This window comes from Notolabrus celidotus, chromosome 1, assembly GCF_009762535.1.
Source record: "Notolabrus celidotus isolate fNotCel1 chromosome 1, fNotCel1.pri, whole genome shotgun sequence".
NCBI classification, from domain to species: Eukaryota; Metazoa; Chordata; class Actinopteri; order Labriformes; family Labridae; genus Notolabrus; species Notolabrus celidotus.
This window is the reverse complement of record NC_048272.1, coordinates 15,323,717-15,395,805: the sequence shown is the minus strand read 5'-3', so window position 1 is coordinate 15,395,805 and position 72,089 is coordinate 15,323,717. Positions and strand designations below refer to the sequence as shown.

Sequence of the window (72,089 nt, the reverse complement as noted above, 5' to 3'; positions counted from 1 at the left end):
ACACAGAAATGGCCACTGTTTCTGAAAACTCTCCTACTGCTCCTGCACTACCCAAACGCACCTCCTCCCACTTTAACCAAACAGAGTAGTTTGAGTTGTAAGAGCTTGTCTGACAGAGGAAATTTTTGCCTATGATTGACTATTTCAAGGAGGTCCTGAAATGATCTAGAGAATTACTTAAGTTTGTGTGTGAAAGGGCCATCTTTTCATCTACACTTTTCTGGCTGTTTGCCCTAAAGCATCTTCACCAGCTGATCTTCCATGCTTCAATATATTTTTATTTTGTAGGTTTCACTCTGAATGTTAAAAAGGAAAAGGCCTTCGGTGGAGGGGGAATGTTTGAATCATTTACTTTATATTAGTTTGGAGCCCGTACCTACAGTATATACCTTTCACATTATGAGATATGAAGCCATAATTCTGCCTAGAAGTGTGCTGACATATTGCACTTGAGCAGCCAAGGCATGTGCAGGAGTGAGGTGACTGGTGGAGTATCAGACTTGACTTTGCACCCTTTCCACTGCAGCCGATTGCACCCTGCTTTGATGTCTTGGGGATCCCAAACTTCTCGAACTAGCTGGTATCGTCTCTGTGTACAGTTAGATGACTGTCAGTTTTGTTAGCAAAATTATCTTTTGTGATGTTTTAAATTCTCCATCTAATTTTAACATTAATCAAACTTCCAACCTGAAGCCTTTATATTGTTATTCTGTTAACTAACAGCCATAAGGTAACATAAGTGGAACACACACTTTTGCACAGAGAATGATCATGCAGTGTTGTTTTAGGATTTAAAAACATATCCTGAAGCTGCGTGTGTTTGGTCTGATAGCCTGACCACTATGTGTGATGTCAGTGTTTTGAGAGCTTAGGCTGGAAACCTGCCTTCCCCTCCTCCCCTCTCGTTGCTCCTTCATCCCCTTTTCCCCTTCCTCATATGCGGTTCATATGTTGCTGATTACCCTCAAGTCCAGGTCTAGACCCAGAGCTTCCACCTTCTCCACTCATATGGTTTGAAGCAGTCGACTCCCTCACTGAAAGTCCCCAAATGGACTCCCACCTCAAAGCACCCCACAACCGTATTTGTGTGTATAGGTATGTGTTTGTGATGAGTGCATGCAATTTCATATTTCAACTCATGCACACAGACACTGTACGTTCAAACAAAGACAAATGCCCACATAAACACGTAATTCTCTTCCTACTTTCTTTCCCTGGAGTCCTTTTGATTGACAGTGCCCTCTCCTGCAAGGGATTATAGTGCAAAACGGGGGTTGGGGGAGGAGGGGGTGTGGGGTCCCGGGGAGGGGTGAAGGGGTTTGAGGCCAGGGCGAGGGAGAGTGAGAAAGAGGACTGAGGATTAGGCCCACTGAGCTTCATTAACCTGAATGTTTACACAAGCTGATCTCTCGCAATGAGACCCTTTTCCTTCCCACAAGTGTCCCCTTCAAGAATCTGCTGCCCCTTCCTCCATCCCTTCAGTCCCACTGAAGCAGTGAAGCTCTGTCCACACGCTGCAGTTCAGGCATGCAGCACAGCCTGATAAGGGCCAGGATTGGGGATAGTGTTGTTGTGAAGTCTTGTTTAACAGTAAACTCGTGGTTTTAAGATGCAATTGTATTCCAGTTGATGGTTTCCTGTGTTTTTTAACCAGCTTTATAAAAAAAATACTGTAATAAATTTTGAATTTAACATGTCATTTTCAGATTTTTAGCTTTGTTTTGATAGTTTCGCATAGAATTGCGGTTTCCTGAAAATAATGTGGTTGTCACAGAATGTAGAGAAACACAAAGTCTGGAAATGAGAGAGAAATGTGCTGGAGGAAGCCAATCTGTGGATTTTGCACGGTCCTAACCAGCCTGCTTCCTTTCCCAAGGCTAACACTGCTAATGTTCTGTATCCAACATTCATTTTAATTTTAAGATCATATAACTGAAGGGCTTTGTGCAGTCTGCCACTTTGTGTTCCAATGAAACAGCAAGCAAACTTCATTTATACCTATTTCTTTTAAGAAATAGGAAGTGTACAAGGGACTTTTTGCAGATTGATCAGCAGCCAAGAGTGCGAATACCAGGATACCATAGAACATGGATGCAGTGTCAATGGCGTCACTCATTTGTTTCCGAAGAGGTGTTATGAAGCCCAAAGATGGTGATTGCCGTTTTGGAAGCGCTGACTCTACATCCTTGTCTAGGAACAAGCAAAGAAGTGGAGCCATGCTGCAACACGCCCACCTGTCAGTCAACTAAACCACACCCCTAATTGTACTAAACTCTAAGCCTCAGCATAATCACAACATATGAGTTATTGGAATAGTCACCACCTGTACAGTTGTCACAAATAAAGGAATGAGGTCTAAGGACCAATATATATATATATATATATTTTATATAATATACTGTAAACACATTGAATTCCAGTGTCAAAATTGGGATTTAAAAATGGCAGTTTTTAGGGTACCTCCTGGTGATTGGCTGCAGTATAGGTGTTAAAGCGTGGTTTAGATAAACTGATGTCCAAAAGGGAGATCGATTGACACCTCTGTTGACAAATGCACTTCCTGCAGCGTTCTTCACAGGACTAGCAGAGTACAGGAGGAATGGCGAGTGAAAACATAACAAACACCAACACAAGAGTGTGTTGAACTTCACAAAAGTACAATTTTCCAATCTGTTTTCAATCAATACATAGGCTTCTCAGATTAAGGCCCTAATTTATTGGTACCTGTGGTCACAAAGGTTGATCATTCAGGAATCACAGATTTGTTGGATCCATTCTGCAGTTTCTGTGGTTTGCATAATGAATGACTCTCAGGAATTCAACCAGAGGTAGAACATTTGACACTTTTGACAAAACAGTTCCTGTTTTTCCTGTGTAGAATAAATCACAGCTAATTCTATAATGTATTACCACATAATGTATTACAAAAGCGGGCAAAGAGCCAGTAAATTAGTGCCAATCATGAGACAGACTTCAAACGCACCGACATGTGCTTTTGTTGCTGTTCTCCAAGGACCCGCTGAGTGGCCCTGAGTTGTGCCTGAGCTCCAAAGACAACACTTGGGGCTATTTGCATCTCAGATTAAAGAGCTTGAGCAAGACAGCGGCAGCAGTAGGAAGACGAGCTCCAGAGGTTTCCCCCCCAAAGAGCAGTTAGCTGAAATGTACTGCCCGTATTGTTTAGCATCTCAGAGAAAGGGCTGTTTTCTCTCGGCACTGAGGTGGAAAAGTAAATTAGCGTTCACTCTGAGCCTGGCTCCAGCTCTGACAAACTGAGAATGGTGTGTCGACAGCCACAAGACCACTCTCTTCAAAGAGCTCGAACTTAAAGGACATGGCTCACGCTTAAGTAAACACAGAGAAGTCCAGAGCTCTCAGTTAGACAGGCAGGCTGTGGCACGTATTTCGAAATTGCCATCACATCAAATAGGAAGGCAGGTTGAGTGGAAGTTATTCTGCAAGAGGCACTTCTTCATCTGCCATGTGGGTCTAATTCTTAACCTTGAATGGTTGTGAAAGCTGTGGGGGGTCAGCGTAGGTCCATGCCTGCTTGACAAGAAGCTGATCTGAGACACGAAAAGAGGAGAAATAAAGGGAGAGAAAGCACAAGAGCAGAAGCGAAAGGCAGAAAGGCAGACAGTGAGCCAATAAGAGTGCCAAATCACGACTTCTGAGGAGCGGCCGTCCACATGATCTGAGACAGGAAAGGGAATGTGGGGGGAAGAGAAGGGAAGAATGAGCGATTGGAGAGGGGTGCAGTGAGGAAAAGAGAGGAACAGTTTTTGAGGAGACATCTGGATTTGATTAAGAGGGGCAGCGTGGACAAGCCAGCCTTTACCGCTTGTTTTGACTGGGCTTTTTAGGTGGAAGTTGATGTTGTTTGTTTTTTAATAGCAAGTGGCTTGATAATTGATGAACACGAGCCATGGACACAGTGACTTTGAGAGATTAGGAAGTTCTAGGAGAGTAGCGTTTTCACTTCTTGTGCAATCCTACACATTTGCAAGAGCACAATATGTATTTGTCGGAGTGTATGACGACTGTGGGGGAGGCTGGGATATATACAAAGCATACATTTTTCCTCAAAATTCTAAACCTTTCTTCAGAGTTTGCTTTCAAGACTCTTTGATGTACCAAGGACATGAGCCAAATTTGTTAACAATCCTTTTTCCAGGGTCCCAGAAGCTCAAAAAGCCACAGGAATTCAGGGAGTTCATGCAAATAAGGAAAAGAACGAAACTAGACTGGAGCGGATGAGGCTAAAGAAGATTAGACAAGAACTGCATTGAAGGGAATAAAGAAAATAATGGCAATTCCAAAGAAAGCAAGACAAGAAAAGACTTAATCAGACTAGATTGAGAGTAAATTACAAGAATTATCTGTAAAATCATCTTGTCAGGCCATTTAACATCAACATTCCTCAAAAGAAATACAGAAAATCTGCATTTTAAGCCAACTTCGACAGTTGTTCCAATCTCCAGACGAGGGTAGAACATGTTGAATTGCGCATCCAGCAAAACGGCGATTCAGACCTCCTCTTCGTTACTTCTTTGCAGATGTATTGAGTGTGAGAGGAACCTCATGGCACAGCGTCGCGCACCGCTGAATATGAATAAACCATCAAGTGCAGAGACTCAAGCCAAGCCAAACTCAGCACGCAGGCATCACAGCAGAACAGGGCAGGAGGCCCCCGAGCTCTGACTCCACCAAAACCCCCCTCACTCCCCCTTCTCCCTGTTCCCAAAGTCAATTGCCCATCAAGAGAAGATAATGGTTTAAAATATATATATTCCTGCCGTGATTTTTTCTTCTGCTGTCTGATTTTCAATTATCATTGGAGTGAGAAGACATGCATTCAAGATGCTGTCTGTCAGAAGGAAAACTGGTGAGTCTGCTGGAGTTTTTGAGGAGTTTCAGTGAAGAAACTGGAGACCTGGAGTCAGCCTGTGTGTCCTCTGAGGGCTCTGAGGCTGTGATGATGATGATTGGATGTGATGTGTGTTTGGTAGCTGCTGCTGCTGCTTGAAGGGCAGCTGCAGAAATGTCAGAGGGGGTTGAACCTTGGTCTCTGGCTCAGTTAGGCAAACTTAAAACCACAGTGTGTGAAAGATTGATGAGGATCAAGAGTGGCGTTTAATAGCCATGGATGTCTTCAGGGCAACCAGGTAACACTGCTACCTGAAGAAGATGATGGCTTGGTTGAGAAAAAACAAAACCAACATTTTCTCTTAGTGCTAGCAAAGTTCTGGGCCCAACCAGATGATCTTGAAGGGTATAACTGGAGCAGTTGTTATTGCAAATACATAGTGACTCCGCCTGCCAAAGGTTCTTGAAAATCATCATTCAGCTGGAAGAAATCTTACAATGACTCATGTAAATAGTTGCACATTTTGTGGTATAGTCACTCTGAATTCCAGTTTGAGCTCTAGCACTTACTGTCACATTTTATAGACGTGTTAAAATTCACTGTATTAAAATTAATTATTTTACACAAAATAGAGTTGTGTCCAAAAATGCATCACAAAGATTATGTCCTTTCCAAAATATTTTCAGCAGGCTACCTTTTCTTGTAATATTTACTTAATCCATTATTTGATTTGAAATGAATTGATTACAGTATATTAAATAAAATTATGTAATCCCTGCCCATAGACAGTATAATGTATAATCATGGACAGAACAACAGCTATCCCAAGTGAAGCCAAAACTTTTAGAGCTCCCTCTGGTGGTTAAGATTGACAGCTCTGTTGACAAATGTGGCTCCTGCAGCGTTCTTTACAGGATTGGCAGATTAGAGGAAGAACGGCAAGAGAAAACATGACACTAACACAAGCCTCATTGAGCCTGACGTAACCATGATAATTCACTTTAAATCAACACAAGACTCTGATCTGCTGTGGACTGTACCGACCTGAGGAATCTTTGACATTTTATCAGTAAGTCTAGAGTGTATTTGGGTGTGTGGAAAGAGTGTGATGTCAGTCTTGTTATTCCACCAGTGCAATATGTCAGCGCCCAGGGAAGCAGTATTTTGGCTTCGCACCTCACATTGGGAGAAGATAGAGGCATGCTCTTCATATTGATATACAGTCAATGTTCTTGCCAATTAAAGTCTTTCAAGCAAAACATAAAATGTAGTTCATATACCTAAGGAAGTAGCATGGGAACATAGGAGTTATTTGTCATAACCCCTACTGTGGATATAATTCTAAGTGACATTCACAGTAATATTGATCAAAGTTGAGATAATGTTTGAAAGTTTTAGTCACTCTACACATTTTTTTTGAATAATATCTTTATTGACATTTCATGTACATTGTGCATTACACAGACATAAATATTACATTGTCATTTTGTACAATACAAAAGTAATTTTTTGTTATTTTATCCCAAACAAACAAAACACCCCTTCCCACCCACATTAATCTCTCTCTCAAAGTCTGTTAAGTACACAAGACGGAATCTCTATTACATTCAAAGGTACCTTAAATAAAGTAAAATATACATCCACGTATACAAAAATGTAAGTTACACCAGTGCTCAGTGTCTTCATTCCCTCTACACAATTAATATTATATAGCTACAAGTAACTCTAGCCAAACAGTCTGCCTACCTTCATCTTTTCTGTCTGATGCATCCTCTGGTGGTTGGCGTGTTTCGCCAGATGATTCATTTGGTGAGATCCACCAAATGTAATTCACCTTTGTCTTGTATAAAATGACCACTATCTCTTTGTTTAAATAATAGTCTGTCTAACATGGATGTGGTCTCTGTGATGTCACCCAGTGGTTTCTGGGTAGATGTTTTGAAGCCCACCAATGGTTGACACTATGTTGAAAGGCAGAAAAAAAAAAAAGGGTTTAATTTAGCTGTAAAAATGGGTATTTTAACATGGGACCCAATCGGGATTGCTTGGCTTTTGCTTCCAGCCTCACGTGGACACTTGGGGAACTGCATTTTTTATCACTTCTTCATTGGCTTCATTTCTTTACACTAGAGATTGCGACTTGGTTTGAATATTGTTGTGAACATCTGATATGCTTTGGGTTAATAACTTCAACAAAAATGTATGCTAAAGACTCTTTTTTTGTACAGTCAAAACTGATTAATCATAATTTATTATGACTTGGTCCAATTTTGAATTAATCTTGTTATTCTAAAGCAGTTTCCCTCACAACTGCATTTACTATTTTTAATCCACACCTGCTTAGAGCAACCTCACTAAAAGCAACCTCACTGTAACACCTGCATTGAAACGTTTCCACCTTCTGCAGTGGACTAAGCTGTTATCTTTTCTCTGTTTAATTGTCTTAGAGCTCTTGAACCTCTGGCCACCACACCTTGGCAGCAGCAGCGCAGTGTGTCAGGGGATCAGTGAAACTTTATCCACAGGATGGGAAACCAGCTGGGGAGCAGAAAACAGGAGCGACTGGAGGATGTTCTCTCTGCTTACCAAACAGAAACTGAAGACTGTTCCAGGGGCGAGGAGGAAGGTGTTAAAGAAAGTATCAATATCCTGAAGCTTCTCCCGTATCTGCAGGGCCTTTCTGTTGTGTTAGTGGTTGAGTGTGAGTTTGTGTATGTGTGTGAAAAAGAGGGATTTCCTGGTCTTAGAAAAATATTTGAAATCGCACATCATAGCCAGCACAAAACAGAGCTATAGGTTTTATTTTTACAGTGTGACCACTAATGATGATCATTTGCCAAGTGAACACACTGAAGGGGGAGGGAAAAAACGTGAATTAAATCCAACTTTTTATTGTTTTGTCTGATGACTGGGAGGTCTGAAATTTTCAATTTCCTTTTGTTGTTTTTAAGCTGCAAATAGGTGATAATAGGTTCAACACTCAGTTGAGTTATTGTTCAATTTTCCACATTGCTTCACCCCATCCACAAGTTACGTAAGACCTTTTGTCCTTACAGTTGAATTGTTGGCAAATTCAGTGATTATCTACTTTCAGTGTAAAGACAACTTGACATTTAATATGCTAATAGAGGAGAATTAGATCTGTCAGGAATAATTACACTCCAATTATAGAAAACATGGGTCAAAAGGTAACGTGTGTGCAAAAACAGAAGCCTTTTCACTGCAACATGAGATGACAAAGCCATGTAAAAATTTTCATTACACCTATGTCCTTCTTCACTGTAATCTTACTGTCAAATCGACCTTTCCCTTCACAGGTTTCTGCCTCATCCAGGTAATTAGCCAATCAGCGCAAAAGCACTGAAACAGGCGACCGCAGGTAAGACCTGTGGCTGTCTGTCATTATCCCATCAACCCATCAATCACACGGAAGCTGCACCCCGGGGGGAGCATTTGCCAATAGGCACGCAGGTGAACCCTTAAATCAGCTTTAATTGGGCTGCTGAGTAACAAGCGTGGCTGAAAGGTGTGGGAAAGGTAGAATGGTGGCGGTGAACTTTATGGAGCTCTGAGGGGAACTGCGCCAAGTGCGGAGGCAGAGCTGGTGATAATAGTTCCTTTATCATCGCTCTGTAACATGCCTGAAGAAAAGACTTAACAATAGCTTTACTATGAGAGAACATTATTGATATATATCTCACAGCCCACATAATTACACCTATTTCTCTTTTCCTAGACTATTGACAAAGACTCATGGTTACAGCAAAATTGTATGTTATTATATTTTCAATCCTTTCCTTGTGCTGTATTACTTAGACCACATGTAAGTGTTATAGACTAATGAGTTCCCTTTTTCTCTTAAGCAAATATAGACACAGCATTTTATAGCATATTCCAAATGGCCTTTTTTGTTGCAGTTTTTGGTTATGGGGCAGTAAGAAGTGACAGGGAATAAGGGGAAGGGACTTGGATGTTACAAGCAACAGAGATGGAAGGTTGCAGCACAACCTGGGGCCGCTGTGTCGAGGAGTGTGGTCCCTGCTTTGACAACTGAGCTAATCTATCACCTCCACATTGCACTAAGTTTAATAATCTTACTTACTTAACAAGCTGTTTTGGATTCAGGTATACATCTTGCATATTTCTGTCTCGTACTCTGCATTTACTGTTGTTAGAATGATCAGAAAAAATAATTTAGGACACGGAAAATGCAAGGAGAGGCGTCCTAAAATCAGAACAACTTAAAGTTGGAGGGAATTCAGACACCTGGCAGATCAAAGTGTTGCCTTGATGTTCATAGCTGATATTAATAAAAAAAATATATATATATTTTTGGCTAATTTTTAATCTGATTTATGACATAGGGTTTAAACCAGTCTGCTATCCAGTAAGTTGCTTAGAATAGTTCCAACCAATAAAATACAGTACTCCTTTATGATAGGGTGCATGTTGTGTCAGCGTTACAATCAAAGTTGGAAGAATGACTCCCAATCTAACAAATAAGCTTATCTGACGAGCACATATTTAAATTGATACACCAGCAGTTTCTATGAATACTTTGGCCCTCAGCCTTTAAGCTATGACCAATAGTCCTCCCAAAGAAGCATCAAACAGTCACAGGAGCCCCATCTTCTTTGTTCTGGTCCTTGATATTTCACTCAACTCAACACTACAAATTTATTGACAGCTTTTAAAAAATATTTACTGCCCCACTTCCTCTCCCAGCGGGTACTTAGCCTGTAATCTCCCAACCCGTTTATTAGATCATTTGTCAAAGCCTCAAGCTTTTCTTCTCTCTTTTTGTCATCATCCCCTCCTCTCACTTGCTGAATGGAAGGGTGTGCGTATGTAATGTGTGTGTGTGTGTGTGTGTGTGTGTGTGTGTGTGTGTGTGTGTGTGTGTGTGGAAGAGATAGAGAGTACCAACACCAGGGTGAGAATGGGACTGCAATGAGCCTCAGGATTAACTCCTTCCATGCCTTCCTTTTCCTTTTAAAAACAGAATTTACAGCTGATTAGCCTCCACAGTAAAGACAGGCCCCAGTTCCCAGAAGGAACGCAGCTAAACATTTATGCAAGGCCAGACGTAAAGACCCTTATGAAAAACACGTGTTCTCCAAAAGACCCCTCAGAGAGATGTTTAAGGGACTGAAGATAAACGCAGCAGACCGAAGACCCCCCTTTCAGCACATTGTTGAAGAGATGTGTGTAGTCTTGAACTAGAAGAAGTAGGGCACAGTTTTCTCATGTAAAATAATAATTTGACATTATGGTATCACCCTTAGTTTTTTTTTTCTTTAGATAATTTTTTTTCTATCTAAAGCTAGAGCTTAAAGCTGTTAGCCTAGCTTTGAAAAAGTAAGAAAGAAGTTATAAAAAGCACCACACAAAGTTTTCCTATATATTACCGTCAATGCAGGAATCATTTGACATTTAGGAAGCTGCTTATTAACTTTTTTTCTGATAGGTTTTCAGATCTTTTGTTCTATACAAGGCTCGAGCTAGTTGTTGTTAGCTTAGCTAAGCAAATTGTTGGGAAAAAGAGCTAGCCTCCCTTTGTCCAAAGACAAGAAAAAGACACCTACAAGCTTTTTAATGAAAGCATTATATCTTGCTTGTTTAATCTGTACAAAATCCAAAGAGTGGAAACAAGTTTGGGATTTATAGGGGGTAACGTGCTGGACTATTTCTTGGCTGGTAACGGTAACTTCTTGAAATCCCGTCATCACGTTGAGGCTGCCAGGCTGTCATCAGGGTTTCATAACGGTTACAGCTGTCAGGGAAGTAAATCTACATCACATTTAGTAATGTAAAACCACAATGTGTCGTTTTTACAATCTGATTTATGAACAGATCAAACAAACATCATGTAATGGAATATTTAGTGAGCTACAGAAGTGCTGGTAGCTAGGTTTGTACCCCCAAAGACAGACAGATTAGCTGTTTCTTTCCAGCTTTCTGCTTAGCTAATAGTTGTACAGTGGTGGAAAAAAGTTTTCGGACACCCTTCAAATTTTACACAATCTCAAATATTGTCATGAAATATTTGTGGAAAAATCTTTTTTGTGTTTCAAGCATTAGACGGACATAAACAAATGACAAGGATTTGTTTTTGTTTATTGTTTACAAGAAAAACTAACAAAGCTAAATTCTTGACAGTTTCAATAAGTCAGTTCTCAACATTGTTGGTGTCAAAGTCAACAAATAACAGAGAATGTGTTCAAAACTGAACAAAAAATAAATAAACTTGGCTGTGACTTTACTCTACCACTACTAGCACGAGTGAAAAAATGTAATTTCCCCCTGGGGATTAATAAAGTACCTTTCTTTCTTCTTCTTCTTCTTCTTCTTAAAATAAATTGCACTTAAGACCTAAGAATGATTCTCAATGCAATATTTGGGGTGTCCGAAAACTTTTTTCCACTACTGTATGTACCTGGGACTATTTCCAGTTATTGAACTATATCTCACAAGACTACTCAAAACATAACATAGACTGAATAAACTCAAAATAATTACTCCACTTAAAACTGACTTTTGGTTAGCATTCAAATTTAACACTGAGCTCATCTGGGCACCGCGGTTCACAGAATCACCCACTGTTTCCCTTACAGTCTGAGAAATACGAGCGTGTCTGGGCAGGGGAGAGTGAAAGAGGGCATGAGGCGGTGAAAGTGAGAGTAAAGAGAAAAAAAACAACAAGTGAGAGTGAGTTTTATTATTGCTAAAGACGTGTACGGTGAGGCGGCGGCTGGCGTAGTCACCCATAACCTTAGCTACTGTTGCTGCCAGGCCTCAGCTGCTACGTGTGCTAAGTCTCCCCCATGTGCCCACAAAGTACACACAGCAGCCACAGGTATGTTCCCATCACCCGGGGCAACACCAATCACAGCCAACAGCCTGTCAGAACCTTTCGGGGATCCCGTCAAGCTAATGAGATGTGACTGAGTCTGTGCTGCCAGCGCTAAATCAATTGTTCCTTTCATATAGCTTCTAGTGATGTATGGAGGCTCTCCTTCAAGTCACAGCCATCAATAAGGGCACAAACATGAATGTGTATGTGTCACATGGTTGTCTGCACATACAGACTGAGTGTATAAACATGTATATGAGCTATGTGTGTCTGTATGCATCCATTTGTCTGTTTGTGGGTTTGGGTGAACAGAGTTGGTTTACCACAGTGGAAAAGATAATCATAAACTGGCTGATGGTAAAAATGAGTGCAGGTGGGATGTGTGTGTTGGTGTATGGGTTTGTGTCTCGTTCCCAGGGCTTCATGCAGTTTGTGGTAGATAAAATGTTGAGCTGTACACTTTAACGTAGCTGACGCAGGATTAAAACTGTCACACAGCAGGCTGGTGCAACAAGGAAAAATGGTCTGCAATCATCTGCTGGTGGAATCATGGAGACAGGGAACATGTTTTTCTTTAACACATACTGTGGAAATTCAGGGATACAGAAAAAAAGATGTTACGCCTTTGCTTACACATCTATTGTGTTTCCAAATCCAGTTGCAATCACAGAAAAAATAACCCTAATCCGTTAGATTTGGGGGTTTATGTCGTAAACAATGGTAATAAGAATAAACGTCCAGTTCAAATTCCCTATTTATGAATTAACGCAAGATTGAGTGGGATATTTTTTTAAATGAAAAACCTGTACTGGTATGTGACAGGAGGTCCAGTAGGTTAATCACACTCACATTTCTCTGACCAAGTGGAAGGAGCAATTAGTTTTGGGCAAAGTTTCCAACTGACATAATTTCAGCTATGTGAGTTCAACATAAACAGTGAAAGGAATGAGAAAATAATTGTGGTCGGCTGGTGTGTGTGGTAACTCGCTGCAGTCTTCATGTTGGATGTGGCGTGCTTTTTCCAGGGTTTTGGGTTTCTTATTTTTTGTTAGGTGTATGAACTTAATATGGCTCTATACATGGTGCTATAACTGACTTACAGTGGAGTTCCCCATTCAGCTTAAAATCACAAATAAAAAACATTATTTCTTACAGTGTGAGTTGTTGTGGTCGGTTGGAGATGCTGTTAAATTCTTGACCTGGGGTTGCTATGACGTCACACTTTTCACTGCAGTAATTACAGGAAATTATGAGGGTCACACAACTGCCTTCACATGAAATATTCTGAAGCATTTTTGTGCTCTATGGGCTCCCAAAGTTTGCAATGCCAAAGACCACCATCTAGCATTAGCCCCTGAAGAGGACCCTCCTCTTACAAAATGTCTTATATGTCTTGTACAATATAATGGCAAATATAAAAAAACAAATCACACAACTTATTGATAATTTTCCTATTTTTATTTACAATGAATAATAATGTAATTAGTCATTTAATTCAGTGTCTTTTTTGTAAACAGCCTTTTTTGATTTCTCTGAACACATTCGGGCTCATCACAGCCATTCTTTCATACTGCTTCTAAGCCAAACTTTATTTATGCTGGCTCGTACCACTTCTTAGATGCCCCGTTGGTATTCCATGATTGTGGCTCTTTTGCAGGATTTTCAGTCTGGTGGTCTTTTTCTCTTTCATAATTTTTCATTTTGTTTTGTTTAGTTTGTTTTTGTTTTAAAAGAAGGAAGGTAGCTACTTTTTAGTGGTAAAGCAACTGTCTGATGTATCAGTGTCACTCAAAGCAACTGCTTGATTCTGATTGATTGGAGTAGAGATTGTTATTTTTTGTAAGATTTTCTAAGAAAAATAACACATACATTTAGATGCATCTAAAAAGGTATTCAAATGTTGTTTGCACAAATTACATTATTTGTTCATTAATATTTTTGTGCAATTCTCCCAGGTACACAGCCAGACTTTTATACGTCAACTACTAACATGGAAGTATCAAAAAGATTGTATGTTCCTGTATATTTTTGTGGTTTAAAAAGTAACACGACAGAACGGCAACATTTAAATATTCTTGAATCTTTAAGGACGAAACAAAAGGTGGTTGTTCAAAGTCACAGTTTGAAGTACTAACAAAAGGAAATATGTTACATTGAAATGGAAAGAAAGCTGCCAGCAGCTCCTGCAACAGCCCAAATATTTTGTATGACTTAAGTACTACCTTGGACAGGGCAACTAGCCAATCATTGTTTAGATTTTGGGGTGGCCAATCAGATTTTAAGAGGGGCCATGGCCACCCCCTGGGAACAGCCCTTCATTTTCCCAGTTATTCATCCAAGATTCTACAACCTGCCTCCCCAAACTCTGAAAAACACTGCTCTAAGGGTTGACATTTCTAATAGTGCAACACATATTTTTAATCATTCTAAGGAAATGAAAGTGGTACACATTGAAATTGTAGATCAAATAAGGGTTATAATTGGTCAGTCTATTCATTTGTCCTTTGATGATTACAATAATTTGAATAACTAACTGCATTGTAGACTTATAGATCACTCGAATATGTGCTTCAGCTATCCAAATGTGAGAATTTGTTCCTTTCCCTGCTTCATACTATAATAAATTAAATTTATTTGGAAAGCTAGCCACAAAAAATGAAGTGTTTTAAATACATCACTTGGAGCTTTGTAAAACTTAAACATTATTTGATTTCCTCTGACATTTATGGTCTTCATAATTTGGTACAAAAATGTTATCTAAATAATGTATTTAGCCAAAACCCTCATAAGCTTATAATTTTTCTCAGATACATGTCAAATTTCCTTTCCAGTTGTTTGAAATTTGACTTTCTTCAAGCAAAACAGCCTTCTAGAAAAAAAAGGACTGAATGTCCTCACAGTGCAACAACATTAATCACATCAGTGCCCGATTGATTTAAGGTCAAAACTGTCAGAAAAAATTGCATTCCTTCACCACCATCCAACTTTCTAAATCTGAGTAAATATCCCTCCACTCAGTTCCAAATAATTCCCTTCCAGCTCTGTCCAGAGAGATTTCAGGGACCAGGCAGTTTGGTTTTACTCCTTCAGAGGGCTTTAGCTCAGTTGGATGCCGGGCTAAGAGTCCAGCTCTATCAACTAGCGCCAATGTAAACACAGCAATTCCTTCCCAATTAGAAACGCTAAATGCATTGGACTCGGTGCACTAGCAGGGCCGGTCCGTGCAATTAATGCAGCCTTGGTCTCCACGGGCTGCTTCGGATGGCTGGGATGGTTAAGATGTATACAGTTTCAGTTCAAGGCCGGGCAGGGGAAGTCTGATTGGGCAGGTTGGACTCATCATGGAAGTATAAACATGAGGTTGGATGGGCGCTCGGTGGTTGGGGTTTTCTTTGGGTCAGTCGTGCTGGGTAGCTCCACAGCAGGCTGGGAGATATGTGTGGTAGGGAGGTCAATCAGAGGGGGAGATTAGGGGAAGAGGAAGCATTTCAGCTGTGGAGAGCTTTTGGCTTCACTTTAAAACTGAAGAAGATTATCAAAACAGTTGTTCTAGGTACACAGTCTGACTTTGGACTGCAGTCAAGTTAGACAGAAATTAGCTTATCATTACTCTTATGAAATACTGAAAAACTGGTTCAAAACTCATCTGAAAGAATTAGCATGACCTCTGTTTTCTTCTGTACACTAGGCCTTTGTTTTCTGTTAGGATCATATTCACTTAAAAATGTATCTATTCTCTAAATGTTGCAACCCACAATGAAAACATAACCCTTGCTGTCCTCTTAAGTAAAATACTATTTTAATCCCTGCACATGTACCATGTTATTTACCCTGTTGTGAAGAAAATGCTACACACACATGTGCAAACAGGATCCTGCGGACATGGAGAGACGTCAGTGTGAGAGGGCTACACGCAGACAAGCACCCAGAATAGCTCGGGGTTCGATGTCTTGCTCCAGGGAAGCTCAGCAATATCCAGGAAGTGAACTGGCAACTCTTAAGCTACCAGCTCAACTTCCGGACTTTGTCTATGAAGGGCTTTTAACTGGCAACCCTGCAGTTCCTGATTTAAGTACCTACAGACTGAGCTACTGCCTTGGCGGCTATCAAGATATGACACAATATGTTGATACACTCATTCAACTGAACTGTACATAAACAATCAACTCTCTGTCTTTCATCCATAATCTATGGTATTGCATCATATCTTTTAGTTTGTATTGTTTATTATTTCGTCTTGTTTCATTTCATATGGTATGGTATGCCATGCTATGGTTTGGTATGGTATGCTATGGTTATGCTTGGTATGGTATGGTATGGTATGGTATGGTATGGTACGGTATGCCATGCTATGTTTTGGTATGGTATGCTATGGTTTAGCTTGGTATGGTATGGTATGGTATGGTATGGTATGGTATACCATGCTATGGTTTGGTATGTTGTTTTATGTTATTTTATTTTATGTCATGTCATGTCATGTCATGTCATGCCATGTTATGTTATTGTACTTTCTTGTTTAGTTTAACACCGCTCTGTATCCCGCAGTGTTGCGTTGTATTGTTTCGTTTCCATAGACTATATTTAAGTGGATGCCGTAAGTGTTCACTGACTTTGAAGCTAAAATATTTGGAGCTCCCCCTGCTGACTGGCTGCAGTATATGTCATTACCCCTGCCTCCTCCATATGAACAGATGGAAAATGGGTCAAACTACAAAATAAAAATACACGGCAATTTTTTTCTTTTTCAAACATGCTGTCTGTCATTACAGTTAGTTCATATGCTGGTTCCTTTTCTGAGCAGTTTATTTTATATTATTTGTTTGATTTTAAAAATATGAATGACTGACAGCTCTGTTCACAAATGCGGGCTCATGCAGCATTCTATTCCAGATTAGCAGAGTAGAGGAGGAATGGCGATAGAAAACACACAAGTCATTTAACTTTTCATAACCATGAGTGTGCAAATCAACACATGAATCTGTTCTGCTGTGGACTGTTCCCATCTTTGGCATTTTATCTGTAAGTTAAATGCGTGTTTTGGTTAGCAGAAAGAGTGTGGCATCAGTCCTGATTCTCCAACAGCAAGGCTGCTTCTGCGTATGCCTTGGCTGAACCAGCGCAATGAGGTATCTCCGTCGAGAAGGTCTTTTGGGTTCACACTTCACAATGGGTAGAAATGAAGGCAGGCTGTCCATTCTGTATGCTATCAATGACTGTATCGAATCGAATCATATCGTCCCAGTCAGGAATATATCTACCTGTGGGGATATTCAAGTGTATTGTTTAGAATCATATCATATAATATTCAAGGCTTTGTTTAACCCATTCATGTTCTTTTGATCTCCATATACTCTCCATCATCCACTCACTCACCTACTGGCACTCTTTTAACGCTGATTAACACATCTCATAATCTTCTATGTTTTTGCTTCTTGTATGTGTACGAATATAGTTTTACATTGTTCAATTAAAAAAGACAACAACATAACATGTAGCCAGGTCATGAGAGTCATTATCATTGCAAGTTGTACTTGGGACCTATTACACCCAAGACCTCAACTATTTTGTCTATGATGATTTATGCTTATTTTGTGAAGAAGTCTTCAATGTTTTTATGGTTTTATGCATAAGGTAAAAGGCAGCATAAAACCACGAATCTGTGATAAATCATCGAAAAACACTTGATTTGGCTTAGTGGTTTAGAAAACAGCCAAACTTGCTTGACAGAGACAGAAGACCATTGTTGGAGTCATTTTTGTCCAGCTGCCATTGTGCATTGTATGTTCCTGAGGTGTTGGCTTGCACTATCAGCCTGAGGCGCTCCACTCTCTCAGAGATAGTTTGCTAACAGAGCTTTCACTCCATCGTCTTTAATGAAAATCCATACTAAACATTTAGCTCTGTGTGAGAAAGGGGGGAAATTCAATAAGACACATAACACAATTTGTAAATTACAGGAAGAACCAATCGAACCAACAGGCAAAATCGAGAAATGTTTCTTTGTTTATATCTGTTCATTTTACTACATTTTGAACCCCTGTAACAGCTGACTGTGTGTGGTGAGCGTTAAGAGATTGAAATCTACTTTTCCTTGCCAAAATTAAGTCCAAAGCTGTGTTTTTATCTAGTCTTGTTTCCCACACAGATTATCAGTCATGCCGCCAGAGATGTCTCCACTGAGGTATTCCCCAAACTAATGGTCGCTCTTGGACAGCATCGTCGATAGTAAACTAATCTTCCGCCTTCAAGGCACAGGAAACAGATCTAATTAGCACTCATTGAACTATCTTCTAAGGAAACTTTCATCTTTAGACCACTCTTACAACAGGCCTGAAAGCCAGACTAATGTCACTTACTAGTTCTGGGTTTAATGGCTGACTGAGAAATGTCTAATAGATGGATGGGCAGTAAGTCAGGATGGAGTCAGCCGATAAATTGCTTTTGCATGAGCACATGCATGGCCAAAGCAGTGCAAGGTGGTTTACAAACATCCTAAAAATGCGGGTAAAAGGAAGTGACAAAATTATATTAAAACGTTTTTCCAATTACAAAAAAAGGATTAAATAAGATGATCTTTCATTGATCTAAAGAGGACAAATTCTGATGTTTTAGCAACACAAAGACAAAAATAAGTAATTTGATAAGTACAAATAATTATGAGAAAGTTAAAATAACCTAAAAAAAAGTAACAAAAATAAGTACAAGTGGAATAGAAGTGTGAGTTAAAAGGGCTTTACAAACATTGTAAGGCATGTTAAGCAGTAAGAGACAAGATCAGGTGAAAAATAATACGGTAAAGTGACCTTTCTGAAGCCTTAGTGTCTGGAATGATTTCTACCAGATCTTGACTCTCTGACAGTGGTGACAGAGAGGAGGACTCTGTCAAAGCTCCACCGCATCATGGACAACATCCACCACCCTCTCTTCAACGTGCTGGTGAATCACAGGAGCACATTCAGCGCAAGAATGATACCCCCTAAATGCACCACAGGATGCCACAGTCATTCCTGCCTGTGGCCATCAGACTGTACAACTCCTCCCTCTGATCACTGAACAACATTCTGTACTGTGCAAAAACGTTCAATACACTGTGCAATATCCCTGCCACTTCAACATCCTGTATACAATACCTTCATTCCTAGTGCTTTTGTACATAGCGAACTGTAACTATTCTGCGTTTCTGTATATACTTATTATTAATCCAAATGATATTATTTCATTTGTATTTCTATCTTATTTTATGCCTACTTTCTATTAATATATTGACTTGTTCATACTGTGTATAAGAGCATTCTGTAGCAACTGAATTTCCCCAGGGATAAATAAAGTATTTCTGATTCTGATTCTGATAAAGTATAATCATTTACATTATATATATTATATTTATGTTTTTGAGATAAATATTAAAATCCCTTTGCTTCTTATTTCTCTGCAAACTCTCATCTGTGCTGTTTAAAGACAACAAAATATTACTATGGGGACCTAATTGAAGTAATGCCTCCACACCGTGGTTGAATCTACAAACTACATCTTGAGGACTTTGAGGTCTTTTTCGTTTTCAACCAGTAGGGGGCGATAGCAAAATAATCGCACATCCCGCGAGCTTTGCAGTTCTCGTTGTTTGTTTACAACCGGAGTACTTCCTGCTTGCTAACAGCTTTGTCCACAGTTAGCTAACTGGGTTACTGTTTTCACCCAAAGTCCGTTTCCAAGATGGGATGTGATGGAGGAACGATTCCCAAAAGACACGAGTTGGTGAAAGGACCAAAAAAAGTCGAGAAGGTATGGTTTTCCTCTGTTTCAAAACCCAGTAACGTTCGCGGTGTTGTTAAGATGCTAACTCTGAGCTAGCTAACGACTAAAATAAAAGCTTTCGTCAAAATGACTTGAAAACTATCAAGTCACACATTTAACATTTTTAGGTATGTGTGTTGACTATTCAGGCAGTTTGGTTTGTCATCAGGTCTTTTCTGTTAGTCATTATTTACATGTTTGATGGCTATCTGTTTGATAGCTTGCTAACATTAGTGTCAATGGTGAACAGTTGTGCTGGGATCATATAAGACAAAGTTACTAAACTATAAGATGTGTAGTGTGGTCTTACCTTCTTAATCATGTGTCTAGGTTGATAAAAATGCGGAGTTGGCTGCCAGATGGAAATACTGTGCCTTGAGCCAGGAGAGACTCAAACGCCCCATTGTTTCCTGTGACCTGGGAAGGTAAGAAGTGGATACCTGTTTGTTTTGATGGATGTATGGGCTGTGGGGGTTCAACTTAGGGTTACCAACTTTCTCACTACTAAATAAGTGACAGGTGCACGGTGCCATGGTGGTGTGAGCATGATGTGTGAATTAAGCCTATATTCATATTCTGATTTAACTGGAAATGCAGAAAGTGTGTATAGTCCCTTTAATCCGTACTGTATCATTATGTAACCTCATATGAATAAACCTCAAAGAAACCACTATTTAGCTCTTTACATAAAAAAAACAGGCAAAAGAAAACTGAAATGCAAAAGAGGAGTATGACTCAATGTACCATGGATACTTTTTGCTGCTCTTGACTCACTCAAGCAGTCTTTTGTCCTTTTGCACAGCCAGAGAGTCCTTACATGACAAGTCACAGTTTACAGATATTTGAAGTTCATTTTTGATCAGGTCTGTGTTGCATCTGTTTCTTGAGTATGACCATTTAATGGCCATCAGAGAGAAAATCCTCTCCACACTTTTTTGCAGGACTTGGCGCATTTGCACTGTATACAATACATGCATGTGAGGGGGCCTGTGATTGGATGACAGGCGGTGTGATTGGCACATGATCTGCCACTGCCGTTTTATCTGATCTAGGATCTGTAGAGTGCAGTCTGCTGTATTTACAAGAGTTAATAGTCAATATACGGGACAATTGAGGTCCCGTATGAAACAAACAAATTTAGCCCAATATACGGGATGTCCCGGCTAATACCGGACAGTTTTAAGCGTCACAGAGCTGTGTGGAATATTGTAGTAATTGGCTAACCACTAGTCTTGTGATGTTTTTTCAGGCTCTACAACAAAGATGCTGTCATTGAATACCTTCTGGACAAGACTGCTGAGAGACCAAATGCTGAGGCAGTAACCCATATCCGTGGGATTAAGGTAGAGTCATATCTTCTTGTTTTATTTTTAGAAGTGTTATATTCTTATTTATTATCATTTAATACTATTTGAAATTGCTGCTCAATATAAACGTGTAAATTGATACTGCAGTGTGTGCATGTGTGGGTGTGTGAATGATGGAGTGATTTCTTACTGTAATTTTCCTTTTAAACATGTATCGATTCTTTATCTATCAGATAGCTTGCTTAGACAGCACAGCAGAACTTTGATGTATATACCTTTACAATGACAACACTCATATTCTGTTGTGTTTCTCATCAGTTATTCGCTCATTTCTGTGTTTGTCTGTGGGTCCATGTTTAATTGTTTTAATGTTTGTTTATGTACTCTCTCGGCAGGATATCAAGGAACTGAACTTGACTGATAATCCAGAGTGGGAGGGAGAGAGAAGAAACACCAAAGGGGACAGATATGAGGACATCAACTGTGGCATGTTCATTTGCCCGGTTGTTGGGCTGGAGATGAACGGCAAGCATAGGTAACAAACAAGGAATGAGTCATCAATCAAAATGTTCTAGAGGAATTAATTAAATGTAAGACCAACTTGTCTATCATGTTTACAGTAGTTTGGTCACCATTTATGTAATAGTGAGGTGAGACAGTATACACTAAAAACATTCTGACAAGTTGAGAGTTAATCATGTTATGCCATTTAAAAAATAGTTTTACTGATCTGTTAATGTTATCTTGATTAACTGCTGATTTTATATATTTTTTAAATGTGTCTTTAAAGTATCTGCATGTCAATGACCATACTGGTATGACAGTTCATTTTGATCAGGGAACTGTCAGAAAGGTTAAACTAAAATAAATGTATAATAGACGGCTCATTGTTTGTTTTTTCAGGTTTTGTTACCTGCAGACCTGTGGCTGCGTCTTTTCTGACAGAGCCATGAAGGAGGTGAAGACGGAAATCTGCCACAAGGTTAGTGAAAGTTAATATATTTTCTTCACCACTCTGCATTCATTTTATTCAACGTGTTAATGGTTAGCCAACTGTGACATTTTGTTACTTCCTTAAAAGGTTTTTTATTATCCCATAATCAATAACTGACCCCTGAATATATAGGGAATGCACATTGATCCTGTAGTGACTATTCTGACCTGATTTTAGTCACTGTCTGGGTGCAGGAGTGAGGTGTTTTTGATGCACTTCAAAAAGAGTCCAATGTCCAATCTGAGGTTATTGTTGTGTTATTTATTGCCGTTTCTTGATCCAAATGTTAAACAGATAAAGACAACTTACCTTGAAGGTGATATGAGTGATCACTGCTTCACCAGTGCCCCTTTTGTATCATTTACCTGCCTGTTTACCGGAATTGCCCCTTGTGGTGATCGTGCAAGTGACAAAACAATAAACAAAAACAATGTAGGTGAAATGGCTCATACAGATCCCATTCGATCCTCAACGAAAGTGAACAAGCAGCTTATTTTGTCTTCTGTACATACTTTTATTATCATTATTTTCATTTATATCTTATTAATGACTTCTTCTATTAATATTGTTTGATATTCTTAATTATTGTGTATAGGAGCAACTTTAAAGACTGAATTTCCCCCAGGATAGATAAAGTATTTCTGATTCTGATTGAAATCAGTGATTAAAGTCACTAGCACTGTGGTGGTGGCTTGGTACCAGGTGTACAACCAGTAGCGATGATGTAAAGACGAGTGCTGAAATCCTATGAAAGATTCCAAAAGTTCAAAACAGCTTGTTTATCAGTCATCCGTCATCCATACTTAATACTGAAATCAAATAGAATTATAGATTTGTATAGAGTCTACTTTTTTGGGTTTTAACATTTTTTTAAAAACGGAATAGTGAAAAGTGAAAAAAAAAATATGATTCAATAAATCACGACCTAAGGAAATAATATGCTAATGATGCTAAACTGTGAGCTTAAACCCCCAAACTCTCTGCTGTCATGGCACACGTGGTGCCAGGGACCCAGCTTTCCAGAGAACCTCACATATTTTCCCTCGGTATCCCATCAAGTGTCTGTTGGAATGTGTAGGCTTTCCCCTTCATTTTTAAGAGCTGTTTCTGGCAGTGACCCAATGAAGCCTCATGGGAATCTCACAGTAGCAGGTCTTTGAGCCAGTTTGGGCCCTGACCTGTTAGTTGTAAGTAACTTAAAAAGCTATTTTTGTAATTTCTCATGTAAGTCGGTAATGAGGTACGAAACATTGCTGCAGATGATATCCAGTTGCCGCTGTTGTTTCTGTGGGAGTCAAAAGCATCTTGGCACAGATTGATTGTTTGACTTTTCCAGGAATAGGGACGGAAACTGAGAAGTTACAGGGCTTTTTGTGGGAAACAGACCCTCTCTCGTGAAGCATCTACTTAGATAGGCTTATAAGGCAATGTCCAATCGCACAGATACTCCCTTGTGTTTTAGAGCTATTAGTGGTCCCAATGCACTCTGGTATGGAGTGTTTCACATTAATGGTGCTAGCTAAAAAAAAATAAAATTACACAAACCTGGAGGCATTTGCTTAAGATGCTCCTTTGAAAAATACAGATTTGTCTATAAAAAAGCAGCAATTTAAAGTAAATAAAAAAAAAGACTAGATAGAACCTTTTTGTGCAAACACCCTTACAAAGCTTGAATTTAGAGACTAAAGTTTAACACTTCCTTGATTTTGCTTTAGTAAAGCCTCAAAAACCTGCAGGTTGACTCCATTTATTCATTTTATTTTAATAAATAAGAGCTAGGGTTAATTGAACTTCAATTACCAGATAGTCCAATACAAAAAAGACCAAAAAGTTGAAATTATTTTAATTATCTGAGTAACAGATACGAGTACTTTTGACTATAGTTTAAGGTTCTGTATTTTATTGAAATCAGCTAAAGTTAGTTTGGGAATGCCATAGACTGTATAATAAAAGGACGTAGTATCTGTGACATTACCATCTGTTTCTAAAGGGCTGTTTTGAAGCCAATCGTTGGCGGGAGCCATATTGGAAATGCTGAAGTCAACCTAACTTCTGTTGAGCTGGTGTGAGGTAAAGAGGCGGGCTTTGTGCCTTTTTACTAATAGCTAGAGGGTGCCCGCGTGTCAATCAGGTCAGCCATGCCCTTATTTGGGCAAAACCCATAAGTTTGATATCTTCAAAATTACTGCGCTAAAAAAAAAGATTCCCTGTACACTGTTATTCAGACCATAACTGTTTTTTAAACCAGGCTGTAAACACGTTTATTATCACTGCAAATATCATCCTTTTTGAGAGAGAGAGAGAGAGAGAGAGAGAGAGAGAGAGAGAGAGAGAGAGAGAGAGAGAGAGAGAGAGAGAGAGAGAGAGAGAGAGAGAGAGAGAGAGAGAGAGAGAGAGAGAGAGAGAGAGAGACCTTACTGGTCAGTTTAGACATTTAACAACTAAGTTCCTTCTCATTTCACAATAGTCTTTATTTACATTTCCTTTTTCATTTATTAAAAACAAGGCAGTAGTTCTTCTTAACGACTGTTATAACAGGACCTCACAGAACAATATTAAATCAACCAATATCAAACATTCAATTAAATTAAACAACAGTAAATGGATAATCAGTAGTTTATGTAATACTTAGTGTAGGGCAGATGCTTTGAATAGTTTCTCTTATTTACTTGTAATGTCAAATGTTAGTTGTGCTTTAGCTGGAATGTCAACACTTTATAGTCAATATGTTGTCATCATCTTCGCTGCCTCCTGATTATCAAAAAAATTACAGTCAGCTTACAGTTTTATAAATAGACAAAGAAGGAAGGGAACAGTTGTTTGCTGTAGTATCTTTCACATGCTTGCTTTAGTTTGCTGTTCTCCCTTCACATGTCCTGGCATTCACAGCCACTGAGTGAGTGCAAATATTCTAACCTGCACGGACACAGACTTTTCAAGGATACCAACAACTGTTTTCACGCTCCAGCACTGCTGTTGAAGTAGTTCCTGCTTGAGTTGATCCGTGTTGCCAGCGGCCATGACAGATCTATTGGAACAGTCGCCTGGCTCAACACTTTGTTCCTATGCCACTGCTCCAGGCAGTCCAGTGCCTCTGGAAACGTGTTGCTCTCAAACTTATTGGCAAACATGCTCTTCTTGTTGATGATCCAGGGCAGGTCTTCCAATCCGTAGATACAGATGTCTCTTACGTAACGCCCTGGAAAGTGACAACAATGATGGTCTTTAACTTGTACACAAGATAATGGGCTCCAGTCTGTATTGCCAAAGCATTGAGGAATTTCAAGGCTTTTATAAGATATATTACACTGAGTGAGTTTAAATGTCAGCGTGCTCTACTGTAGTAGATGAATAGATCTGTTTAATTATTACAAAACACTATTTTTAATCATGTAAAAGTTCCGATAAAATAAAGACTTATAATGTGCAGAGTACATCATATCAAATTAATCCTTATAACAATGTTCTTATTATCTTTTGTTGAGTAAATCTTGGCTTAGGCTGAGATATTCTCCTCTGTCCTGTCTGTAAACCGTAGATACAGTCGGAATCCCATAAAATGCCACATCCGGTTGGCGCTGAGTGGGAAAGTATTATTTACACGACCAAAGCCCGGAGCCAAGCCGGAGAACACTGTGGCTGTAAGCCCTCCGACAGGATGCAAAGCATGGTCGTCTGATGGAAAATCCAAAATCCAAACATAGTATGTCTGTAGTCAGCACTAAACTAACTTTAACGTTATATTAACATTATCCAAACAGTGTATGATTTTTTTGAGGGGTATCGTAAATGTTTGAGTAATAGTTAGAAGGCAAGTTGACTGCATACCACGCTTTTTGAATTTGCTCTGTGTGATATAGCACATCATCGATAATAATAATCATTAGGTGCAGGGAATTCACCAAAAAAGGCTGTTCTAGTTAGTATTAATGAAAATATGTGAAGTTTAAGTCATTATATCTCTAGAAAATGTGAAATGATCTCTTATCAGCTGATTAGCAAATGTTGTCTGTGGGTTCTGAGTGAGATCAATTGTTGTCTTTTGTAACATATGGATAACAATCAGATCCTGTTCTGTTTGGTTTATTTATGTCTCTTTGTTAATTGACAGTAATGACTCAATTAAGGAAATTACAGCTTGTTTGCATCAGCATCTGTTTAAAATCTGTGCGTTGGCAGTGTTAAAGGCTAGGGGAAAGGATTATTTTCCCCCTCGCAGGGCCCTGCCCCCAATTATGATGCAACACCGACTGTATCTGTACTGTTAAACAAGAAGTAAGGAGACTTTATTTTATAGTACACCAACAGATTGTGTTGTAGGTAAGTAGAGATATGAATTAGGACTCATTTGTGAATATAGTCGTGAATCTGGCAACGAAAACTGACTCAGCAGAAACAAATGTTTAGTAAATGACTTGATCTGAGTAGTTGAAGGCTAGCAGAGTTAATTCTAGACCTTTAAGAACTCTGGTCGTACTCTTCTTAAACAAAAATGAGTGCCTCCGTTATTGTACCCCCATTTCTGTACTGTACCTTTGCAGCCATTGTGTGCCCTCCCCTCTTGATCCCTCCACTTGATTGCTCGGATGTCTCCTGCCCAACCTCCGTCAATGTGGCTGCCTGGAGCTTCTTCAAACACACAATCAAACAAACCAAAACATGATTACGGGACCTAATTGAATCACAAAGATTTGCTCGGCTCTGTTGGGAGTTTAACATCCACTGCGTGGGAGGGATTCCCGGATGCTTCCCATAGAAAAGCTTAGGGAAGGGGCCGTGTGCTGCTCTTTATAAGAGGTGGGAATGTAAATTAGGCATGCATTTGCAAAACCAGCCAGTAAAGTAAGGCCAAATCATTAAGGCCTCTAAAAAGTGAGAATATGAACTGAAGTCACAAATATATTTCTGTCTTTCTTCTTCCTTCTAGTCTTTGAAGTAGAGGCTTTCTTGTCGGAACAGATATGTTGCCAAAGGAAAACGTTGTTACACTTTATTGATTTCCCTCGAGAGAAATAAGCCCACTGCTTTTCAACAACCCTCTTTAGGAGAACCAAGGGACTTGTTTCTCTTCTTTACCACGCCAAATACAAGAATGTTAGTCAACAGGATTCAACCACTGGTCTTGGATCAAGACCAGTGGTTGAATCCTGTTGACTAACATTCTTGTATTTGGCGTGGTAGGAAAAAGAGTCATACCAAATTTGATCTCTTTCTACTTGACTGAAGCATTACTGGAGTGTGAGAACCCAAGGGTGTGTGGAAAGAGTTAGCAGTCGTTGATGGTGATACTAAGATGAATCATCAGGAGTAAATATAATAGTTATTTTCATTTTACACATTTATTCTGGACATCTTTTCAAGTACCGTCAATTCTGGAATATAAGTCCCACAGTATATAAGATGTAGTTAATGATTTAGGGGGCTTCCAGAGGGAAAATGGGTTAAACTGTCTTCCTGGCTGATGAAATCTTAGACGTTCAGAAAAGTTCACAATGTGTGTAACTCTGTAGCTCTTTTCAGTACCAGCTGTTTTCAGGAATTTGCCATCTACAGGTACGGTAGGTAGAACTCAGCCTATGGTGAGGTATTCAAGAACCAACTGCCTGCAACCAATCCACCAAGACTAAATATCTCTCTGACTTGTATATTGGTGTATTGATTGTTCATTAGTAGGTATGTAGGACACAGCTCACTTTTAAGATAACATAAAAGGTATTAAAAGAGTGTCTTATACACCAAATTTTACGGTAAGTAGTTGCACAACAACAACAACAACAACAACAACACATTAAGACAAACCTCAGCATCCACAAATGTATCATAAGTTTCCAAAGCACCATTGCACTATCCATGCTGCAGCTCACTCTAACACCAAACCTCGCCTGTTTTTCAAAACGGTAAATGCTTTACCCGTTAACTTGAACCACCTCCAGTGTGCAAAACTTTCTGAAGCCTGCCTGTTGGCTGTTGCAAAAAGAAATTAAAAAGGAAGTGTTCTTCCTTGCCATTAAATTGTTTTATGTCATTCAGCTCATGTGAAGTTGAAATCTGGACGTTTGCCCTAAATGCACAGTCAGAGAGTGAGTGTTGTGTTTCTATATGGCCCTATGTTACACAGCATATCACACTATTTTACTTGAGGGGTAGAGACCGTCCCAAAGGCCAGTTTTGCATGCTTCTAAACTATGCAGATTTGAAAGCGTCGCCTTTCTGGCTGGATGTATTCCCAAATCTACAGGAATAAAATTCAACTGACATCATTACTCGTGCGTAAGTCTTACTCGGATCTGTTCTGAAATTGAATAGGGTAGCCACTGCTACACTTTTTGGTAAAGTTAAAGGAAAATTGGTGATTAGTTCCTCCTTAATCCTGCAAACAAACAAATAAACAAATGGGCTGGTTTACCTTTGACGTGGTTGAGCGTCACCCAGTAATGCTCATCCGGACTGAACGTGTCTTTGGACCACTCCAACAGGTCGGAAGCAATGGGGCTTTTCAGCACAAAGTACACAAATGCCCTCGTGAGAGCATAGTATGCCGTCCCAAAATACACCTGCAGCTTGCGTGGAGGAGGACCTTTCTTTAGTCCATGCCCTTTCAGAGCCACATGAGACCCCGTGATCTCGCTGTGCTGAAGCTGAGTCCTGTATCTCATGTGCATTGGCTGCTTCACCCCGGGCGTCATGTTCCTGTCCCTCCACTCTTTGCTCTGCATGTACCGCACCAGCTCCAGGTTAGTCATTATAGGGAAATCCTGTCCGCACAGATTCACCACCTTCCTCCAGCCTATCTTGGACTCTGCCAGATCCGCCATGCAATTCAGGTCCGCTTGCAGGCGGGAAAACCCCGCGTAGGTCACAGTCTCGCTGCGGCTGGAGAGGAAGGTGTTTTTAAAGCAGCTAACTATCCTCTTGACAGCTTGCTTGTACTCCAGTGGAGCTTTAGCATCCACGTGGATACAGTAGACATTCTGTGGCGTGTAAATGGCACGCAGCAGGCGCACAAAAAGCCCCAGCTCTTTGTGGATGGTCAAGATGTATGCCAAAGGGTAGTCCTCCTCCTCACGGCTCAGGGGTGTTGTGATGAAGTGTAGGTCTCTGATCAGAGCAGAACACTGCAGACCACTATCAAGAACCAAACTTTCCACCTGTAGACACAAAACAAACAGTTTTACTAAACATGCCCCAAAAACAGTTACACTTAGTACAAGAATCATAACTCACAATTTGAGGTATGTTTCTTTAGACCAATCAGAACTTTTAGTTTGTGTCTTATGTTTGTGTTTCCATTAAGGATGCAGAGATACTCCCAACTCAACTCGCGATTCAAATTTGTCAGTAATCCAGTTTATGTTCGAGCTTTAGAAAAGAGATGGCCTCACATAGCTGCTATTTATGATGCTTTTATTTTGCCTCTTATACTTATTTCCAATTTTGATGACATCATGCTTTTATTTTGAAGGATGCAAAAGGTAATTCTGCTTGATCTTTACGAGACTAAATGAAGCGGCTAAAAGAACAATAAACTTGATGGAGACACGCCTTGCAAAGACTGGGGAGAGAGAAACGGTCTGCGTGGGTCGATCGACATAAAGATAAGATGAAGAGAAGGAGCGCTGATAAGTAAATAGTGCAGACTGATAAACCAACAGCAGTGGAGAGAGGCAGTAACACCACCCTATCTGTCCTCTATCAGGCCCCACCTGTAGGCTGTTGACAAGGAGTGTCACACCTCTGCACAATAGTTGATAACAACGAAGGGAGCAAGTTAGTAAGAAAATGATAAAACACAGAGAGCACACACCACCACATATCTTCTCTGGTTTATGAGTGATAATGTACAGGATATATTTTTAGAATCTTAATTTTGCTCCTCAGTCTTTAAATAGAATGACTGGAGACTTGATCCATAATTTTCAGCTTAATTAATTGTGCAGAGAGCCACATTTACGTAAGAAATGCTGTAGAAAGAATATGTTAGAATAAAGGAAACTCTACATACCTGGCAGTCGCGTCGGTGCCACTTCAATCCTCTCCTAATGCCGGGCAGAAAAGCTTTACATGCAGAGGAGAAGGGCCTGCAACTTGGGGGCTCTTGGGGTTTGGGCTCCATTGGCATTCTGGTCCTTAAATAAATGACTGAGCAGATAACAATACTCATCCCCAGGCACACCAAGAAGCTGCATTTGGTCCCGTCAAGCTGGCACATAATAACCCCGCTTCACCGTATCCCGACAGCAGCACCACAGATAAAACGCCTGCAATAAAGACATCCAGATCAGTTATTTTGAGTAGTGTCCCGAGGAATATTAAATAGGGTTAAAAATGTAGGTTAGCACTAATTGATGAAGCCAGTTTTTAGCTCAAGAAATGGTGTTGAGTGTCATGAATTAAGCCTGTTAATGACTGATGTCTGAGATGAAACACAACTGGCAACAAGTTAACCCTCTCTGAAAGAAAGAATTTAAAGGAAATATAAAAGCTTTGTTCTTTTTCCTTCTTTAGTGAACATTTTAGAACGGTTCTTCCTCTTTCCCTAAATAAAACCCCATAAAAGTTAACTGTTGGATGATATTTTTTGAAATGTGGAGTCAAATTTAACCTTGAGTTCACCATATATAGAGTGTTTGACTCACTCTTAGATGCTGACGTGTTTTTTGCTGGAAATGTATTTATATTTTTTAAGAATAGGCATGAGAGTGGACCTGGAAACGACAGCAAGTAGGGGTGCAGACAGACTTTGCCACATCTAAATATGTAGTCAATCAGATATCGTTTTGGTTATCGGTTTTACCAAGTATTTAAATCGTCAACATCTCACTCTTTTAACAATTTTGCTTTTGTAATATTTTAAATTAAATAATCTAGGGGGGGTTATTATTTCAGTGTTTCCCCTACCAGTATAATGATAGGGGAAACACTGGAATAATAACATTGCTTGATACATAGGCATTGGAAAACAGAGAGATTTTACCATAATCTCAAATTACTTCACTAACAGTTGAGTACCGATAGGTATTATGACCTTTTCTCCAAACCCAGCAGAAAAAATAACGTTTTTTACACCATTCCTACATACAGCAGCTTTAAGTAGGAGTAAAAGTTGTTGAAGTAGAAGTAGTAGTAGTAGTAGTAGAAAAAGTGGTGGAAATTGCAGTTGAAGTAGTAGTAAAAGAAGTAGAAGAAATTGAAGTAGTAGAAATAGAAGTAAAAGTTGTAGTAGTAGTAGTAGTAGTAGTAGTAGTAGTAGTAGTAGTAGTAGTTGTAGTAGAAACTGTTGAAGTAAAATGAGTTTGTGTGGATTTGCAGATTTGATTTCACTCACTGATGAGATCTCTCCTGTGTCTCCAGCTGTCATTAGCTGTTGCCATGGTGATGGGACCAGCTGTTTAGCAGTTGATTTAGAATGGGATTTATGGGTGAACTACGGTCTGAAACTGCGAACGCTGTGATAACTGTCATAGCTTTCAGAAAAAAGGATCAGACTGTGAGCATCCCAAGACTCTGATGAACACAGTGATGTGTTTCCATGTCTGTACAGTCAGAAATGTAGTCAGGGCAGCAAGTTAAGAAAAGTGAAACGTTTGCTGCCCTCCAGAAAAAGACAGTGACAGTTGGTGACCTGCTGGCTAAACAGCACAATATTTTGCTTTGGTTACCTCTTTGACAGAAGCAGGAGAAGACAGAGAATGTTTTGATGTCTTATTGTTTTCCCAGCCTGCCCACTCTAAAATGTGAACCTCTTACTGGAAGAAGAGCTGAAATTTGCTGAATTTTTGAACCGTGAAATCTCAAAAACTGAGAATGATAGCAAACAAGTGAAACGTGTAGATAGCTAAAAGTCATGTGAACAGTTCAAAGTGTGAATGGAGTCTATAAGTGAAAGTATGCTGAAGCTATAAGCTGTTGAAGGCGAGGAAGTTGAAGTGGATTTGAAGATTCTGCCAATCTGTTTCAATGTTAAAAAAAGTTTACATAAAGTTCAATAATTCAAAAAGTATAAGGCGTGGAAAAACGAAAAGATATAGCATAAAAGAGCTGAACAGTTGAAAAGTTGAATGGTGAAAATCTGACAAAATTTGAAGGCTGGGAAAATCGGCAAAAAACGTACGAAAGTGGAATAATGATAGTAAATTAGAAGAACAATACAATAAAAAACACTTCACCGCATGCCTCAGACAATCTTTTGCTTATATTGCTTGTTTCCTTCTTTGTCATACAGTTTCGAGATAAGCTTAAACATCTCACGCACAAAAGAACATCCAGAGATCAAAGTGTGGTTAGATAAAAAACACTGACACAAGTGGTTTAGATGAATAGACATGTTTCCAGTAAAACAACTTGCACTGGCACATATGGCCAAATAATCATAGCATTAATGAAAGCAGTGGAAACATACTGCAGACACTCACTGAACAAGCCTCGATAGATGATCTGAAAACAGGAATACAACAGGAGCTACTGGTGCAAGGGTCATTAGATAGCATTAAGTAAATAAGCAGCACTTTTCTGCAAGATATGAGAGGCAGTGCACTGATAAGGAGGATCTGCTGTCACTGGCATTCATGTCTGAATGCTGCTGCTGGTGCTTGCTCATTTTAAATTAGACTCCTTTGATATGACTCGATATGGTGTGAGGGATGAATAGGTAAGTTTGAACCTGAATCTTAGAACTAAATCCTGATCTGTTCACCATTTGATCATATCTGATTGTTATAAACACCAGCTCTCTGAAACTTCCTGTGTGTTGTCAGAGAATGACTCTATGCTTTTGATATTTCCGCTCATTAACAAATATTATCTTGTTGTTTTTGCACAAACCAAACATGAGTGCATAATTGCATCTGTTACAGTTTGAGAGGACGCATTGCCTGTGGTTTTGCATTATGCATCATACACCACAGTTTAGCACACAAGATGTTTATCGCACGAGTCTGCTCTGAAGAGATATCCGTCACCTGCTGCTTCTACTGACTTCTCATCCTAAGTTTTCCCTGTTAAAAGGTTTTTTGTGGACTATTTATTTGATTCAGTGATCCAAACAGAAGTTTAAGTATGATTTTAAGTATTTTACTTAAATTTCAATGTAAAACTCCCAAAACCCTCTAAGTATTCTCTTTAAGGCTACTTTCTTTGTAAAGTTTAGGCACATTGTACATTTCTAGGCACATAGACTGATTCATTTTATCCTTCTTGAGCAAAATATCCATAAAGGAGCCCAGAGAGAGAGATGTAAACATCATATTCCCCAGTTCTCTCCTCATTACCTCTGAAAACTTTTCTTAATCCCACATCAGTGGAGCCTCCTCAGTTAAGTCTCTCCTGCCGTTAAACCCTTGTTGCTCCACAGATACAGATTTCCGCAGAGGACGGGCTGCTATGGAAATGTCTGTGTTTCTAATCCTGTCTCATCCACAGACACACACACCTTTCTTCACTGACACTAAGACTGTAGACAAAACATGCAAATAAGGAAAAGCGTCCTGCCTTTTGTATACACTTTGTTTCTTGAGTTATCTCCCCCGCCCAGTCAGACCTCAAGTTAAGCACTTCACATTTCTTTGGTATATGTTGTGATTATTTTTGTCTTTTCTGTTTCTGTGATCTGAATCAACCTTTTAAAGCTCATCATATTCAGATAAAGTTTGTAAAGACAAAGTGTCACAGAAAGTGCAAGGTGAGTGAGTTACCTGCAAGGCAGTTCAGTCTGTAGTCCTTACGATGAAGAAGTAACCCCTCACACATCAGTCCTGTAACCTTGTTACCACAATCCATCCAGACTCCAGAGGAGTGTGCGAGTCATCAGTGCCATCATAATCAACCAGAGGAGTTTAGTTCTTCTGTGAGTTAAGGCTAAATATGGTGGTTTTGTGGTTCAGCTCAGGATGTAGTTTTTTCTCTGTTTTTCTCCCCTCAGAGTGACACAGAGTGCTCTGCGTATGCCTCTTTTCATTACTTCAGTTCATTGCTGGTGAAGTATCCCCCCCCCCCTCCTCCCTCCTTTCAAACATCCCCACGAGACGAGGTCCGTCCCTGCCTGGTTACCAGCAGTAACATCCAGGCGTGCACCTGACACACAACAACAACACACTCCCACCTACCAACACACACTCATTCCCTAAGGTTTTTCCACTCTCCTCCCCCATGCAGTTTTGTACTCACAGTTGCTTTGCATCTTTCCTTTTATATTGTCTTTATTTCCATTATTCCTCCCTACATGAGGACACCTTTCCTCTCTTCTTTCTCAAATGGATTTCAATTCCAGAGAAGCATGCCATGAATAATCCAGTCTCTTCTCAGCACTCCGTGTCTCTGTCTTGTTCCCTGGTGAAGTGCTGAAGTAAGATTTTGGTCGACTTGTCCGCGGACTTGCTGATAAGATACTCAGCTCACCAGCAGCCTGTGGCATCTGTGGCAACAGCAGCAGCAGAGTGTCGGACAGAGTTTGTTTGCTGCGTGGTCAGCTTCTGAGATTATCCCTCTTGTGTTGAACAGAGCACATGGCCGGAGTTCACACCCACTGAGCCTGCATTACGGCAACACAATAGACCCTCTGCTGGTTACTCAGGGGTTTAATATTTGTATTCAGGAGAGGGTGTGTTTTCCCGTTTTTTGAGGCGTTCATGCTGCTTATGTAAGTGAATTCTTCAGTTAAAGATTTGTGGGATTCTTTTTTACAGCTTTGTTTAATGATTGATTTTTTTACAGTGTGTCTCCCATAAAGTTTTGTGCAGGAGCTGGAGTTATTTTCCTGTCTCTATGCTTCTTTTATGCAAATAAACTGAAAGGGAAGTGAAGTTACATGGAAGTCATTTGAATATTGCTTTTTGGTACATGTTTTCCTTAGAATACCTTTGTGTTTTCATTTTTTCCCCATTAAAAAAAACAACTATTCATTTGGGTATGGAAATAGTTTGTTTAATTTTACTATTTGCTATTCCAGTTGCCTCACCCTGGCCACAGATACCTCACAAACCATTTCCATCAAGCTGGAAAGGCAAAACAATATTTTGCAAGTCAAATGAGGACTAAATTTCCTCACCTGTTGTGCACCCAAAACCTTGTTTTTGTACTTTCACAGAATCAAACAGCTTTTATGTTTTGAGCTTGATGTGCTTTTAAACAAGCATCCATACAATATATGAGTGGTGAATCCAAGTATCCAGTAGATGTTTTATGAAGCTAAATTTGTCACCTTTGTCAGAGAAATACTGCTTTAATGAAGCCATGAATATATTTTTGTGATTTGTATGTTTCAAGGCAGCAGGGTTAGGGAATATTTCAACACTTTGAACAATCTTCTTAGTCACAAACTTAAATAAACAATGGGAGAATTTATCTCTGGATTTTGGATGTAGTGCAATCAAAGAGCTCATTTTTATGAAATTAAAGCCCTACATTTACAAACAAAATATGGACCTGGGAGCGTCCCATATACAGAGGCCATAGTCCTTGTCCCAGAAGCCGCAGGTTCGATTCCCAGCCTCTATCATTTGCTGAATGTCTTCCCATGCTCCTCGCAATTCCTGTCTCTCCCTAGCTTGCCTTTCAAATAAAGGCAAAAATGCCCAAAAAACAAAACTTTGAAAAACAAAAAATCAAATGGAACCTGGTTAGACACAAGATTGATAATCTACAGATATTGCAGCTGACGAAACTGCATCGCTAGCTGGAGTCCTGGCTTACACGTGTCTCCCTGTTGCATCCAGAGTAATCATCCACTCGTGAGCCGTCAAAAGTTGTAAAAGTAAAACCACTTTATTTTGATATTCCATCAGTGTCACAAATCAAATATTTTGCAGATGATGCTGGATTCCAAGATAATAAACAAAACTCTAGACGGACACAGTAAAAAACGTGCGACTCCTAACCAGTCTAGTTTCAACTGACTCCTCCCACTGTCTGTGCCACACACAAATATCAAAGAGATAGTGTCTTCTTATCAAAAAATAAACTTTGATAATATGTTAAACAACCAAACCTGTTATGTTTTTCTACATTCTTTACCAAAGCAATTTCTTAATTATACTAATGCTAAATCAATCTATAAACAGTCACTAATAACGGGAAACATTACTTTGCCCCATGCAGATATCATTTATATGTTTTTATATAGTCCACTTTCATATTGGACACCTAAAGCTCCTGTAACAAACTTTTGGTTTGTGTTGGTTTTGGCGACCCCTGTGACCAAAGCTGTACCTCTTATCTCTTTACTGATCTTGTCATTTACATGAGCATGTAAATTTTTTTTTTTTTTTTTTACCCTGCTCTAAACATGACAGTCGACTATATCTCTCATTGAGAATCTGTACTGCCGGAAATATAGATTAGCTTCACCTTCCCCCCTAGCCAGTGGTTTCAGACATGAAATATCTATAGAGAAATGGCAAGACCATCTTCATCTTAATGGTCTTGGTTGCTCTTCTAGGTCATAAAGAGGCATGAATATTAATTTGAGACTTTGTCATACCATGCTCAAACTCCTCGCTGGAGTATTAACTTAATAAGTATTGTGTATGGAATTCCGGGCACTACCTCAGAAATCAGCATATATATTTTTGCTAACATGATATCATCGAAGAAAAATAAATCAAATATCTTTTGTGCCTTTTATTAAAACAAAAGTTGAATCAGAGAGCCTTTCCTTGATTTTATTAGAATTTTGATTTCAACATTTGAATATTCTAACAAGAATTGTGTCTTAAAAATGGTCTATTTCCCACTTATTTGCCTTCATTGTATTTTCCATTTCCATATCAAACCTGAGGACTGCATCACCTCTTCTTTTTTGCTGCCTTTGTGAAGCACTTTGGAACTTTGATTTTGAAAAAGGTTAAAAAACTCATGTTATCAAAGATGCTGTCGATCATTGAATTAATCTTTATTCCACTGTTGGATGTTACAATGTTCCAATGTCATTTAGCAGACGCTTTTATCCAAAGCGACGTACATACGAGAATAAGAACAACACATGCAAAGATCTAGACAAGAGGAAACAAGATCAGTAAGAGTGACAAAGTGCTTCAAGTCCATTTGGATGCAGGTGCTGCCAAGCAGTGTAAAGGCAATGCACAAAAGTAAATAAGGATTTTTAAAAAAAAATTTTTTTTTAAATAAGGAACATCTACAATGAAGCAACCAAACAATTTAAGAACTTCCATTATCATCATCAACAATTAACTTGTCATCACCACTAAAATTACCAAAGTACCAAGTGCTGGGTCACTCAAGAGTTGAACACTGATTCCCAGAGTAGAGCAGGACAGTGCGAGTCAACTGTAGCTGAATACCACCAATAAAAAATTCTTGAAACATACAAACCTCTTTCACTCATATATGATGTTTTTATTTTATTTGATATGAGAAAGCTCACATAAGACAACAATTAATAAAAAATAGCATCAGAACAAAAAGCTGCAGGAGGTGCTTACCTGCTTTGCATGGTCAGAATGCCCTTGCTGTTGTTTGTAAAGTTTGTCTACATTATGAGTCAGAATCTCATACCTGGCCTATCTCATTTGTGTTTTAGTGCGGGGACCCATTTAAAGATGAGGACGTTGTGGGGCTCAACGGCACAAAGGAGGAGGTGGAGAAGCTGAAGGAGAAGATGGAGGAGAGGAGGAGCAAAGCCAAAACTAAGGTGGGTGGTAATGTCATTAGAATCACAGCCAATCTACAAAGATGAAAAAAGTGGGCAAATAATCGAGCAAATATTATGTTGTATTTTGAGGACTTCTTAGTTTTGTCACCTGATGAATCAGTTTAACAAAAAATTAAAAATACTGATCACTTTCCTTCCTGTTTCAGAAATCAAAGAAGAGCAAAGCAGCTGAAAGTGTGACCACACCATCAGAATCTAAAGGTTTGTGTAAAGCATATTGAAGCAGTGTGAGTTTCATTTAAACTGCTCTAACATTCCCAAAATGTCACAATGTTTTATTTTCTCCTTTAACCTGTGTCCCTGTTACATGATTTGTAAGTCTGCAGTATACACCAGGCCTTGTTTTTGAAACTGCAGTGATCATACTTCTGAGGCCTGCTGCATTTATTTTTAATACTCTCGTAGTAGTTGGTAGAATTTTTAAAGTACATTGGTCGTCATTTCTGCTTTTGTAAATAATAACACTTGGATTGTGCTGATAGTCATTTTAGATTAGTCTTAAAGTTTGTTTTAATACATTTCCCATAAATATGAGTATGTTTATTACTCCAATTCTAACTCATAAGCTTATTTTTACCACAGTTTGACGGATATAGAGCCCAGAGTTGTCAACAAAAACAAAAGAAAAGTTATTAGTGTTCTGAATTCATTCATTGCTGGCCACATTGATTCCTGCTTTCAGTTTTTAATTGTCTTACTTGATTGTTAAGAACTTGCTCGAACACATTTTTTTGTTTCGATTTTCTATCACGTGGAACAAACATGCGGTCTTACAATTCATTTAGCTATCAGGGAGGCGTTTTACGTTTAAAGCATGTTGCGATGTGAATCAGCTGACTAAAGGTGTTGACACTCAGCTGGGGGCTGCGGCTAAGTGACAGGTCTCCACGAATGCTTGTTCTCTCCGCTGCTAGACTGATTATGACCCGGTTGCGCTCCCGGCTGACACCTGACCACGCTCATATGCTTATTTTTCTCAATAAGAACGAGCAGACAGAAAACTGGACACTGTGAGTCTAAAATATGTTTCTGTTCAGTTCCCTTGTTGCAGTACATCCACATGTTGAAGTCTGAGCCTTCACTTTATATGACTGTATGTCCTCGGAGATTATGAGCTGGCTCCACACGTTGATATTCTGCTTGTTTAACGTTTTGAACACCTCAGTACGATCTGCAGCTATTCAATACTGTCAGTTATATACATTGTGTCGTGAAGGAAAATTTGATTATGTGGAAAAAAGGCATTTGGCATTGTTTTTAACATGGAGAAGTTTACGTTATTTTTTTTAATGATTAATGGATAATTGATCGTTAACATTTACAAAGATCGATCACGGAAAATACTTGAAATTTACATCCCTAGTCTTAAGTGCTACACTTGCTTTCGTTTTGTCTCTATTGCCCTCTTTTTACCTTATAATAACAGTCACTTAAAAGCATCCTGAAGAGAGTTTCTTTATACCCAAAGATCTGAGAATGAACTTGGATTGATCTCTGTGTCAGAGTTTATCTCTCTGTAGTGTAAAAATAACAAACATCGTCATTCAAACTTAGATCTTGTGTCACCAAACCAGAATGACTCCAAAGTTCATGATAATTAATCATTAATATTCACAGACTGTAACATTTCTTTCCTGCATGATGTAAGTAACCAGTCTTAGTTTTGCCTTTGTTGCCTCTGATCCTGTGTGGTTAAACAAATCATTCATTCATACATCACATAGTACAGCAGTAACAACCCATCTTCTAGGGGTGTATTAAACAGTCAATGTGATAGCCACATATATTTAATCGAAAATAAAACTATTCGGTTATTCAGTGGCATGAAACATAAGAGCTTTATGATTACAACAAATCATATATTTGAAGAAACTGACAGACGACTCCTCACAGTATCTTTCCAATATGTTATAACCAACCTTCTGAGTATGGAGTGTGTTTGGGTACTCCTCCGTCAGCTACAGCCACACGTATTGTGACTATTGTCTTGGAGCCGGAGTGTGGAGACAAACAAACTGATGATCAGACGCTGTCCTGTGAGTTTAAGCAAAAGTTAACCAACCCTGCTTCTGTATATTTTTAATGAAGGAGTGGCTTTGTTTGAGCCACAGGGGCCTGAGAGGCAGAGTTAAAAGCAGCCTGTCAAAGTGCCAAAACCAACATTGAATCAAAGCACGTATTAAGTAATCCACTGTTATGAATTATTAAATTCACAGCAAAAAAAATACTTATTACAGAGCATGCGTTAAGTTCCTCTTCCATGAAACCCCCTATATGAAAAAAATAAGATAATGCAGGGTTTTATAAATCCTGACATTAGAACAGGTAAGGTGATGTAACGCTCGGGTTCATGTATTTGTGAAACTCAGATCAGAGACCTCCTCTGTTCTGTGTCCTCACACAGCCTTGGCGTGGTTTCCTGTTCAGTTGCTCAGAACAGCTCACAGCTCTGAGTTCAACAGTGAAGAAAGAGGGTGTTGGTTCAGAAATGCTTGAAGTTTTAATAGTATATGATTTAAGTCCTTATCTGATAGAACATTAGCAAACAGGCAATTCTTACAAACTAATATCTCGATGCAGATTATTGCTGATTAAAAACAAATACAGACACAGTCATTACTTTAGGAACTTTTTATGGATTTGATTTTCCCTGTTTAGCTAATTTAATTCTCGGTGGCTTATATGTAGCTGGATATATCATGTCTAATCAGAATAAGAATCAGAATCAGAAATACTTTACTTATCCCGGTATTTAATGGGTACTTCACATAATTCAAAACTATTTCTGAACGTAGTGATCTCTTATACTTAATCTGTCTGACTCTCTGGTCTTCCTTAAGGTGACACACCATCTCCCCCGGTGGATGTAGCAGCAGGAAGCTCACTGCAAAATGGAGATGAAAGCAGCCAATCAGGTAGCAAAGCCCACTTTTCTTTTTCACATAGTAAAGACCGCAAATGCCCAGGAGTATTTTTGTTTGTTTTTTCAGAATAGCTTTGAAAAGCCCAATTCCTGAGATGGATTTAGTAAATGCAATGGCGGTATTGATCCTGTCAGTGCACTGTCCTTTTGAGGCGATCCCTCTGCACAACACGGGTCCTCCTCTGTCTCTCTGCAAAAGTGGTGCTCGGGCTCAGTTTGAGGGCTGGTAGACCTACAGTATGTTAATTTGAAAAGAGTGTTAGTTCTGAGCCCAATATTTCTGCTAGAAGCACTGCAAGGAATCCTCCCTATCTTCAGGCAGTACAGCAGTAAATAAAAAGTGTTGAGATGCTTTTCCATCTTATAATTTATTTGATTAGTAGGGCAAAAAAAATGTCTTCAATGAAGACTTAAACACCATGATATCTTTAAAGCTTTGGCTAGGTGTGAGATAAAACGTTAAATCTGCACTGAATAATTAAACATGTTGAATACAGAAAAAAAACATAACCAACAAAATTCTCTGTCTTGTCTTTTGCTTTGTGTCTCGTCTTTGTTTCATGCAGCTGTTGACGGACCCTCGGGATCCTCCAGCGCCTCTAAAGGCTCCAAACTTTCTTCATCCTCCTCCTCAAAGAGGTCCATCCAGAAAAGTGAGGAGAAGTCAGAGGTCTTCAAATCCCTGTTCACCACCCACAGCTCCGCCAAGCGTACCAAAGACCAGACATCAAACTGGGTCACTCACACCCCCTATCACTTCTAGTATCCATCACTCAGAGCTAATATCTACATAATTAGAGTCCCATTAAAGAACCCTCCAAAACCCATAAATACACACCCGACGAACACAAACTAACACACACTCATGAATGATCTCCATGAACTCTTACAATGTTACAATATGTGGGTCCTGTCCCACTCTGCCTCTCTTGTCCCCGGTACTCAAGTGTTTACATGTTGTGAACATTTTGTTAATAGCTCCCTGAGTTGCTCAGACTCTGTGTTATGCAACCTTCTCCCCCCCTGTGTATTCTGCAGCATCACCGTGTCCTCAGTGACAGGTGCTTTGAGAATTAATGCTAGGATGACTTTATTTTCTCTGTCACTCTGCTGTCTCCTAGTGGACAGAGTGCAGCTTTGTAAAGGGATTTCTACATGCTTCAAACTTGTTTCATCTTGACTTGACAGTTCAGTGACAGTTAAAACACAAAAAGCTGTATTATTGTTAACAGGCACATATATATGTAATCATCATCTATGAATATGCTTGTAGTTTATAGATTTTTTCCTAGTTATATCCAACATTAGTACAAACTTAGCCAAGGGGAACATTTTTTAACATTATCAACTTAACATTATTATTATTTAACATTATCTGAGGATTTTAACGTAATTTGGGTTGACTGTATCTTCAAGTGAGTTTGAAACTTAATTAAAAAAAACATAAAAAACAGTTGAACATATGTTGCTTAAGTGCTGTATTGAAGCTTCTGATGCCCGGAGACAAAAAGACAAACAATAGCTGTGTTGTAACAATACACAAGGAAGCATACCTCAGCTCTTTGTTCTTCCTCATTCTTGAGAATCTTCATTATTTTCCAAACTGTCCATGTTCTCACCCCTGATTTTTTTTTTACCCTAAAGATAAAATATGTTGAGTTGGCTTCCTGTTTGATAGTAAAATGTAGTGTAATTGAGTGATCACAGATTCTACTCAATATCTTCAGAGTTGTTTTTAAAGGAGATTAAAATGTGCTTTTCTTTTTTTGCAACAAGTCAGACATTTTTTTTGTTTTCTGTTTTCGGCATGTGACAGGAAAAGTCTAAAATAAATCTCTGTTGAGTCCTATTAAATTGACTTTATTCTAAGTTTAATTGTGTGTTCCACAAAAATCCACAACATGCTCCATTTATTATGTGCTTTGCTCATGTTTCTCAGCTACACAATGCTCTCTGTGCAACGAAGAGCAATAATTACCAGAGGTGACGGCAGCAGCAGCAGCAACTCCCTGTTGTGTCCTCCGAGGGAAAGTTCACACCAAAAACAATCTATAAAAAGCTCTCATTACCTTCGACAGCTTGCATGTGTTTACATGAATAGGTGTGAAAATAACATTGATTTTAAGGCATGGTGCTAAGAGTGCTGATCGGTTTGCTCAGCTGGCAGCATCAGACTGTTTAAACAAGGTTAGTGCCACGCTTATGAGTTCGATCACATTCATCCTAAAGAACAGGATTTTAGAGTCCAATTATTATACTTACTAAATGACCAGCCTTACGATGGAAGTGTTACTTTGTCTCCCTACACTCAAAACTGAATTTCTCCTCATGTTACTGCATTTTTTGGCCTTCTCTGCACTGGATCATGTACGTGCAGTGGTTGCATCTTCAGCAGATCAAGCTACAAACATCCTCCTAGTGTCAAAGTTTCAACATTAATCACAGTTTAACACATGTATGTGCAGTATGAGCAGGACTTACTGACATCACAGCTAGTTCAGAGGTCAAATGTGGTCAAAGATGCAACATGCATGTTTGTGATGAGGATAGAAAACATGTATTGAGTTGTTCAATTATTGATATTTTTGTATCCATGGATTATGAATTTTTTGAAGACCAGATAAAATTAACAAGATATATTCTTAAGTTTTTTTCAAATTGCTGAAGACATAAAATATCTCCTACACATTATTATTTTAATCTGATGCATTAATCTGTAGTCAGAAATTCAAATGTTTAAACGTGAGCTTATTTCAACTTTAATCAATCAATCAATCAGTCAGTCAGTCTTTATTTATATTGTTTCAAATAATAACAAATGTTATCTCAAAACAATGCATAAAGAGCACGTCTAGACCGTACGTCTGTGCTCATTCTTGGAAGACCCAGCATTAAAATCAGATTTCATTTTATCTAGCTTATAGCAGCATAACTAAGAGCTGGTCCAAGCCTATGCCAGACCTAACTATAAGCTTTATCAGAAAGGAACGTTTCAAGCTCGCACTTAAACATATAGAGGGTATCTGCCTCCCGGACCCTGACTGGGTGATGATTCTAAAGAAGTGGAGCCTGATAATTGAAGACTCTACCTCCCATACTACTTTTAGAAACGTAATGTACCACAAGCAGGCCTGCATTCTGTCAGACAAGTGTAGAAGAGAAACAAGTTAATTACTTTTGTTGAAATGTAGTGCTGTAGATTGATTGGCCTGCATGAAATAGCAACCTCCAGATTTTGCTCCATAAACTCGTCCCTTAGTAGAGATGATCATATCTCTAGGATCATGTTTAGCCTCTCTGAGGTGTTGTGGACCTAACTAAACTAAGGGAGTTGCCCACTTGATGACCCCAGTGATTTGCTGGCTCTAGCTCCTTATTTGTCCTTTCTTTCTCAGGTTTTGGGGGACAACAGGATCCATGGGGTAGCCTACTTAATTGATCAGTAAAGGGCATAGTGGGGCTGGTTTCTTCACTGAGCGCTTATCCTTTAATTTAATTTGAGTTTATTTGATTAGGACAATGCACATTAATCAACATTTCAACAATGTGCCTCAATGTAAATATGCCGGAATTAGCACAATAGCTAAATTTCATCCGTATTCCTATGGCAGGTACTCACATAAAACATAAAACAACAAGTTTTAAAATTACAGGATGTCACAAAACAGTTATCGGGACACTAAATGAACTGACTTACAAACAGATTTTACACACAAAACGTTTGTGACATTATAAAAACAGGATGAGGGGTGAGGCCAAAGCCCCCGGGAACGGGCATCAAGTGAGAAAACAGATTATTCATGAGTACATGACTGGTTTGTTTTTAACCAATGTTTAACTGTTTTTTAAAGGTACAGTAGTTCTCAAGCTCCCTAATGTGAGCTGGTAGTTTGTTCCAGGACTGTGTGCCTCTGACAGACACTACCATTTGGCTGAATTTGTTTTTACGTCTCGGTAAGTCACCCATCTAGTTTGTGCTCTAGTATTTATCATATAATGGGTTTATTTTTTAGAAATTTGAGAAATGATGGAGGGGCAAGCCCATTTTTGGTACTCACTATAGGGGGTTGGTTTACTCCAGAACCATACATACTGTTTATGTATATGTTGAGGAGCTGCTGCATCAAAATGAGTTGTCTTTCCCCAGACATTAGGGTTACCATATGTTTTTTTTATGATTACAATCCATTTCTCTTTTGCTGTGGCTCAGCACTTAAATAACCTTTATCGGACTTGATGGTTTAGTCACAGACTTCCCAAAAAAAAATTGTTTTTCTTTCACAAATGTGGGAATGAAATTGCATTAAAATGTACTAAACGGTGAAATTTATCTTGCCTGGCTCAGCACCCCTAAACATCCGATCCTAGAATCGCCCGTGTTTAACTCAAAATTCTATGAAGATGGTTAATGTTCACTCTGTGGTAATACGAGGCTGTAACCACAAGGTGGCAGCAGAGGAAGCCTTATTACACCGACTTCTTCACAGACTCAAACTGTGGTCCCTCAGAGTAAAACAAGCACAACAAAGAGCTGTCTGCCTGCTTCTCATTAACTGTAAGTTACACCATAAATAATCCAATCACTGTGGCTGAAAAATCAAATAAACACTGCGCCCTCTTGTCTTCGTCCAGCTGCGCTCTGTGACATGTTTTTACGTTTGTTGTTTATTTCTATCTTTCTGCGCACGTTAGATCATTGAAGAAATTGTTTACCGAGAAATAATGCACCAATAATAAGAACCACATAGACTCTTGTAAGTTTTTGTTTTTAATTTAACAACTGTTTATAACCATGGAAACTCTTAGTCTTTGAGCAGGCAGGAGCAGAAACAGATGCGTTTTTATCGCAGTGGTTTCCCGCGCGTTATATTTTTCAGTAGCACTTTTAGTAGGCCTATTCCCTTTGCATGGCCTCATATTCATTCAGCAATAATTTAGGCCTACCTTTTCTGGTCTGAGTGGATATTCCTATAGATAAATTTAGCATTAAAAACGTTAAGAATGTTTTAATGGGACACATTGTTGAATGTATCTGTGCATGGCTGAATTTGAACGCTTTATATAGCCTAAACTATTTCATTTAAAAAAAAAAGTCTTATCCTTATTCTTATTCTTATAGTTTCATACATCAAGACAATATAATTTATACGTGTAACTACAAATGGAGTTTATTATGAAGGGAATTAAAGGCCGATCGTTGTAGCCTGGTTTTAGTGTTATTTTAAGAAAATAGAGTACAGCTGCTCTTTCTTTGGGGCATGATAGATTTATGGATGTGGTTGTTGTATAATGGATGTGGGAATTAAATAATCGTTTTAAGTAATTAAATTTGAGACATGCACGATTATTCCCATTATTTCTCTGAATTATTACATCTGCATTGTTTGAAGGGGATTTATTTTGTGGCAGGTGTCTGAGCAGCAGATCAGAAAGGTATAGGTTATTTTTCAGAACAAGATATGTAAGCTATTCTCAGCCACACAGCCGAGACACTTTGATCTGTTCATTAGTTTAAGCCAAAGTATTTGGCAGATCAGATAACAGGAGCCATTTTAGGCCTTAAAAAGCTTCAGTTGCTTTTGAAAGCAGATTCTTTCGCTCAGCCTGAGGCGATGAGGCTTTGGGGGTGGAATTACCTCATCCTGAAATTTACTCCCAATAAGATCAATGTTTTTGTTTTAAGGTTATTTACTCACCAACCTCTTCGCCTCAAACTTTAAACTCAATAGCAATTTATTTTGTACATGTTTATATTTTAAGAGGAAAGGTAGATAAAAAAATAAAGATTACTTCATTCTTATCCCGATTGATCATTGTCTTACATAATTTAGAAAACTGTCCAAACTCTTTTTATGTACACCTTTTCACTCACCGTACTCATTTTGCAGATATCGCCTATAAACACCGTACTTCTAGGTTTTCACTGAGAAACTCCAGATGGATTGTTTTGATTTATCTCACTCAGGTGTATTACATTCTTCAGCGCATGCGCAGCGCGCTAACGCCAGGTGAAGTCTGCAGTGCAAATCCCTGATGGTTTCAGTGAACCGCAGCAGTGTGTCAGTGGGATTGTGTGACTGGAGCTCTGCAGATGTCTATGCTGGAGAGGATAGACTGGAGGGTGAGTTCACTCATGGATTTTCCTTTTATACAGCTGACTTAGTTTATACTACCGACATGAGGGTATTGTGTTTATCGGTTTTGCTGCTGATTCGATATGTTTTATTACTTACCACCGTAATCACCTGTTACTAATGGCGCAGCGCCGCGTGCGCTCTGAGTAACCGGTGATTATTGTCAATAAGGCAGGGCTTCATTCTCAGAAAAACTTGGAGAAATTTGGTTTGAGGCTATATGGATTACAAAACTGTGATGCCTCTTATGGTCAAAACTAAAACAGACTCACTTCTGAATAATATCTGTGCATTTTTCTTTTTCCTTATATCCTCTGACAATCCATGCAGATTGCATATACTTCCTTATATGCGTATTGTACTGTATTATAATATTTTAAAATGCGAAAAAAGAAGTGCAGGAATCATATGACTGCGCGTTTATCTACCAGAATAAATAAGTAGCTACATAACGTAATACAGTTTTTTTTAGCCTATTAAAAATATTTCAAATCACGTGCATAAAATCGAATTTTTAGGGGGCTTTTTGGGGTCTACTTTTTTATTTAGTTGTCAAGAGGCCTTAAAATAAGAGACCACCTTTAGATTCTTGTGAAAGCATCATATTGTGAATTAAAATGTAAAGTTTCATATGTTTTTGTTTTTTTTACGTAGTTAGAATATTTTTTTCGTAGCAAACCATTTAAAAACAATCACAGTGAACTCCACCATCGATTTGTTTCTTATTTATCTGGGCATGGCTCCATTTAATCTGTTCACCTGACATCAGCTGGGCCGCTTGTCCCTGTAGTCTCCTGTAATGAGAATGACATGCTGAGCATCAGGATCGTTCGAAACACCGTCAGGCCAAGCGTGACTAACCGCAGTGGGATCTGCCCTGTGTCCCTTCAACGTAAAACAACATTTAATCAGCGCGCATCACAACAAGCCAAAGACCAACACGCAAAAATAAGATAATCCCCCTCATCGCCCACGACCCGTTGCTCCCACACACAGCCGATCAGCACAGCGTGGGTGGACGGACGCCATAGGCTGTTAGACAAAGGTCTGTCTAATAATCTTACAAATTATAGTCTGATGTTAAGCAGCCTGCTCTCCGAGTGATACAAAAACAATTAATGAATGGCTGTATAATACACAGTGCATTCGTTTGAAAAATACATTTAATGCTGCATTTTAAAAGTTAGAACGGGTTTTAATGAACTAACAAAACCCCAGTAAATTAAAGAGTTATTTATAGGTCTTTATAATAATAAAAAAAACTGATAAAAACAAACATCTTTTGTCCCCATTGTGAGGTTTGATGCATATCAAAGCTTCAAAGCTCTCTTGTTTTGGACGTTGCAAAGCTCCACCAAACATGTAAATGAAGTGAAGAAAGACTTTTTTGTTGGGATCCTTTGAGCTTTAGAGGTTTAGGGGAGAATGCTGCTGCTGGGCCCTCGGGCTTATTGCGGTTTGAAACAAGCACTTAACCACCTCAGTGAAACACCAGCATTAGACTGTCACGGGGTTATTTGGAGGCCTATTCAAGATGAGAAGGAGATATTTGTTGATTATTTTCAGCTCTGAAAATTAGTAGAAATTATTTACATTTGGTAAAACACAATGAGAACAAGGATTAAATTAAACTAGAGTCCACATAAAGGATACAAAGAGTGGTATTAATCCTCATTGCGTTGTCCTTGTGACAATGACAATAAAGATTTTCTATTCTATTCTATTCTATTCTACTTTAAGGCCAACAACTGATCTCAGCAAGAGATAATTCACCATTTTCACTTAGGTCTGATATTACTTATTATTTGAAAATTAATTGTTTTTCTATAATACTTGGAACAAAAAAATAAAAACTAACAAACAAAAAAGTATAAACTTTGAAAGAAATTTTGAATAAAAAATATAATTATAGTTTCGTAGTTTTAGTGAGCCTCTTAGAATTGCAGTTCCTACCACAACACGTTTATTTCTCCGCAGTTTTAACGTTACAAACGTGTCGATTCTTTTATTAACTGTTCAGGTGAAATTCTAGAATATCTGGATCCGGGCATGTGATTGGCCAAGGGGCATTCCGATAAACATCATACCTCAAGCACGAGCCAAGCAACCTGTCACTGTGACTTTTTAATTGGAATAATGGTCCTGTTGATTTAAAATGTATCAGACTTGCATCAGATTGAAAGATAAAATGCATATTCCCCGCGATAATTTAAAATGAGTTGTTTCTGAGTGACTAGATTAATATTCAAACATTATTTATTCGTAAAACGATCTATAGGCTACTTGAAGTATTCTGAAAATCAAAGGCTATTGCAGGTTCTTTCAAATGAAAAGCCCTGGTTACATGTGACCGACGGGACTACAAACAAACACTGTAAAACAAACTTGGTTTGGTGGTGATAAAAGTGATAAAAGACTTGACTCAACGTAAGCCATTGGAAGTAGAATATAGTAAAGTCAGGGGGCTTCAACGCCCGACAAAGTAAATACGGACAGAACTCTGATTGGACGCATATCCCGCCAATCAGCAATAATTTCATTTTCCCTTTTCTCTGACATCACCGGGCAGGGTGCCGCCCACTCCGAGCGTCTGTGCAGATATAATACAGTCAGTGCTCATATGTGCACCAATAAGACTGAACATCGCTCTTTTGTCCATGAGAGGGAGTCAAGTTTCTTATATGCACCGTTTTCACCCACTTCCACGGCACAACTACACAGCACGTTGGCCGGAGAGGGGGGAAATATTGGTCCACGACGATTCTTTTCTGTCATAGCGGCTGTGGAAACTCATATCTGTGGTTGGACTGTCAGTCGTTCGGTCAGTTTGCCCTTTCAGCCTCCTTCCAACAACTTCACATCTTCTTCTTCGAACAACGACAGGGGTTCATGATCACCAGGAAGCTCCTCACTTTTCTTTAACTGGATTAACTCGCGAGACACTTTTTTTCTTTTTCTTATTTCTTCCTTTAAATCGGAGGTATTTCTCTCTGTCAGAATGTTGTGGAAATTAGCCGACAACGTCAAGTATGAAGATGACTGCGAGGTGAGTTTGGAAGAGGGAAAAGTTCACTTTGATGAGCATCGAGCAAAACTTTGCTTTTCAATTACGAAAGTGTGTAGATTTTTAACACGATGATAAGATAGGACGAGATAGACTAAAGGACTGCCATCTTAAAATTCTCCTGTAATACCAACAGGAGGGCAAAAACTATAAACATGTTTTTCCAATAAAAAGTTGAGACTGTAAGAGAAAGCTGCATTATTAAGAATAAAGGTATGTCAACAACACTAACAGCACAGCAGTAAAAAAACAAAAAACTACCTGATAGTAATAATGAAACGTAATAAAAGATAACTTGTTTTCCAAGTGTAGCATCAGTTATTACGTTATTACAATATTTAAGTTTATCATCAAATTCAGCTTATAACGACATTTTACACATTTTTTAGTTAATAAATGACACAGTATTCTTAAATAAAAAAAACGCATTCACTTCTATTTCCCGCGCGTAATGAGCCAAATTGTGCATGCATGTAAGAGTTTAGTCTAAATACGCTCTTCTCTAAACTATTATCCTCAGTGGACAACATGCCAGTGGGTAACAGACACTTCACTCCCCTGAGGGGTAAATGTCAACACTACCTGCCATCTTGTTGTCACCTTTCTCAGCTGCCATGTCTCTTCTGTCCCTCAGGAAAGGCATGACGGCAACAGCAATGGGAACCCCCGGCTGCCCCACCTGCCAGCGGTCAGCCAGCACCTATACAGCCCGTCTCCCTCCCTCTCACACTCGGCCAGTTCGGACTTCCAGCCCCCGTACTTCCCACCCCCTTACCAGCCCATCTCCTACCCGCAGTCCAGTGACCCCTACTCTCACCTCGGCGACCCCTTTAACATCAACTCCTTACATCAGTCTCAGACGTCGAACCAGCAGCAGCCATGGCCCGGAAGGCAGGGCCAGGATGGGCTTGGAGCTCACGCGAGGAGCGGACTGGCGAGTCAGATTTTGGGCCTGGATGGAGGCTCGTCCGGGGTGAGGAGGGAAGGGTTCCGCCGGCCGGAGCTGCTGCCCCCGCACGCGCACAGCATCGAGTCCATTGGTGATAACATGGGGATGCACGACATGGGACACGGGTTGGATGATGTTCAAGTGAGTGGATTTGCCTGAATGACATTGTTGAACCTTAAGCTTGTTTGCGTGCATACAAACCAAAAAGCTATCTTGGGTAAATGAAAGGATACCTGAGCAAACAATACAGCTAAAGTAAAGAATGTGGATAGGTTCCTCAAAGGCGGTATTGGATTCACAAACAATCCAGTGTCAATCAGTCAACACCTTTGTCTTGATGTATTTATGTTTAAAATAATTCATATTTAAAATTGAGTTATAAGAATTAAAAAAAATTTTGCATGGAGGCAAAGGGAACAAGTCTTTTAGGCTGATGTTTTACAATTTGACAGGAACCACAGCTGTAATTAGATTCACATTAACACAATGCATATGATTGCTTCTCCTGTTTTTTTAAACAATGAATTTAAATGCTTATTGCCATTTCTTGATAAAAGTGTTATGCAACAATGCATGTGATTGCTAATTGCTGCTTCTGTCCTTTTTATCAGCATGTAGATGACCACAGTATTATTATGGCAGATCAGACAGTCATCAAAAAAGGTGAGTTTCCTCCATGTTTAAATAGAATCTACAGTGCCTAAAAATCAAAGCTTTCTAAATTTGAAAAGAAAAGGGGGAAGAAAAAGTTACTGCCTGGGGTACATGTGCCTTTGTACAGCCAAATAAAGATGCAGTAATTACTGGCAAGGGCTGGAAATTTACCGTAAGGACTGTATTTTTTTTTCACTCTCCACATACTTGGAATTGTCATAACAATTACTTCTATAGTGGCATGTCAGGGCACTCAGTGCAGGAATACAACACAGGAGGAGTCTTGTATTTGTACTTGCACTGCATACACTGGTAATCCTCACAGCCACGAGATGCACTTATCTAAGCTTGATATGATCCACAGTCTATTCTGTTGGTGAAGGTGTTTGAATGGTTGCCCAGTGGGAAAAAAAGGGATCCCTTTCATAAACGACAGGCTATTGACAAGACACGAAAATTGAGCAACCTTCAGTGTTGACTGCGAGAGAAGGGGAAAGCTTTGGATCATCTTTAGGCGGGTTAAGCTTGCAATTGCAGCGCTTTTCAGTCCACGTTCGCAGGAAATTATGAGTTGATCTTGACGCAGTGTTTGGCTCTGCAGAACCAGCTTTTGGCGGGGTGTGGCATTAAGGGCTTGCATGTGAAGGACAGTTTAGTAATTTGTTGGGACATGAACTGTTTTGCAGGAGAACTTAGTCCTGCTGTTTTGTCATAAGGGCTCCATTAGACAGACTTTGAGTCAGAGAGAGAGATCAGCTCGAGCCGAAGTATTCCACCTCTTTGATTTTCTGTGTTTATTCGAACCATACTGGGACAGATAAAAAGATAAGAACAGTCATTCAATCCTGTAAAAAGTCATATAAATGTATTTAATCATATAAAGATGAATTCAAATCATTTTAAAAACAAACCTCATGCTGTAGTTTCTCATTATCAGGCCTGACTAATTCAATTGTTTGTGATATTTAACACTAAATACAGTTGTTGTTTTTTTCCCGTAGAGACTGTAAAAAGTTTAACTATCTGTCAAGACATATTTACTATCAGACATGTATTTACACAGTACAATAAACCAACCAGTCTCCATTTGTTACGTAAACCAGCGATGGCTCATTATATTGTTCCCATGCTTAAGGGCACGCTATGGGCGATCTAGGTTTTCCACTTGTAAACAATGGCATGTCATTCCCAGCCATGTGCCTCGGAGGAGCCCTAAAGTACTCATGTGACTCTGTGATTTCTGTCTCAGTATTAGGACTACGTGGTGGCAGGAACCTTGATCGCATACAGAGGACTTATTATCAGGGGGGCATTCTTGCGGGTGAGGATGAAGATAGCTATGTTTTGTAGTGTGCTGTACTTGTTTTTGTTTGTCTGATGCCTGTCAGTGCTTTTGTGGGGGGGCTATTATAATTCGTCAGGCTCTAGAACCCCGGGCATTAACACACAGAAAACCTAGAGCCTGTGACATCAGGCTTCAACAGCACTGAGATGTATCTGGGGCTTAGATGAGTGGCAGTCTGTGTGTGTGTACCTGTTTGTGGATGATGTCTGGCATGAGGGCGTTTTAGCTATTTCACCAGCCAATGTTTGGAGAAGCACCCAATAGCAGACCCTGGTTTTCTGAGTTGTGCAGAGCTGCACACATGCTCTTCCCTTTGATTAATTAAAAGCCAACCCAGATTATCTTGTGCACAAAAAGGATTATGATTATTACAGAATATATACATACACAGAAAAATGTTTATTTACACATATCTGTTGCAAAACCAAAATATTTCTTTATTCTTTAGTACATCTTCACTATTCAGCTTACCCGTTTTCTCCTTCAACCTCCAGGTCCCGTCACTCTACCTAAAGGCAACGCGCTAGGTCTTCCTTTCCAGAAGGAATCCCTGCTAGGCATGGTGTCAAACCCAACAGAGGTGTTCTGCTCCGTGCCGGGCCGTCTCTCCTTGCTGAGCTCCACATCCAAGTACAAGGTTACAGTAGCTGAGGTCCAGAGACGCCTGTCGCCCCCTGAGTGCCTGAATGCATCACTCCTGGGAGGAGTTTTACGCAGGTCAGTGCTCAGACACTTCAACACAACAGTACTTTTTTTCTGTTGCTGTTGATTAAAAAAGTGTTCCATATTAAACAGAAGCGCTGGCTCATAATAAATGCAGAATCACACTATCTTTGTTATTAGTTTCAGAAATGTTTATTTTCCATTCATGGAATACATTAGTTTCTTCTCCAGATAAGCCTTCTCACAGCAATAATATACAGCAAATTATGGCTGCATCTATAGAAACAAACATTTTTGAGCTGCAAAAAAGAACAATGTGCTGCTAATGGAGGGTGCAAAGTTAGCCAAAGATATCAACATTGAAGAATTCACAATTTTCTAGTTAGACATTTTAAAGCTTTAATTTTTTAAATATGTGACTTAAAGCTCAGTAAATAGGTAAAATATGAAGCAGTTTGTTGTTTACAAAATCAGTGTTTCTCTGACACTTCAACTGGTCTGATCAGGAGTTCTAGAGAGGCCCTGATTTGTGCTGCCGCTAACATTAGCTTAGCTTGTTTCTAGATGCTAAACTTTTTCTTTCGGGCTATATTTAAATCTAGGTTTTGAAATTGGGATCAGAACTGATGAACTAGTGTTAGAGCATCTCTATTCATTATTTCAGTTCTGAATATTCATCAAACTGAAGAGTTCCAGATCTGTAGACTAAAGCTCAGAGGCTCATGGGCAAAGCTTTTCCAAAAGCACAGCTTGTCTCAGTTACTGTAGCTCATCAGTTTTTACGTAAGGTTCGTGACATTCTTTGTGTGGTCTGCAATTTTGGTTCGGAGCTTCCTCTGGGGATAGGTTACATCAACACACTTAGTACCAATCTAAAGCTCTGTGGGTGTGTTTTTGTGCATTTGCCAGGGGTTGCAGCATGGGTACGTTTATCCGAGGCAGAGCAGTTGACCTTATGGCACATGTGTTAGTGTGACGGTCTGCTGAGGGACTGTGGGGTTACTGTACTTACACAACACCCCCTGTCCGGAGCATTTTGTGCTTGGAGTCGCACGTTTGCCACTTCCCATGTGCCTGTGTTAATGCTGACATGCACACACATACAAACACAATCACAGACGTTTTTATGTAGGTCATATAGCAATAGGAGGGGGATCGTTAGCAGAGGGACAGAGAGGAGGAGGAGGAGGAGGAGGAGGGGGAGGGGGTGATGGGGGTGAGGACACTCGTACACACATGCCTCCCTAAAGATGCACCCGCCATGGAGAGGCAGAGCTCGCCAGCAAGTCGGGCGGAAAAATAAATCGGCCTCGGCAAGTGGGGAGTTTAAGTGTTCCTGCTAACGTGTGTTTGAGTGTTTTTTCTGCAGAAGCGTCACTTGTGTCAGTGTTTTTAGGCCAGGAAGCATGTTTGTTGAATTTATTCATCGTCAAGAGTGCAAAAGAAGACAATCTACAGGAAGCAGTTCAAACACAAAAAATACATGTTAAAAAAAGCACGAACATTAGATTTAAGAAATATGCAATGACAATTTAAATCTGTTCGAATATGACTTAAACTGAATGTTCAATCTGGATCTTAGGCAAATGTACAACCATCAAAGCTAAGGAGTTCAGTATTGATGGTCGTGAAATATATCCAGATTACAAGCAAAGAATCTGACGCCATATCAATTCCTTACCCTTTACTTCCCCTCTCGACTCTCCTGTCATTGTGTGAAAAAGTTTGATCTCACATTATCTGTGTCAATTACTCCTCTATTGCAAACTAAACCTGTTTTCTTTGTTGTTCTTCTGCAGAGCCAAGTCAAAAAACGGAGGCCGTTCTCTGAGAGAAAAGCTGGATAAGATAGGGCTCAACCTGCCTGCCGGAAGAAGGAAGGCGGCCAACGTAACTCTACTTACCTCACTAGTCGAAGGTATGGCATGTCACTCAGCAGTGCTTAGCGTAGCACCTTCTCAGGCGTAATTGCTGTTTGCAACGGCTGGAATGTCGCTCTCAATGTGAGAGAACGTCCATCTCATTCACAGAGAATGTGTGTGTGCTTTAGGTAGCATACAGTGTCTTAAACCGTTGTCCAAACACCATACGTTGTTGAACTACCCCTTTATATGAAGACAATGAGAGTGTTGCAAGGATTTTTTAATGGAGGAACTTTGTTTTATTTAGTCAGGTTCCTGTTATGCATTAATTGTATGTTGGTTCCCATAATGGTTCTGTTCATGTAGTCATAATCAGAGCAACTGAGCTGATGTCTCGTTTTTTTAAACATGCAAAAAAACAGATGTATCCTTTCCCAGTCTTTGATATCTTCGGGCTATTACGTATCTGCATAACTTCAATGTACCTGCAGATATGCTTAGACATAATTTTATTACTGATTCCATCATCACCACGCAAACTTCTACTTCTACTAAGCTGTAAATCATCTGTTCTAAAGTTCCTTTAAATGTCTACATTGTGTGACATGGCAGCAGATCTTTGCTTACTTCATTTCTGGGAACTGCGCAGTTTTAACAATGACACTCTACACCTTCACCTTCCCTTGTCATCACTTTGAATGCTGAACAAACATCATCATACCATACCCAGGCAGTAACACTTCACTATGAATAGTTATCACTTTAATCACATCCACCTGCCGTGGGCTAAGGTTGAATATTTCCATCACTATTGCTCCCCACACGCTAAATTTTTATAAATGGGCTGATGGTTTTGTGCAGGAGAATGACTGCAGGCCTGTGTTATTTAGAGACCTTCAAAGCTGAATTAAGCCTTGTTATCTCGTGTTCGGCTCGCCATGAGGGCCTGCTGACCTTAAAGCTTGTGCTTCTGAATAGCCGCCCATTGTCCTCAAGTGATGCACGCTTCTATCAATAAGTGGTGCTGTTAGCGCCGTCAGGCTCTCTTTGCGAGCATTTATTTCACTAAGCCCATTATGACCATGCAAGTCGAACCACCCTCGAGACGGAAATATATTCATCTCAGTAGCTCTTGTGTCCCAGAGCTAGAAGACTGTGTGCAGATGATTATTCTGGAGTTCAGCTGTTTCACTTCATGCGCCTTGATGCTCGAGTGTATCAGGTTCAAAACGAGGCTGCTAGTATAATGCTCTGAACTGATAAAAGTCTGACACCGGACAGATAAGCATTTGATCTTCACTAAGAGTGTTGGTGCAAATGTAGCGATAACTTCTGTATAAATAAAAATATCACATAAATTAAAAGTTTTGTCTGAGATGATGCTTTTCTTTATCTTACTCTCTTTTCTTCTTCTTCTCCTCTTAGGTGAAGCAGTTCATTTAGCAAGAGACTTTGGGTACGTGTGTGAGACAGAATTCCCTGCAAAGGCAATCGCTGAATACCTGGGCAGGCCGCATGTGGAACGCAACGAAGTTAACTCGCGCAAGAACATGCTCCTAGCTGCCAAGTAAGTGTCAAGTCCGGATGAAGCCTTTGATTTGCATAAAAATAGACCTGTAGCAGAGTTGGATTTACCAAGCTGGCATATCAAGAATTACTGATGTGGAGGTTAAATTTAGACTGATTACTGGAGGAGTTTGCAGATTAGATTCTTTGCAGGTTAAGTTATAAGATTGCATGAATCCGGGGATGTAGTTCACTTTCTTCTCGTCTCCTCTAAATCTTTCTTGTTCTTCACTTTCAGGCAAATCTGCAAAGAGTTCACTGACCTGCTCACTCAGGATCGCTCACCTCTGGGAAACTCTCGTCCGGCCCCCATCATGGAACCAGGAATCCAAGGCTGCCTCACCCACTTCAGCCTCATCACTCACGGCTTCGGCTCTCCCGCCATCTGCGCCGCCATGACCTCTCTGCAGAACTACCTGAACGAGGCGCTCAAACAAGTGGACAAGATGTACCTGAGCTCCGGTAGCGACACCCAGGGGTCCTCAGACAGTGGGAGCAAATCTACCGACAAAATGGACAAGCACAGGAAATGAGAAAGGAGAATCCTTATGAACTTGAGAACCCTCCCTGAGTCCCTAGATCTTGCCGCCCTGTCTGCCCTTCTTTGGACATTTTTTTAAAATTGATTGTTAAGTATTGTCATGTTTGAGAGCAGAATTTGTGAGCGTGTGTGTATGTGTGTGTTCTCGCACTGTTGAATTTCTATCATTTTTTTGAGATGTCAGTAAATTCTACGAACTTGTCACAGTTTGCTGCAACTCCAGCCGATGCTGAAGGCCTGTGTCCTGGTCCTAATGGGAGCCCACCTTCTTTAGGGCGTATTACACACCGTATCATACTCAGACCACTATGCAGTTCCACGCAGTTGCCAATGTGCTGAAGCTACAACCATGGGACCTGCTCTTTGTTGACAGGAGGAGCAAAAAGAACAAAGTGCATACTGTTTTTTGTCTCCCCAGAGGACATCATTTCAAGATGAGTTGCTGTGGCTGTGAATTCCTCCCAGCTTCCTCCCCCCTCCTGCTCTGTCTGGAGGCAAATCCACTGATTTCCTGTGTCTCAATGGACTTGCAAAGGACAATTTTTATATGAGAAAGAGAGAGAAGAAAATCCACTCCGTTTTTTTTTTTGTTTTGTGCTCGATTTGTACAACCACTTCAAAATGGTTCCAGTGTTATTGTGCTTTGTTCACAAGAGATGATTTGAATCTTATGTAGGCCTGAATGAGAAAAAGACGAGTTTTGGTTTGTCGGTCTGTGTTCGGTCAGAAACCAGAGACTTTAAAGCCTCTCCAGTGTTCATGTGGATACCAGGCATAGCAATGCTTCCATTGTTACTCTTTTTAAGCAGAAACTTGTTACTTTTGTCACCACTTTAGGTATTCTTCATTCTTAGTATTTAAAAAAACCTGAGTTACCACCAACCTACCACCCAGTTCAGTCCTGTCTGAGTGTATGTATGTTGTGAGAGTGTGTGTAATTGTACATATTTCTTTCTTTAAAAATGTTTTTAATTAGACATTAAATTCCAAACATAGAATTTTATCCAGTGTCTTGTCCTGGATGTAAATATTTTCTAATTTATGTTGTAATTTAATGGGCTTGTGTAAATAATGGTTTCCCTCTGGTGTATGGTTTCACTTTTTATGATGATGTGTTCGACTTTTATAAATGGGTTAGTTTTTTATCGAGTAGAGGTTAGGAAGTGGGCATGATATAATATTTTTTTTTTGGAAATATGTAAAATAAAACTGTTTTAAAGTTTCAGGAAAAATAAAATAAAATGAAAAGAGTCATGCTGGTTTCGTTGCGTCATTGACCCCTTCAGGCCATAGATATGCATGCTTCTCTATGCACTCAGGAGTCTTGATAGGCACTTGTTGGAGGACCATCATATCAATAAGCAGCAAGAAAATCCCAAACCAATGGGAACAATAGCATCATTATATACTGTCACTCTGGCAGTAAGTAAGTAAGCTGTTTGGCTCAGTGAAGGCAGACAAACGACATCATCACCAGGTGCACAACTGGCATTATGATGGCTCATCATAGTCAAAACTTAAACAAGTATTAACACATACTGAAAAGGAACTTCCTAGAGCCCGTCATTTAACATCCTGTCTTCCTAAATTCTCTGTAGTTTCCCCCTTCTTGCTGATGTTTCCGCCTTCTTGTTTCCATTCTTTTCAGCAGGTGTGCTCCCACGCGAAGGTGTATTCCATCGATGCAAATGTCGTGCTGCAAGTTTCACACCACAGATGATGATTCCTTTGATGTCTGTGAGAAAAAGACGCTGAGCAAAAAAAAAAAAAACTGCAGATGGGATTTACATGTGTGGCTCAAGATTGCTTAATCATCACTGGCCGAGCCTGTCTCTGCTGATTCATGTGGTCTGTGTGTTTATGGGCTGCAGAGCTCGCTGCTATGCGAGTCTGAGCTGTAAACAGGACATTTACACTGGACAAATGAATTCACAAGTCCATAAAGATCTATGGTGGAAAAGTAAAAACACAGAAATACTTGGAATGTTGAAAAGAGGTGCAGCGTACTATTTTACCTGACCTATTCTGACACATTTTGTCTTTTAACCCCTACATTTTAACACAAAGATCTTCTCTTTTTTCTTTACTACTACTACTACCTTATTTCACTCTGATCGAATTATTAATGCCCATAGAAATATCACTTTTAAACACTTTCAAACATTGTGCGCCACCTTCCTAACAAACTTCAAACTACACAGATGGAAAAAAAACGTACAAAGACAATTCCTTTGCACAGCCATTGGTGCATATCATGTAAACAAATGTTGCATGACGACGAAAGTAAACCAGCCAACGTTTCTGACAACATCAAAGCAGATTCAGAGCAGCAAGACATTCCCCATCCAGTGAATATATGCATTTTAGTAAAGTTAATGGACATTATTTTAAGTATATATTGGTGATTTATATTCCAAATTAAATGCTATGTTCAAAAGTCTCCAAAACTCTATCCAGGTTAGCTTTGCACAGAAACAGTTGGTTACAGACTTCAGAGGGCATGTATTTAGTTTTATACTGAGTACATGTCAGAGCCCTTTTCTCTTTTTAACTAGAGCAGAAGTTAGCTCAGCACTCCTGTTCTTACACAAGTTTTTGTACTCCACAAGAGGAAAGATTTTGTGTACTGTTTGTACTTTGTTTGTAATGCACAGTGTGCATTTGCACCAATATCTTCCTCTCATATCAGCTGTATTACCGATATTTCCTTCTTTGCAGGTCACTAGGTGAAAGCAATGTTTCACAAGGAGCAGGCTACCTGTGAGGAAAGACATCAGCCCAGCAGCAACAGCAGCAGAGTGCCATACCTCGCAGTTAAACAAGTATCAGCCTCTCCCCTCAGAACCTGTTCAACCAGACCTGTCAACCTGACTGCAGCAGTTGACTTTAACTGCCTTCAGTTACTCATGTTAGCTTGTGCACTCGTCCCTGAGAGAGCAGATAATGGGAGGAGGAGGAGGAGGAGGAGGAGGAGGAGGAGGAGGAGGAGAAAGAGAGGGAGGTGTTGGTGAAGAAGGCTGGTGGGGAGGGAAAAAGGAGGTTGATTTTGAGTGTCTTTGATGACCGGTTGAACACGGTTGAGACAACACCTCTCTGTGTCTAAGGCTCTGATTGGAGGTTATTCTCCATGCCCCTTCTTTCTCTCTGTCTTGTCTCTTATGTTTTCAGCGTCACATCACAGGACTTTTATCTTAGCAGGCGTGAGAATTAAACACATGTGCCATTTAATTTCTCACCTTTGTTGTCAGCAACAGTAATCCTCTCTAAATTTAGAGCATCACAAAGCTGACTGTTATTTAAGGAGCCCTCGAAAAACAAGTGTCACTCAAGTTAAGGAGGGACAGGAATTAATAAGTACATAATAAACCAGTGCAACACAAGGTGGTGACTAATTTATTTGTTACAAACAATATCTGCAATATCAATTTTACACACAACATATTGGAGGACCAAATTTTGAGTATTCACCAATAACGAAATTCAATTAAACCACGATGAACCTCAAATCTGGATAAAGCTATGCAATTACACAATACAATACGATAGGATACGATAGGATATGATTCAGTAAAGGATGATATGATACAATAGGATACAACATGATTTTATAGGATAGCGTATAATATGATATAGTTCAAAATAATATGATTAGGTATTATACGGTAAATGTGGTACAGTTGAATGTTGTTCTTTTGTGAAGAAGGTGCGTGTGATACACACCATCATTAAAACTGTGCACAACCTGAAAAACGTCTCGGCATTTGACCCTCCTCCTGCCATCGACAGGATGGGACAGAACCTGGCAGACAACATTAAGCCAGTGGCCCCCACTCCTCACACAAAGGCCCTAATAGAGGGGAACGCAAATATTTGGGCATACACTACAATGTTAATTCTCAGGGAGCATTATGAGGGTGTGATAGAGGCTGAGGTTGTCAAATTAGGCAACATGTCTGCTCACCACTGGCATGCTCCTCTCGAGGTGGCTTCTTCCTAACCCTAACCCTAACCCTAATCATAACCGTAACCCTAACCCTAACCCTAATCATAACCCTAACCGTAACCATAACCATAACCATAACCCTAACCCTAACCCTAATCATAACCCTAACCGTAACCATAACCATAACCATAACCCTAACCCTAAACCTAACCCTAACCCTAACCCTAACCGTAACCATAACCATAACCCTAACCCTAACCCTAACCCTAACCCCCTAACCCTAACCCTAATCATAACCCTAACCCTAATCATAACCCTAACCGTAACCATAACCCTAACCCTAATCATAACCCTAACCCTAACCCTAACCGTAACCATAACCCTAACCCTAATCATAACCCTAACCGTAACCATAACCCTAACCCTAATCATAACCCTAACCCTAACCGTAACCATAACCCTAACCCTAATCATAACCCTAACCCTAATCGTAACCGTAACCCTAACCCTAATCATAACCCTAACCCTAACCCCCTAACCCTAACCCCCTAACCCTAACCCTAACCCCCTAACCCTAACCCCCTAACCCTGACCCTAACCCTAACCCTAACCCCCTAACCCTAATCATAACCCTAACCCTAACCCTAACCCTAATCATAACCGTAACCCTAACCCTAATTATAACCCTAACCCTAATCATAACCCTAACCCTAATCATAACCCTAAACCTAATCTTAACCCTAATCCTAATCCTAATCCCAACCCTAATACTAACCCTAACCCTAACTCTAACCATAACCCTAATCATAACCCTAACCTTAACCTAACAATAACCTTAATCATAACCCTAACCGTGACCCTAACCCTAATCATAAACCTAACCCTATTCATAACCCTTACCAAAACCCTAACCCTTATCATAACCCTAATCCTAATCATGACCCTAACCATAACCCTAATCATGACCCTAACCATAACCCTAATCAAAACCATAACCCTAATCATAACCCTAACCCTAATCATAACCCTAACCATAACCCTATTCATAACCCTAACCCTAATCCTAACCCTAATGATAACCCTTATTCTAACCGTTACCCTGACCCTCACCGTAACCTAAACCCTAACAGTAACCCTAACCCTAATCATAACCCTAAGCGTTATTACAACCCTTACCCTAATCATAGCCCTAATCATAACCCCCACTCTAACAGTAACCCTAACCCTAATCATAACCCTAACCCTGACCCTAACCGTAACCCTAATCATAACCCTAACCCTACCCCTTATCATAACCCTAACCCTAATCATAACCCTAACCCTACCCCTTATCATAACCCTACCCCTTATCATAACCCTAACCCTAATCATAACCCTAACCCTAATCATAACGCTAACCTTAATCATAACCCTAAACCCAATCATAACCCTAACCCTATTCATGAACCTTACCCTAACCCTAATCATAACCCTAACCCTAACCGTGACCCTAACCCTAATCATAACCCTAACCCTATTCATAACCCTTACCAAAACCCTAACCCTTAACATAACCCTAATCCTAATCATAACCCTAACCTTATTTATAACCCTAACCCTAATCATAACCCTAACCCTAATCATAACCCTAACCCTAACCCTTACCCTAATCATAACCTGGGACCCCCTCTAAAAACGAGAAGGCACATCTCAAGGGGTTTATCCCAATAAAATAATTTTCTTACATAACCCTAACCCTAACCCTTATCAAAACCCTAACCCTAGTCATAACCCTAACCCTAATCATAACTAGGGGTGGGAATGGGAACCGGTTCCAATTGATCAATTCCATCAGAATTGTTCACCTCAAATGTTATCGATTCTTCTTAACGATTCATTTCCCAGCATGACGTCAAGTCACAATGTGGTACGTTCCATTACGTCACAAACTCCTTCAACCACAAGGAAACTTAAAGAGGAAAAGCATTAAATTATATTTGTAATACAATTTCTATCCAGTGTGGATACATTAACCTCAATACCTTTGCAAACACAGCATATTCTATCTTATATTTTATCAAGTAAAATATCAAGTATTATTTATTTTCAATAGAAATCTCATATGTAGGAAAATAAATGTTAGTTAATTACTGGTGTGGCAGTATGTTTTAACTTTCAAGCAACTCTCCACATCACTGTTGCTCAAAGCGCTGAGTACCCCTCACAGTCTAATCCTAAAATCGCCCCTGCTGTATGGTGCGATACAGTATAAAACTAATAAGTGAGACAAGACTGGACAGGATAATCAAAGATGAGAGGTGATGAAGTAAGATAAACTTGATGACGGTAGAATTGAATGGGATGTGACTAGATACAACATACTATGCATTACACTCTATTGTCCTCCTAAGGATGTTTGTCTTGGACTTCCCTTCAAACCTTTCTGTGAAATATACATAAATCCTGATCTCTTCTCATTTTACGTGCATCTTTTATGACATTTTGAAAAAATAAAATAAAAGGTCTATAAAATCCAGTAGTGCATCTAACCGTGCATTGTTTTGCATTCGCTGCAGATCTGGCTATAAATATACTATGTAGCCATGTTCCATCTCTGTTGTATGTGAAGTGTAACAGTTTCACACCCATGATCTTTTCAGATAAAGGCATGCTGAGTCAGTATTTATGACAGCTGGAAATTACATAATCAAGTCTTTGTTTCAAGTCTTTGTACCTCTTTGCCCTAAAATGTCCAGTGAAGCCATCTGCCACACCTGAGATCTTTGTGATATATATGTCTATCAAATATTCTAAAGGGAATTTCCTCTACATGTAATATGCTGACGACACCATTCTAATCATCTGTGAATGATTTGATCTTCTTAATCCTGTACAACAAATGACATATGTAACAGTTTTAAAAACCAGGAAGCTTTACATTTCAAACCTCCCCACACTGCACCTGTTTGAAGCGTGTCACTCCTCACCACGATTTTGTTCTTTCAAACACAGGCCTCATGGTAACTGGTCAAACATTTTAATCTCAACAGCTATTTAACTGTGAGTGATTCACCTGTGACTCACCTTGCAGAGCTGGGAAACGGAGACGAGTGTGGACTTGTTGAGCTTACCTGTTACCTTCCTTTCCACTTCTTTAATGAAAAAAAAAAAAGGACAGAAAAAAGTAATTTACTTACAGATCATATCTGACGTGTTAATATAGAACCTTTTGATCTCATTAGGATGCCTTGGGCTACTTGTCAACTCCAGATTCATTGAACTGCACTCGTATTTCATGCACGCTCTGACTGAGTGACCTTTTCTATGTAGGTCATGGCAAGTCACATGACCAAGCTGTCAGGAGAGGAAAAGTGCAACAAAGAGCAAAAACTTGATTTATATTAATTTATTTCCTATGTTTTTATTGCTTTGTCATTTAGCACAGAAATGATGGCGGTTTAATGAGAATAGTTTATCACCTTATCAAGCTAAAAAAAATCAATATGGAGGCTGTAGAAACAAATAGGTCATACATCACTTTCTCATAAATATCTAAAAATATACTGACTTTCAAACGCACCCTGACTGTTCAAAATTTCACAGTATGTTGTCTGACATGTTCCCAGCTACTTAGCACTTTACTTTTTCCATTTAGTAAAACCACTTCCCTTCCAACAACCGCCTTTGAGATCTGTTGTACATTAAGGCTCATTTGCAGTCAGACTAATCGCTTGGTTGCAGCTCCCGACCACTGAAACCACTTTATGAGTTAAACCGTAGACTGAACATCCCATGTCACAAGTCATACCGACGACAGCAGATTCACATGTGTAAATCAGGAGGCGAGGTCGAGTCCTTTCCAGCGCAGTTAAAGTAGAGGGCAGATTAGAATATTAATCTCTCACTTTGACTAAATACAGATGATTGGATGTCATGATGTTTTAATGATGTTAGCTCTTTTTTTGTCTCTTTTTGCATCTTCATTAGTGGAGAAAAAAAATATTATATTAAAGTAGAACCATTTGACTACATATTACTGATGAAGAATTAAAAACTTGTGAAAAGAATCACAAAAACTGTTTTCACAGAGAAAATGACCCATTTGGGAACAAAGTGAAGTGCAGCATTTAGCTTTTAGCAATTAATGCATTGACTCATTCATTTTCATAATTTTTTTTATTTCTAACACCTTAATTTATTGTCTCTCTTACTGATGAGTAAAGTGAGTGTTGTTTCAGTGAGGGACATTTAAGTTTCTATCTTCAAAGCAGTACTTGAAGTGGAATTATGTGCTCGTACTCCCCTTACTTAGCATGAAAGGTACCAGAAGATAATGCTGATTTTCACATTTTCATACCTTGATAGAAAAAATATTCTGAAGTATGTCCCACAAAGAAAGAACCTCTGGCTCTCTGCATCCCCATGCTCCTGTTCTATTACACAAAGGATACATGGACAGGAGAGGACAGTGGCAGTGTACTCTGAAAACAGACAATTGAGCATCATAATCCCTGTGAAAGGACACGAGCATCACATAGTGCCCATGGGTAATACATTTTATGTGCTAGTATGACTCACCAAGATAAATGTAAACTTTGTGCAAGTACATCACTACTGACCGATAAAAATGAACTGGGTATTTAGTACAAAGCTCCTCCTTTTTTTTTCCACTTTTAAAGATCCTGTGAGAACTTTTCACTTTGTTTGGATTTTGGCGCCCTCTGTGGACAGTAAGAGAAGTAAAAACTCTTATCTCTTTGCTGTTCGTATTCTATGCTGTGGAAAAAGTAAAAAAAAACACTTTTTTTCAGTGTGCTGCCGAACATCTGGCGTGATACCTAATGCTTATGGTGGTTAGGGCCATCAAAAATTACAATTCAGAAATTTCCTTGTTGCTGATGCTCTAGTCTGCTTTTTTTAGGTCATAAAAAGGCATCAATAGAAACAATAAAAAAATCCTCACAGTTGCTTTAAGTGATCATTACAGGGCAGACTATCTTGGATCATTATGTCATTTGGTGTTTTTTCTGGAAATTGCCGTGCACAAATACAAATTTGCCAATGTAAAACCACACAATGAACTACAATCATCTTGAATTGACCATCTTTTATACATTTTCCATTAAGTTATTCTTGTTTGATGAGGAGAAACTTGAGTTATGTTGTAAAAAATGGTTTGTACAAGATGTACTTTTTGTTTTATTCTAGTTTCAGTACTTAATAGTATTTAGTGCTTGAGAAGGCCTTGTGATAACCAACTGTCTGGTGCTTTTCAAACCTGAATCTATGAAGCGCCTGTTTGAGAGGATTAACTTTTGGAACCAGAGGATAAAAAACAGAAAACCAAGAAGGGTGATTGGATGTGCAATTTGCAAAATATAGAGAAAGTCTAGGTTTTTAAATGTGTCTCTGATAGATTAACATACTACGAAATTTGCCATGTGATGAACATCTATAGGTCTTTGCTTTTCTTCCCTGGAACATTTCTAGCATTTGTTTACTTGTTGTTTTGAGGCATTTGTGAATAATGTCTCATTTCAGCGTGACTCGCTGCTGTGTGGCATCACAGCTCACACACCTGGACTTACAGTGAGTGAGCTGTACTGGTATTTCCCCGCTGTGCCAGACTCACACATGTTCACTGTGTAAAACGGTTGTCGTGGCATCCTGACAAACATCTGAGCACACTAAATGATGCATCTTAAACTTGCCGTCACCTTTCAGTCATTAGTAAAATCTTTGAGTGTTGGAAGGAAAACAGAGAAAGTTAAGAAAATTCTAATTTCACAGATGGAAGGCCACAAAGTCGTTTGCTTCAAATCGAATAATATCTTTTAAAAGTTCTTTATGATAAATCTGGTGACAGTGCAATGAGACTAAATAAGACATAACTGTATTGTTCATGTGATCAGAGGAAACAAGTAATGGTGTGTAAAGATCAACACTCAAGAGAGCTGAGTGTGTTTGTGTGTTTGTGTGTAGAGGTTGGGGGTTTGGGAGGGGTTGGGGGGGTTAGCTGTGAGAGGGAACTTAGTTCAATAATGAGAGCATTAAGAAACTATGGAGGGGGGAGTGAGTGTGTGTGTTTGTGTGTACAAAAAAAGAGGGGGGGACTGGAGCATAATCCCTGAGGAAAATGTGGAAGAAATTAATCTAAATTACAAGGATGAGGCGAGTCTGGAGTCTGGGTCTGGGAGGGCTACAGAGAGAAGAAGAGGAGGGTGAGACAGGGGAGGAAGAGGACACAAAACCAGCCATTTTTTCCCTCTCTTTTCTGTTTTTTTTTCTGCATTTAGGTTGCCTTTTTCTTTTTTTCCCTCTTCTTCTTTTTCCTCATCCTGTGAGAATGAGGTGGCCTGCCTTCCTTCCTCTCTGGCTTGCCACCCAGACGCCCCTCCTTCACTCACTCACTCACGCAGAGGCCTCTTACCAATTAGTCAGCAGAGGAGCGGCTGCCGGCGTGGACGGGGACTGTGGGGACAGAGTCAATCCCTGCTCTCCTCCCTGAACGCTCTCTTCTCACAGACAACAGATGTCCTGGTTTCTCAGGGAACTCTTTGCTGGCCTCTTGAAGCCTCTGCTGCGAAAAGAAACTGCCTCTCCAAACCTGCCACATCCCAGAACTCTGAGCTAACTAAAAAGGGATTAGCTGTTGGTTTCAGAGGCCAAGATGCTCTCTGACACACAAATATGAGCTTGTTTGCACTAAAAAGAGGCTCCTTCTTTCTTATTTACCCCAGCACAAAAACAGATATATCTCACAGGATAGTTGCCGCCACTGATCTATCTAATGAAAAGCATCTGGCATCTCTTCCTGCTAACCAATGTACAGGCAAGTCTTCACCTAGGCCTGAGTGTCGTAATGGGAACAAGCTGCTTGGTCAACAAACAGGCCTGTAAACACACAGTGTACTCTGCTTCACACACAGGACTCTCTTCTGGTTTACCAGAGTCAGAAATCACAAGAAGAGGCGTTCAGAAGCAAAAGATTACAGGCGGTTATTTAAGTCCAACAAAGATCGATAGAAAGCGTATAAGTCTTGAAAAAGTAACATTTGTTTCCTTTTGTTGATGCTGTTAATGGGATTATGGATTAGCAGGGATTATTGATCTGTCTGTGTCTCACTGTTCATCATTTCTTGGTCTCATTATTGGTCCACACATGGTTGATTCCCAAGCTCAGGGACTGGAGGTTGTGACTCTGTGGATAATGTATTGGATAATGTACCACAATGACGATGACCACGACACATTAAAGAAGCATTTCTCAAAAAAAACCTGCTGCTGATGATGCTGTCCTCTCTTTAAATGATAACAAGGCTTCTAAATTTTGCAAATAGCCAATTACAGTTACGTTGCATTTGTGTTATGGGTTTGACTACGTATTTGTTCTGTATTACACTTTTTATTTTCATCTGCAGCACATCAGTGTTGTTTCTTTCATTCCCCTTAATTACTGACCTAATTTTTTTTTGTCTGCATGAATCCTTTAGTGGATGAAATTTCAGAAAAACAAAACAAAAACAATAACAATAACAAAAAAATACAATGATGTCCTTATGCTGACACTGACTTATGAAACTGCACGTTTTTTCTTGGTAACACCCTGACAATCAAAGATAATCACTTTAATATCACAAAAGACAAAAAGCAGCACAGTCTCATACAAACTCAAACAGATGAGAAAAAGTAACATTTAGAATTTTCCTTAGAAAATAATAAATGATCTGCAGATCGCGTACGCTTTATGGACAAAGTTATTAAAGGTTCAATTTAAAACAGTGAATAATTCTATTGCCTCGAGGGATGTCTACAGTAGTTCTCCACTTCTCTGTATTTTCTTATATGCCTCACTGTACAACTTGTTTGCACCTTGCATGCTGCAGTCAGCCCATTTCTCATAATGAAAAGATGTTGGGCACTCACAGCCTGTTTGTCTTCATTGTCCACCGTAGACTCATAAAGCAAATTACATCCAGTGTCTTTGAAAGCACAATAACAAAACAAGACTTGGCTGTAACAGTGTCAAACTGCGCCCCCTCTGTCATTACCTACTTCTTCATCAACAGTAGGCTATATCCTACATTAACATTTCACAGAGCTCATGGTGCATCATGTCACTACAGGTCATCAAGCTGCTCAAGTAAATGAGACGTTAGTGATGTAACATCCTTAACACAACATCTCTGGGGAGTGAACACATTGAAACTGAACCCTGTGACCTCTGTCAAGACTGCACAACTAATGATTCCTGACAGAGGTCTCTCAGTGATCACACGCTAATAACAACCGGGTCTTGTTGCCTTAATGTACATGATGAGGGGAAACATTTAAAACTGCAAAACGGGAGTTGTTACAACCGTCGAGTGCACACGTGCACGTGTTTGTGTGCCGTCCTAACTTCAGAGCAGGAATGCCCAAAGGCGAGCACCAGCCTTTATGGTTCAGCTAAAGGTAAAGCTCATTACTCCGGCCAACAGTCCCTAACCAGCTGTACTGCATGGTTTAAGCTTTGGCCTCGGGCACTTTGACTTTCCACTAATAAAGATAGCAGGGCAGAGGACAAAATATGTAGAAATATGGGTTTCCACAGAAAAAGAGGGGGAGAGGATTAAGCAAAAAGATTAAAAAGAATACAGAAGTAAGGAAAAGAACTAGACAAAATTAAAGACAGGAAAGGAAAGGAAAAAGCAGGTTAAAAGATTATCATTCTCTGAAAAGAAACTACGGAAAACAAAACTCGTACAACTCAGACACAAGCATCCGAGTTAGAGGGCAAAAAACAAACATGGTAAGGTGAGTTTTAGAGGTAGGAAATGGCCAAATGAAAAGATACATATCTGCCAAAGCAAGAGAAAATAGTAAACATGTGAAGCCAAAGCTGCTTTGAATGGATTTCTTTGAAAGCAAATGCTTCCAGTATGGAGTGAATCATTGTAAAACCACATTCATTTCCTGCCTGTGTTTATCCGAAGAGGGATGAGATACAAAGCTGTCCAGACTTGTTTGCAGTGCACAGAATAGTGCACAGAGAGGGAGATGCACTCACCTCAAACTAGGGAAAGCCATACTTAAGCAACTTGTACTAACACTTATAGAAACAGTAGTCTGACAGCATCCTCGCTACTGGGTAAGACGACAACAAACTGCTTTATGGACAAGTTTATTCTTTTAGAAATTCATGTACCAACATAAGTGCTTCATTATTTGAAATCACTCTCTCTTGAACAATTAAATCAAAAACACAGAGCTTCTTTCCCAGCAATCCATCCTACCGATGTTTGGCATATTGCAGCCACAGACTCACATGCTTCAATTATGTTGGACGCTATTGTGTTGAAGGGGAGGGAGAGAAAGGGAGCGATGTTTACAGTACCTACCCATGGCATCCGGCCACAACGCTGTTTTGCATAAAGAGGGAAGGCAGTGTTGAAAGGTGTCAGTGTCCACTGTCAGATTGGCGTACCTCCTCTCTAAACAACTGAAAAAAGAGGGGAATAGAGGGGGAGAGAAAGTGAGAGAGTGGAGCTATTTTAAACAGAGGGCATGAAGATTTAAATAATCTGATGTTAGACATCTCAGATAAGGAGACAAAGATTATTTTAAATGTAAAAGGTGGAAAAATGGGAAGAAAGAGACTTAAAAAATGAAGGGAAACATTTCCACGTCATGCATATTGAGTAATGAAGTGATACACTGATGATTGCATGTTGAGCTGGCATGAATGAAATGATAATATTTAGCTTCAGGCTGTATTTGTATGAAGTGTGTGTTTATTTTTGTGTGTTTGTGTGTGTGTGTGTGTGTGTGTGTGTGTGTGTGTGTGTGTGTATGTGTAGGTGTGTGTGTGTGTGTGTGTGTGTGTGTGTGTGTGTGTGTGTGTGTGTGTGTGTGTGTGTGTGTGTGTGTGTGTGTGTGTGTGTGAAATAAGGAAACCACAATCAGATTAAAATCTCAAATGTCTGATGTGGCAGTGATGTACTTGTTTGACCAATTTTCAAACGCTGTACTAACCCCTCAATCAATTGAGCGTAACTGTAACTTTAATGATCCCACATCACAAGGGCCTGTGTCCACTTACAGTGTTTTTTGCACTGGCTATGCCTGTTTCCTTTACAAAAGTGATTCTATTAGTTGATTTAAGTGCTCGGCATCCTTAGCTTTGGCTGTTTTTTGTCTCTATGTGCTAACAGGGCTCTCCGTTGAAAATAGCTCAACTTTTGGATCATCGCCGTGCTCGTAAAGCTCAGTTTTCCCCTACAGACCAAGTAAACTCAAGAAGGGGAGAGACCTCTGATATCCACATTGTCAGTAACAATGGAGGTCTGTACAGAGGAGATACTAACCACATCGTTTTTGCGAGGGTACAGTTTGCAGGTCTAAAGCTGCTGCTAATGCTACAACACAATATCTATCAATTGCTTTCCACTTACATTACACAATTTGATTGAAGAAGATAAAATATGAAGCACAGAGCATTTTAAGCAGACTTAACAGATACTACGACTGGAGGCAGAAGTGCCGCAGGATACTTTTTCTAATCTAACTCCACTTGGCCCCTGTGGGAAGGGCTCTGAATTTGACACTGTGGACGCTGCCAGTGCAAAAAATGTTGTAAGTGGACACAGGCCCTAACAGTCAAATAGAAAATTATATATATGAGAAAAATAGATAGAATAAAATATCAAAATCCTCACTAAGCAGAAGTATAGATAACAACACTAACAAATGGAATGTAATTAATCAATAATAATAATAAAATCTGTGCAGTATTAAGGTGTGTGCATTCAAAGATTACCAGAGGGAAAGTCAAATATTTGGATAGAAGCTTGAAAAGCTGTTACACAGTTTGCAACAGTTAGTTCTGACCCAGTGATCTGATTGGACAAAAGACATTCTATCAGTGCTGATATACAAATAGAGTACAACACTCCTTGGACTTACTTCATTCTTTGATCTGTCCAAGCCAAGTGTTCCTAATACCATA

General features: G+C 39.5%; 3 protein-coding genes across 7 annotated transcripts; 2 read left to right on the top strand and 1 right to left on the bottom strand.

The window, feature by feature from the left end:
- Positions 1–19,204: 19,204 nt before the first annotated feature.
- On the top strand, positions 19,205–42,260 carry rtf2 (replication termination factor 2). Its single transcript, XM_034684972.1, has 9 exons — positions 19,205–19,502; positions 19,845–19,939; positions 20,764–20,857; positions 21,217–21,356; positions 21,725–21,803; positions 37,348–37,458; positions 37,626–37,680; positions 40,320–40,394; positions 40,969–42,260. The coding sequence occupies exons 1-9, from the start codon at positions 19,434–19,436 to the stop codon at positions 41,163–41,165; spliced, it is 915 nt and encodes a 304-aa protein (XP_034540863.1). The 5' UTR covers positions 19,205–19,433; the 3' UTR covers positions 41,166–42,260.
- Positions 24,273–34,236, bottom strand: gcnt7 (glucosaminyl (N-acetyl) transferase family member 7). Of its 3 annotated transcripts, none has more exons than XM_034684961.1 (5): positions 33,978–34,236; positions 29,818–30,073; positions 28,222–28,963; positions 26,349–26,444; positions 24,273–25,014 (listed from the first exon to the last, which is right to left on the bottom strand). In XM_034684961.1, the coding sequence occupies exons 2-5, from the start codon at positions 30,022–30,024 to the stop codon at positions 24,773–24,775; spliced, it is 1,287 nt and encodes a 428-aa protein (XP_034540852.1). In that variant the 5' UTR covers positions 30,025–30,073; positions 33,978–34,236; the 3' UTR covers positions 24,273–24,772. The 3 variants fall into 3 exon arrangements, with proteins under 3 accessions (XP_034540852.1, XP_034540847.1, XP_034540838.1); XM_034684956.1 differs by lacking the exon at positions 33,978–34,236 and adding an exon at positions 33,506–33,800; XM_034684947.1 differs by lacking the exon at positions 33,978–34,236 and adding an exon at positions 31,141–31,234.
- Positions 42,261–46,417: 4,157 nt separating the features above from the next.
- On the top strand, positions 46,418–58,183 carry tfap2c (transcription factor AP-2 gamma (activating enhancer binding protein 2 gamma)). 3 transcript variants are annotated; one of them, XM_034688838.1, is made up of 8 exons: positions 49,226–49,582; positions 50,235–50,690; positions 51,161–51,212; positions 52,453–52,524; positions 53,043–53,265; positions 55,011–55,129; positions 56,499–56,640; positions 56,878–58,183. In XM_034688838.1, exons 1-8 carry the CDS (start codon positions 49,535–49,537, stop codon positions 57,170–57,172), a joined length of 1,407 nt encoding a protein of 468 aa, XP_034544729.1. In that variant the 5' UTR covers positions 49,226–49,534; the 3' UTR covers positions 57,173–58,183. The 3 variants fall into 3 exon arrangements, with proteins under 3 accessions (XP_034544747.1, XP_034544729.1, XP_034544738.1); XM_034688856.1 differs by lacking the exons at positions 49,226–49,582; positions 52,453–52,524 and adding an exon at positions 46,418–46,523; XM_034688847.1 differs by lacking the exon at positions 52,453–52,524.
- The last annotated feature ends 13,906 nt before the right edge of the window (positions 58,184–72,089 follow it).

Coding starts and splice junctions, on each gene's coding strand:
- rtf2 (XM_034684972.1), top strand. CDS start 19,434: ATGGGATGTGATGGAGGAACGATTCCCAAAAGACACGAGTTGGTGAAA. Junction 21,357..21,724: donor GAGATGAACGGCAAGCATAG/GTAACAAACAAG, acceptor TTGTTTTTTCAG/GTTTTGTTACCTGCAGACCT. Junction 40,395..40,968: donor AGATGAAAGCAGCCAATCAG/GTAGCAAAGCCC, acceptor TGTTTCATGCAG/CTGTTGACGGACCCTCGGGA.
- gcnt7 (XM_034684961.1), bottom strand. CDS start 30,024: ATGTGCCAGCTTGACGGGACCAAATGCAGCTTCTTGGTGTGCCTGGGG. Junction 26,445..28,221: donor GACGCTCAACCACGTCAAAG/GTAAACCAGCCC, acceptor GTGTGTTTGAAG/AAGCTCCAGGCAGCCACATT. Junction 25,015..26,348: donor GGCACACAATGGCTGCAAAG/GTACAGTACAGA, acceptor GTCACTTTCCAG/GGCGTTACGTAAGAGACATC.
- tfap2c (XM_034688838.1), top strand. CDS start 49,535: ATGTTGTGGAAATTAGCCGACAACGTCAAGTATGAAGATGACTGCGAG. Junction 51,213..52,452: donor TCAGACAGTCATCAAAAAAG/GTGAGTTTCCTC, acceptor TTTCTGTCTCAG/TATTAGGACTACGTGGTGGC. Junction 53,266..55,010: donor CTGGGAGGAGTTTTACGCAG/GTCAGTGCTCAG, acceptor GTTCTTCTGCAG/AGCCAAGTCAAAAAACGGAG.